Source organism: Homalodisca vitripennis, chromosome 3, assembly GCF_021130785.1.
Source record: "Homalodisca vitripennis isolate AUS2020 chromosome 3, UT_GWSS_2.1, whole genome shotgun sequence".
Classification (NCBI taxonomy): domain Eukaryota; kingdom Metazoa; phylum Arthropoda; class Insecta; order Hemiptera; family Cicadellidae; genus Homalodisca; species Homalodisca vitripennis.
Genome location: NC_060209.1, coordinates 8931944 through 9004032, shown reverse-complemented (window position 1 = coordinate 9004032; position 72089 = coordinate 8931944). Strand labels below are relative to the sequence as shown.

The 72089-nt window shown below is 32.7% G+C and overlaps 2 protein-coding genes and 1 long non-coding RNA gene across 4 annotated transcripts; all 3 read right to left on the bottom strand.

Moving 5' to 3' along the window:
- Positions 1-2037: 2037 nt before the first annotated feature.
- Positions 2038-8005, bottom strand: LOC124358604. Of its 2 annotated transcripts, XM_046810908.1 has the most exons (5): positions 7784-8005; positions 6142-6287; positions 4898-4956; positions 2496-2579; positions 2038-2254 (listed from the first exon to the last, which is right to left on the bottom strand). In XM_046810908.1, the coding sequence occupies exons 1-5, from the start codon at positions 7919-7921 to the stop codon at positions 2082-2084; spliced, it is 600 nt and encodes a 199-aa protein (XP_046666864.1). In that variant the 5' UTR covers positions 7922-8005; the 3' UTR covers positions 2038-2081. The 2 variants fall into 2 exon arrangements, with proteins under 2 accessions (XP_046666864.1, XP_046666865.1); XM_046810909.1 differs by lacking the exon at positions 2496-2579.
- Positions 8006-18905: 10900 nt separating this feature from the next.
- LOC124358603 lies at positions 18906-30909 on the bottom strand. The gene is made up of 5 exons (XR_006922044.1): positions 30716-30909; positions 29636-29785; positions 22531-22589; positions 19323-19406; positions 18906-19134 (listed from the first exon to the last, which is right to left on the bottom strand). It is a non-coding gene; the product is annotated as an uncharacterized LOC124358603 (long non-coding RNA).
- Positions 30910-35348: 4439 nt separating this feature from the next.
- On the bottom strand, positions 35349-49990 carry LOC124356527. The gene is made up of 5 exons (XM_046807581.1): positions 49921-49990; positions 45999-46149; positions 44551-44618; positions 40649-40729; positions 35349-35554 (listed from the first exon to the last, which is right to left on the bottom strand). The coding sequence occupies exons 1-5, from the start codon at positions 49988-49990 to the stop codon at positions 35406-35408; spliced, it is 519 nt and encodes a 172-aa protein (XP_046663537.1). The 3' UTR covers positions 35349-35405.
- Positions 49991-72089: the final 22099 nt, after the last annotated feature.

Sequence of the window (72089 nt, the reverse complement as noted above, 5' to 3'; positions counted from 1 at the left end):
CACTTAAGATGTTTTTTTATAAATTCATTACTGTACAAATTTCTTATTCATTTTTAATTTTTTCCTACGAATTTAAGAACGTACGAGGATACTATGATGAGTTAATAATTTATTCTTGAGGTTCTGGTGGAAATCATAGTGTAATGTAGTCCAAAGTTAGTGGCCAATTTATGGTTTCATTTTGATCAAATTAGGTATGTGTGCTATTTTCCAACGTCTTAAATGTTTTTTTACATATATTTTATGCAAAGAACAAATATTTTCTGAAAATAACCACTGTCAATTTTGTTGAAGTTGTCCATAATTTGAAAACCATAATTTCCAAAACAGAATCGCTTTCTCATACTATTCGTTTGTTTCGCTAGCACGCTACACAAATTAATTTTAAATAATAATGAAATCCAAACGGATGTTTAACTTTAATTAAGCTGTATATCTAACTATATAAACCTAATGTCTAATACGTATGTATAAAAGGCAAAAGTAAGCCACACTACATGTCGTGCAACATTCTTGCTTTAGGCTCAATCTATAGTTAGTCTTCAGGTATCACCTGTTGACATGTCAAATGACTGAATATGATTGAACTCAGAAAGTTGACTTCTTCTTATTATAAGTTAACCTAGACTTAAAATTAGACTTCCATCGGTATAGATAAAGTCCTTACAGCCTGACTAAATATGTTTGACTGCGAAAAATATATTCCTAATAAGCTCTTAGGACCAGTAAAACCGAAGTATTCCAGAATAAATATTGAGGATGATGTGTTTGACTCACTCCATCAGTGAAACCGTCACTTAGACCGTCTTAAAGTTAACGGACCCAATATACAGGGTGTCCAGTAACTCTTTGAACGAATGTATACCACGTTATTGCTCAGGTCAAGATAAACATACGAGTATTTCACCATATGAACATTGGTCTCCGATCTGGCTGTATGTGTTTTTTATTAAAAAATTAATATCTCATAATTCAATAAATTAAATTACACCAGGCTCAAATATTCATAATAACAAGCCGGTTACTAAAAAATTATCATTAAGTTATTTTTATTATTTTCAAAATAGTGACCATAAGAACCTTTTTAACGTTTAATACCTTAAAAATCAACAGTTTTTTCAATAACTACAAGAATAACAGTTTATAGAGAATATTATCACAAATATAATGACACAACAATTATTTAAATTAAACAATAAATTATTTATTTATAGCAGATTTACTCTGTCAATGCATGGCACACATTGAGAAGGGTTTAAAAGCTGTCTGTACTGGTAGCTATCATTATTTCAGATCCACACAAGCAGTTTTAACCTAAAAAAAACTTGTACGCCCGTAAATTTCGTTGTAAATTTATGGGAGAAGATTTAAATACACTCTTAATAACTGATTTCTCTAATTTTTATTGCTTACTAAGAAAAAGTTCCAAGTACTTTTGTACTTTACTGTTTGATTATTCGAAAAAGTACATACTTTCTAAGAAAGCCAAAGCTTATTTGGATACTTATAAATATATAAATCTTATAAAAAGTATGAAGTTTATGTTTACCTTAGTTATATATTAACCTTTTAACTGACAAACAGTCTTCACGCATCAGTGACATACATTACTATTTCAAAGTAATTCAATTTGCAAAATAATATTTCTAATTCAAACATTTGAAAAATAATTCGACATTTTTCCAACTGCGCCGAAAGAATACATTTTTATTTTGCCTTTTCCTGTCAAACGGACTTAATTATCTGAATTATAATTTGAATTATCAGAATAATAAATATTTGTAAATCGGTCTTTACATTAATTTAAATTGTATCATTCCTAACAGACTAATTTAGTTCCTTTTGATATTGAAGATTCGGTCCGCTTCAGCGAGCTAGGACGGTTTAATTTAACTACAGATATCATATATGACAACATACATATTTGACCCGTTACGTTTCACCTTATTATGAATTTTTAACTTATTTTCCCAGTTATTGTGAAAATTAACCCAAGGCTGTAATAAAAACAAAGTATATCCCAACTAAGAGCAAATATAATTCACCAGGCTATGTAATTAGTGTCAGTAAGTATTAAGGGTTTAACACTCGCTACAGGTCGTGATGTCGACAAATTCCTCCGAGAGACCCACGTCCCTCAGCTTCCTCTTGCACTCAGCCACAGCCCTCAACACATCCGGATCGTCCTGAGTGTCGATAGGCACTTCGATACCGCCAAAGTCCCAACCGTAATCCCAACCGTAGTCCCATCCGTCTGAAGAAAATAAAATACTTGATGTAATTAATAATTTTAATTTCAAACAACAAAATTCAATAACTCTTATCATTTGCGAAACAAATAACTGAAAACGAAGCCAAATAAAATACAATAGAATTAATTTAATTAACTTTATCCTTTTAATCGAGTTTAGTAGAAAATTACAATTGTGACCAATTTGGTCTCTGTATGTTATTACGAGACTTACATTGTAAATATACTTTAGTATGTAACTCACCTATTATAGTATCGGCACACCGATAGTAACAGGACATGCCAGGGATATTGAGGCCGTAAACGTGGAACATGTAGCCACTCTCATCTGGAAAATATTAATTACGTTCATACGAAAATCTAGAATTATTATATACTGTATATCTTATCATTCCACTATAGAAGGTGTCACAGAAAATAGCCTTATTTAGAAAACATTTATGCAATTCTGGAAACGTCTATGTGATTATGCTAAATTTTTAACGATTAAGGCGAGGTAATATTTAAAAAGTATTTAATAATAACAAATCCCACATTTCATCATTTATTCACCCCCCCCCCCGTAACATTTTTTTAGGGTAAAATTTAATTTTCTTTGTCATTATAAATAAACTAAATACACTTAGCGATTGCTATAAAAATTATGTCCATAAGAATAGCACAGTTAGAGGTTTTTTTAACCACCTAGGATCAAGATCCTCTATGCATTTCAGAAATGGTAAGTTTGTCACCATTCCCTCCATTGAGTTTCTACGATACTTGAAATCTTCAAATCGATATCTGTATCGACTAACTATCGTTAGACCATAGACCATCGCGTCGCCCCTCCCCCCCCCACCCACTTTCAGACAGACGCTCAACAGAGCAGAGCAATACTCTGCGATACAACGTTCTTGACCTGCATACAGCACTGATATGACAAAATTCAAATTACGTTCATTTTTCACGTTTTTCAAATTGGATGCGTGACATTGTTTTTACCTGGAACTGGTCTGTATATAATTGTAATATGGTACAAAATATATTATTGCTTGTCTGGAATTTTTGCTGTATTGTTTACTAATAATGTAAAGAGATCTCTATTAACAATAATTTTAATACTGGCAAGATATTTACATTCTATACTCATGCCAAGCATAAACAATGTGTATATCACTGCACTATTTAATGTACGAGTATATAGTGCATTAAATAACAGGGTATTTGCCTAAAACCAGAATAAAATGTTTAGACTTTATTTGTTAGTATTTAATTGCGATTGTGTTGTATTTTTGTTGTTTCATTTGGCATTGCCATATTGTTTTCGATAATGTTTGACTCCTTTTTAGCAACTTCTTTTTTTTAATTACTAATAATACATAAAAAATTATAATTTTGTTTTAAATTTTTAGTTGTGTATTTATTTTAATTTCTTTAGTTCTCTAACATAAAACTCCACCTGTAACATTCCCGACATTTGAGAAGGTTTTTCCACTTTCAAAGATACCGTTTAACTGTGATATGTAGCTTCTAGATGTTATTCCAAGCTAAGAAGGATACTTACACTTGGTGAGGGTGCATTTCACAAACTGATCCCTCATTGTAACCTATAAATAACTAAATTAAGTGACATCATAGCAAACTAGTTAGTTAAAGCGATAGCGTTAAACTAGATGCTCAAGCAGTGTAGAACTAAATGCGCGTGTACAAGAAACAGAGAACGAGTGATAGGTCGTTGACTCGTGGACTGGCGTGATATGATTGTCAATTTAAATAACTGTTAGCATGTGTTGATGATAATAGTTTTAGGTCGGGTCTGCACAATCCTTATTCTCTAAATACGCATTTTTGCCAATATACAGTCTTCGTTGTTTTAATTTACAAGTTTACCTCCCCGTACTGGGAATACGTGGGTCCGCTTCCAGTTTCCAAGGTCCGTCTATTTGGAGTATGATGATGTTTCCTACTTTTCCATTCCCGAGAAAAAGTTTACACCTGTGGTCTCTGCGAGGTGGTAAATCAGTAATATTTTTCTATGAATTAAGAAAAGTTGTTTAACTCTGTTCCACATACCATAGTATATAAATGGTTACTTTTTCTACGATAATTTATTGCTTTCATGAGAGATATACTGAATTAAATAATATGCATACGGTAGTATATACCAAAAATATACTTTTGGGATTTCTGATCATGTTTTAAAACCACAAGCGATGACGCTGGTAATATTAAACATAATAACGGTGGATGTTTGTGATCCACCCACTATTTCTTAGTAGAGCTTCGTAGTAACCACCCCTTTCTTTACATTTAAGATATAAAATCAACTCCTTAGAAGTACTCGGAGGAAGGAAAATATCACTAGTAATTAGTTAGTGTATGGATCTCGCTTTTTAAGTTGAAACAATACAGCAAGTACACCATGCAAATTCTACATTGTTACTAATAGCGTTTTTCGTTCAAAATGACCTTAATTGACTTCTTACTATTGTTGGAAAAATAATACAATTGTTTTAATTATGCTTTTTACTATCAACAAAATACGTGGAAGCAACAACAATACAACGCCAATTGGAGCGTTGCGTTGTCTAGTGATGGACTTGTGTCCTCCCTAATTAATGTTCAATAAATTACTGGTTCTGCAATTAAAGTCATGTTTATTTATACCTAGTTCCACAGCATGCCCTTTCCCCTGGTCGTGGTAGGCGTAGTTTACAATTCTGGATCTGTAACAATACAGGAAAGATGCAATTAATGTCGTTCCAGGAAAACTATAAATGACTAAACATATTTCGTGAGATTTCAGAGAGCTTAGTCCATATTTTGTTCATCGTTTTTCCTATCAAATATCCCTAGCACGTAACCAACACTAAAATTGTGACACTAAGCAAAATGTTTTTTGATTATATAATAAGTACGGTTTTAAAATTTATTGACATACAGCATTTGCTCCGAAGCTCAGATTATTGTAGCCGTAGTCATCTACTCTACACGATAAAATTTTTAATTAGAGATGAATGATTGGTTACAGTAAAAAATTTAAGTGAACATTTCTAACAGTCTAGTGTGGCAGGAAGCGTAATCGACTGTTCTCGAAATTGATCACAGCCTGACAACGTATTAACCTATCAGCTCTTAAAAGCACCACCTCTGTGAAATAGGGAACCAGCATTATTACGCATGGCCGAGTGGGTTGGATGCCTTTTTTCAAACGGTGCAGTAATATTTAGGCCGTCTAATTGGTAATGAAGTTTACTCAATTTTACTCTGTAAACCAGTACCCGAAGTGCATCTCCTTCTTCATTCCGTCATTTGCTTCGGATGATTTACACACTTCAAGTCCAGTGTTGTAGCTGAGGTGTCCATGTATTGCTGTGTGGGTTTATCGCACCATTCGTACACTGGAATTCTATTTTAAACCTGGTACTCTCTTTTTGTAATCGAATATTCAAACCCACGCGGCAGACATCGTTATTCCGTATTATATTTTTTATTTTCCAAACCAATGACTAGCATTTTCCGGACATTTGTCAGTGATACAAAGTCAGTAACACTACGTTTCGAGATCTGCAATCTGATCTCTTCTTCAGGCATATTTCAAGATCTACTGATTTACCTGAAGAAGATATTTCGAAACTTAGTGTTACAGATTTTTTGTAACACCGAATGGCAAATGTCCGGGAAAGTCCTGTTTCCTACACAATCCTTGCATCGTCAAAAAAGAACTTCAAGTTTACAACATAGTTCAAGTTTACCAAGTCTTAGAAATGATCTGTCACCATTACAATTTTGTTGTCCTCGTTTGCTTTGTAGGATATCAGTCCTTTAATTAAAATTGGATACTAATTGAGACTTAAATATGCTCTTCATAGCAATTGTCCCTCTAAGCAAAAATATTTTATTGCACTCACGTATTGTAAAAATGGTAGGTGAGGTGACCAGTTGTGGACTTGTTGAATGGTTTCTCTAAGTAAAATTCAATACAGTGTAGGCTGGAGTTGTGCGATAGATTCTCCTTTGGAAGTGCCCAAAAGGTAGTGTGTCCCAAAGCATATATCTTAAACAGTGTGGAGAATACACGATTAGATTAATTGATATTGCTAATATACATCACTAATTAGTTTGTTTACTTATTTGTTAAAACAATAGAGAAAAAAGTGGAGCAAGCAATATTTATATGTGTTCAAACTATTATGCTTTTTTCCTAAATACTATAACAGAATACAATAAGGCCGAAAATAAACTCAAAATATTTATAAGGTATTATTTTATGTCGTATCTAACTAATAATACCATAATAGATTATAAAACCATCCAAAAAGACATTAGACCTCCTAAAAAACTTCAACAAGCTATAAACTTGTCTGATTTCCAGTGCACTCTATATAATTAGCTATCATAAGTAAAGCAACCACTGATTAAACCACACATGACGGTTTAGAAGAAGATGTTGAAGTATAAATTTCAAATGATGATATGAACAGCACTAACACGTCCTTTTGAAACCCCAAAGTTTAGCCCTGAGCAAAATTAGAACAAAAGTTTGTATTAAAAGGGCAGTTTTACCTAGTTGTGAGTAACTATTCAGCTGTTTTATATCTTTCTTGATTTTACGATAGTATTCAGAATTAAAATATTCCTGGCACATTTATTACCTATCACTGATTCACACGTAGTACTACTCTTTAACACCTATATATTACATTTATTTCTGCTTCAGGAAACGGGAAATCCATCTCATCTATCAGTAACCAACGTAGCATGCTTCTATAACTGCACTATTTTATCATATAAATTTATCATATAAAGGTTTTTTTAACATAACAATTTTTTTATTGTAAATGGTTACACTAAGCGAAAATCAAATAATACTCGTATTACTGAAAATTTTCGACCTACAAGTATATTCACCTATAGAAAACGAGGCAAGATAACTCACTACCCCTTTTGTGAAACACTCGGAATTTTTTATTTTGTGAGATATAGTGGTATAGTACTAAAAATTATATTTTATGTCTCTAAGCTGCATTAATAACAGAATTCTGGTATTTATTCATTATATAATTTTAATTCATGAAAACTTCATTGTTAATAAAGTTAAACTGCAATTTGCAAACTATCAAATGTTGTACCATTCATAAACTATTACTGTTAACCCATGAGCCATCCTCCTCATTTATTATTGAATAAATCATTGATTTATAATTTCAATTAATAAATAGTGGTTTATATTTTATAGCATACTTTTGATTACCAACTAACACGTTTTTAATATTGTATTATACCATTTTATTATGATCGTTTGTCACCAAATTGTCAAAAAGTATTTTACACCATTCATAACAGTTTGGTCACGAGATAAGAGGTCTGTTTTCGTTCAAATATTGTAATCATTACCGGTAATTAGTTTACTTATTAAAAGTTTATCTCATTCTCTTTTGTTAAGTGCAATGTTATACGAATTATTTTGGGATTATATTTTAGTTTATCTATTTTAACCACCAGTTATACCTTTATTTTCATTTTAGACAAGGGACTTGTATATACACTCACCGTCTCCAGGGCGCATTTTGGTTGGTTGTTTATTTTGTAAATGTTTTCAATTATCTTCTTGTTACATATGTCTAGAGTATTGACTTCCGTTAAAACACTTAAAAACAAAATAATACAAACAAAAGTTACACAACGCATATCAGTTACAATATATCTACGAACTAATATCGAGTAACGCTGTTTTCTCTCTTAACGTATCACACAGAATAACTATAACTCTAACTATAAAACAACGGGCCACCTTGAGACATAAGCTCTGGTGATAACTAGGATCGTAGAAAATGGCTTTGCACGAGGACAGTTAAACCATATTAATAATAACTTCTGAGTAGAAGTTATATACAGAAGTATAAAAGATATATATTCTACTCGATGAGCCACTTTGGCTTAACAATTATATAAACGCCTTACTTTGCTTTTCTAAACACATTGGGAATAAAAGCTTACCAATAAACATATTAGCTTGTTTTTGACGATGGAACGATTGTGAAGGAAACACGATTTTCCGGACATTTGCCATCGTTCCGTGATTAAAAAAACCAGTAACAATACCTTTCGAGACCTGCAATCTGATCCCTTCTTCAGTTAAATAACTAACCTAACACATAATTACAAACTAGCTTAAAATAAACAAATCATGCCAGAGCGTTGTGACACGCGTAAGTCATAATAACAACCACCATGTTGTGTGTCAACTTCACTAACTCTAAAACATGCACTTAATACAAAACTAAACACAACACTAATTATTAAAACTGAGCTACAGCAGGTTCAGTTTTACAATATGTCTGCATTCGTCGACCAACCACCTATGACTTAGCCAGCATCGTGTTTTGTATCACTTAACAATGGCAAATGTCCGACAAAATCCTGTTTCCTTCATACAGGTATTAGCTTAAATATCAGATAGTTGGGTATTTTTAAACCTATTACACGTTAAAAAATTAGAGGTTTTAAACATGACATATGTTAACCCCTCATTTTTCAACTAAATTTTAATATTTGCCGTTCTTTAGACCTCAAGGTAGATCCAAGATGGTCAAAGACAAATTTATCTGATATTCAACGTGGGACATCATTAATTGGCCTCCAATATGCGGCCGTTTATCATCAGTATCTGAGTTCCGAAGCACCAGCACAGATAACAAACAGTCCTTTCGAGTTATTCCTGTACTCCACACAATTCACGATGCACTTGGTACAGAAACTAATTCTCGTTCACATGGGTGTCAACGGACGATCTTTAATGATAATTGATTATAACTTTGATTATAGACAAAGTTCAAAATCAAGACACTTCTTTATTGAGGCTCCAAAACTTGCAAAGAACTTGTTAAGGTAATAATTTGGATTACGGTCCATCTTTCCGTAAATAGTTTGATAGAACACTTCCACAGATATATTCTAAGCGAAGTCTTCAATTGACTAATTGTACTAGGTAATGTAATAGTTTTAATTACTTATAAATTACAAACATAATTATGAATATAATACATTGATTTTGGCGAGTACTCTTTTTGTTACTCTGTTCTCTGTTGAAACAAAAATTACAGTTTGTAAGTTCGTTGGATTTATCATAGCATCTTTTGTTCCAGGCAGAATCAATATTGCCTATTATAAAGCTACTTTATAAATACTATTTGGAATTTTAAGAACACATTTAAGTTGTTAGTAAATTGTTGAAAGACAAATTCTCCCAGTACCAAAAATCTATCTGTTTTTAAGCATGCTTTTTGCTACAACGGATCAAAGTTTTTATTGCGTTACGAAATAAAACAATCTACCAATATAAATTCGAGTTGTTCTTTTTTGTTAACAAACTACAATTGCGATTGGTTTTTTATTTAATTCTAACTAAAATTATGCTATATGTAGTATATAATAATTATTTTTACTTTAATGAAATCGCTCTTTTTTAAGTTATATTTAATATAACTTATATCCTACAATAGACTGGCTATCAAAAGAAACAATGTTTTTGTTTTTATCAGTCTACAGTAAGTGATTAGCCTTCAATTTAGCGATAAACCTACCAGCTGCGTCTGATGCGGATGCCACGGAGATCAGTTCGGCCGATAAGAAATATGTTTTACGAATTTGACTAGATAAGGACTATTATTTTGTCTTCCTTTAGTTTGTAACCCTGACCTCATTACATTTAAAAGTTGCCAGGTAATTTCAAAGTTCATTACTTTTAATGATTTTATTATATGTTAGTTGGAATAAATTCATTTATTTATCTATTTATTCATAATTTCAATACTCTTACACTGTGACACTAAGAGACACTAAGAACCTGATCAATACTTGAAAATTATAGTTTGTAAAATTATATGTTATATCATTTTTAATCTGACTAGCGTATTCTCCTGTATTAATTAAATTTGATGAGGTGTGTACGTATGGATTGCATACACAGTAGCAACTTTTTGTTTTGTTCTTATGTTCGTTCTTTCACTATTGATACTATTTTAAACTGAGTATTCTGATATGTAAAACAATTAATTATTATGAATAACTACATATTAAAATCTGAATGAAATATTTATTAACTCGTAACACATTCCAGATGTGTTTTTACATGTTTACTGCAAAAAGATATGTTCTAGGTATAGTGAATATATTTTAAACAAATCAATTATAAATCATTTAATTTAACAACAAGTTAGTTAATCACCATTGACTAAAGCCAGAGAAGTTTTTCTTAATTTTCATGAATATCGTATTTCACAACTAAATATTTACACAATTGTTTTTATAAATTAGATCTTTTTTCAGTTTACGAAATTTATTTCTATATTAGTTTGAAATAGTTGAATCCTTTAAATTATAGTACCTGCTTATTATATTCATACCGAACTGTTCCATATTGGCTATCAAATTAACTGGTTTTTGAGTTTATATTTGTAATACTAGATCAACTAAACTAAAACCTTTTTTAATTACTTATATGTTCAAAGTTTAATAGCAAAATTGAATCATAAATTTAAACGGTTAGAGAAAATTCTGTACTTTACACAACGAAAAGTACGCAATATAAGGATTCACTGAGGTTTTTAAGTACTATTGCTCATTGCAATATTAAGATGTCTTGTGGACAGACTTACATTTTAATCATGCATATTAAAAATAAGACAATCTCCAGCAGACAAAAGAGAATTGTGTCAACCGTGTGCTTCAATAACGCTCATCCCAATTCCATGGTTGGACATACACTATCATAGAATTCGTACTTATCTATGTAGAAATATCTATTAATTTTAAAAAAATATGAACATGATCGGCGTTTTGATATCGCGTCTGCACCGTGATGACGACATACGTTATTAAATATTTGTTTAAACATTAGTATGGGATCAAATAATTCAGTTTATGTATTAAAACTAAACAAAAGAACATATACTATATATTATAAAAATAAGTATTAACCCTAGAAAAAGAATGTGAATCAAGGTATAATACTATACCCTTGCGCTTTTTCCTTGTTTGCTAAGATTTGTGTAAGAAGAACACAAATGTTACATTTTACAGAAATCTAAGTAAAATTGTAAAAAATTAGATAAATTAATGAAATAAGATTTTCCACTTAAAGAATTAAATTCCCTACAAAATTATACCAAACATCATAGATTATAATTATGTTTTGTACCAAGAGTAATTTCTTGTTTTAAAAATTTACAAAAAATACAAATTACAGTATGTTATAACATGTTTCATTAGCTACGTAGCATTAGCAATAAAATCGAATGTTTTGTGAGCGTTTTACTAAACCCATGCATTTTTGAATGTTTAATTGGATTTATACAAGGCGGTTGGGCGAAAGTGTATTGCATGTCTAATGAGAGGTGAAATGCATCATCATTGAACTCAATGTTGCTTGTATAGGAATTAAGCTTCTTGAAAACTTTTAAGTAATTTATAGGTTAGTTCGTTCTCAAAATATCTTGTGAACAGACAAAGAGACATAAATTGTATGGACCTATTGAGTAAATGTCTTCGCTAACACTCACTAATTACTAAATCTATTTAATTTTTCACGATAAAAATTTAACAGTGAAACCAATCTCCCTCACAAATCAACCACAATTTACCTCAATGTGGCAGCGGCGACTAAACCCTTTCTCGCCCATAAAGTGTGGAGCAGCTGTGAGGCCAGTAAAATATTTTACCGGCTGCGAACACCCAAGCGCTTCTCTCTCACATTCAACGTCCCCGTTTACAGTGTTCTGTACCGTAGTGAGACCAATGTCTCTATACATTGTCTTAATCGTAAGTATTATTTTGAGTCTAGGTTTTAATACTTATTTTTAACCACAGTATTCTTTTTATATTAAAATATAAATTTTGCATTTAAATGTGTATGTTTTGATAAGGTGGATTGGAAGAATTATGATAATATTACAAGTAAATAGAATTAAAATTAGAATTGTTTTAATTCAATGTAGTGTTGCTGTGTTTATCTTCTGGTATGTTTCTGTAATAATTACTTTATTGAAATCCACTAAATTTCCGCACTTACAAAAGCGAGTGCTAATCAAGATTCGAAAAGTAATTTGAAAAAATACATAAATAAGGGATAAATCTTAAGAGAAAAATTAATATTTTATTCTCTTATAAAATTAGTCACAAATGGTTTTACGCTGTCTAGAAGTTACGTTTTAATACCAAAAATATTCTCTAAACCTAATATTCAATTTCAAGGAATGGAAAGAACAGATTTAAATACTATAAAGATTATTAACACTATGTACTGGTTAAATATAAGAGTGCCCCAAGAGTACACGAAATTAATGTACTTCAAATCTAAACAAAACATGTTTTTCGAGGCCGAATTTTCATATTTTGTCTGATATCTCAAAAATGGGTGGTCTGACAGATCTGAGGCGTATTTTATTCAATTTTTCAGTTCATTTTGCATAATATTTAATACATTTAACAACTACCTTTACGCCATAAAAACCATCAGTTTCGCTTTTTTCCACCCTTTCCTAGAAAACCTGGCAAAATCTTTCGCTAGCCGTAGCTTGCTAACAAAACGTTTCCGGACATATGTTTATATGAACTTTTTTCATTATTTTGATGAGAGGAAACTACCAGACAATTTTGTCGTGTTACCCGTGGGACACTCTGTATACAGAAAACCTTATTATAATTCGTCTGATTTTTTGTGGTATTTCTGTGGTATATTTCTTGATATGTGGTATCAACGACTATTACGCTTTTAAAATATTAATTTGATGGAATTTTTAAATTCTTTTAGTTATATCGTGAATTTTTTAAGTGGGAAAGATTTTTACAATGTGGTAAGTTAATTTTTTTCGATATCATTTCTATAGTTAGTTAAATATCCAAGTATAGTCCAAGTATAGTTCTCAGATTCATCGAAAGCTATGGTCTTAACCACTTAAAGTACAGCCTTTTCCATGTTTTTGGTTTCCATCTGATTACGCATGGACTTAAAGTTATTGTTTTGCGCAAACATTACTTATATCTAAAGACCTTTCAGACTGGTTCAACATTTACTTGTGCGTTTACAAGTCTGAGGTGGAATCCTTCTGAAGTTATCTTTTTCTGAGCTTTTTTAAATAGAATTTGTTGAAAATTTTGCGAAAACCTCGGTCTAATACATGAGAAGCTACTTTTAATGTTTTCAGCCTTTTAATAGTTTAACAAATGGCACTAACCTACAGAGGTACCTTTGAACCAAAGAGGGTATGCAATCAAGATCACCATGTCTTGGCAACTAACAGGACCGAAGTTACATTTACATCGTCAGCGAGGCGAGAGATTGTATGAGACATAACCAAGTTATCTGTACTGTCAATCACTTGCTGATCTACTTATCATGATAAAGCTTTACTGAGATTAATTATACAAAAATATTAATGAACCTTTGTGTTTTTGTAGTAATTAAATATATTATATTGTAATATTATTAAACATTATCCAACGATATAGTAACCGATCCTAAACTAAATCCAAGAATTTTTGCTTTCATTTAGTACTTTATAAACCCTATACATCTAAAGAAATTTAAATCTAGAAACATACCTACATAGTTATATTTAAATTCTCATTTTATTGTGGAAAAAAGAGTTTGGTTACACGAAAATAATTAATATATTCCTGGTATTAAAAATTGGATAAAACCTAAAAATTACAACAAACAGTCAAAATTCTATATACCGTTGTTCTTTGATACTAGCTAGTATATTGGTGATTAACTTGACTTTCAAGATATACTGGCACGTGAACTGTAGTTTATAACTACAGTACGTAGCGTACCTCTCCACTATCACTCTTTGGGTTGCTAGTTTCTTCCCAAATACTATATTTTTATAGGATAACCAGATTTTTATAACACTTTTTATACGTCTTCTCATTGTAAGTGAAATTTATTACAGATTCAGAATTTCCTGTTCTCAATATTTTATATTTAAAAGGGTAAGCATGATTTTTTTCGGACCAGCACAAAATTGGGATGAAGTGTATCTAAATCAAGCCCATGTATTTTCAAAGACTTATATGGTTTCAAGATTCTAATTTTTGAAAGTATCCATCATATAACATACTAACATTTAAATTTATTGTCTCATCAGTGTTGTGCAAATTAAACATCTAAACTAATAACGTATCTTCAGTTTGATATTTCGAGATGACCCCCTCCCCTCCCACTCGACAGAACCAGAAGTGATATTTTTCATCGTTAAAATTTTAAAGCCCATCTCATTATACGTATTAGTATGACCCTGCAGTCAATTGTTTCAAGTATTTTAAAGTTTTATCTAATGTACTTCTGTAATTTGAATACATACGCATTTATAATTATAAAGGGTTGTGATATTCTCAGGATTATAGTTGCATTTTTATGAAACAATATTCAGACGGTAAGTAAGAATTTGGATTTAACGATAGAAGAAAAGTTTGAGTTCGTTACGCATTACGTCTGAGTGGTTCTAAGGATTTTATAAAATATAAACAATGAATGGTCTTCTTACTCATGAATAGATCTAATGCTTATTCATAGTCATAAAAGCGAAAAACCAAAGTTCCATAATGAAACGAAAAAATAATTGATACTAATCTATTCTTCCGTTACTATGTATTTCCAATAAAATACAAAACAAGGGGCATCAAGAATCCAATATAGACATAATCTCATGCCTCGGTTAGCTTAACACATATAAGTTCACTGGAGCTGTCGTATATACCGATAAATAATTACCAAGCTCTATTCTCTCCAATTATCAAGACCACAACCATATTATGTTGGAAGCCCTGAGATTATCAGGGGGATAAACCCAACATTAGCCTGAGACTGAGCTTCAATTGCTTTCCCTCCCCAGACGTTTGCGGTGTTAAATTACGTCTGCATTGGTTTATGACTATAGGGTACGTACTAGAATGATTATATTACTAGGTTTAGTTTTGCTAATAATTTACCATTTATATTTTTCATTTTTATGACTTTCTTTGATTAAAATTATTCTAGGTTACTTCTGACATTTATTTTCAATGTTGCTAATAACTTTTAAAATTTGTAACGTTAATTAGTTGTATTTTATATAATACATATTTTCGCAACCATGTTACTCGTTACTGATTAATATAATTTACATCTGATGTTCTTGTAACTAAATTCTTGGCGGATTAATAACTTAATTGGCACGCGTATTTATTTTTTCTCTCGTGAATTTTGTAGCTGCCGTTCCTGCTACCGAGCAACATCTCGCGCGCCTTGTCCGTAAGTAAAATTTATATTCGTATTATAAATTAGCCCTTTCATGCGAGATATATAATTTTAAATGTAATATAAAGTAAAGTTGTAAATAGTAAAGAAACGTACTTTGGATGATGTTTTATTTGGCAGACTAATATGGATACTAGTGTGGTGATGTCCTTCTGATGAGACCACGTTGTCATGAATCTTAAGTTGTCTAGATAAATGGGTAATACCGTCGTGGTTTTGTTTTAGTCGAGTTCAACTTCGATTTTCTGATTTTAACTTCGTGTTTCTGATTTCAACTTCGAAAGCTTCCAGTATTCATGTTTTAGACTTCTAACCATATATCTTCACTTTTTCTGACTACAAATGCAATGTGGAGCCAAAATTCTGACGCCCGCGCTTGTGAGTCGACATCAACGTGAAAGGAAGTCAATTTTAAAACCTTAATAAGTTTAAGTTTAATTAAGTTCGTATTCAAATTTCCATAGAGCACTGGAACCATTAGGGTACCCCCATGGTAATTTAGTTCATTATCACTCTATTTGACAGCAACGTGGCAATACATTATTTCATTTTTAACATCTAGAAGCGGTGCTTTTATGTTTATTTGCCGTAGTTAAACTTATAAGTAAACTTTTCAAATCGAGTATTCATTACTACGACCTCAGTGATATCAAATGTGTTTTGTCCATTTTGGTACAAATTCTTGAGAAAAATAAAAAACCTTATACTGTTAGAATTATTAGAGGCTCTGTCAACTTTATATAGAACTACAAGACCTATAAAGCTGAAATCGTGGGTGTCCAATATTGAAAACTTTTGTGTTAAACAACCTGCAATTCCGTAGCATATTTAAACATAAAGATTATGTTGTTTAAATATTGTTTTGAAACGTATGAAAAAAATAGTTGTATTATTTTATATACAATACAGTTTAACAAAAGGTAGAGAAATGTCAATATTTTTAGTATTCCAAACTACATTAATAGAACTCTAATTCTTCCTCGGTGAATCCTTGGATATTTGAGTTTAATTCAGAGATAGAACAAATCGAACTCCTTCTATACATCTACACGGGACAAAAGAACAGTGGTCACTCTTCAAACTTTGGGAATTCAAATACCAGTATAAAAACTATTTTAATTATTTTCAATTTATTTACTCTCGACCGTAAGCCTTGGCAAGAAAAACTAAAAACTTGCAATTTTGCTTATACCCTACGTTTCTTTGGAATTTCGATACAACAAAGTTGTAGGAGGACGTAGAGACTGCATTCACCACCGACTGCACCACTGTTTCAAGCCCAGTCATAAATCTACTCCTCAGCCAACTCATCAGGATGGAAGTCACCACCCCCGCCTGCAGATTAATAACGTCACCCCGACATTTACTCCGATAACTTTACTACAGCCTATGACAATACATTAATGCTATGTACTTGTTATACTTAAGAAACTTTTGTATCTTTTGTTTGTAATCAATCTACTAAATTGAGTCTGGCAAACTTCATATATTAATTTATCCAGTATGAGTAGAACTTTTACATGTAGTTGCAATATTTTATTAAATTTAGTATTTAAATGTGCTGTTTTTTTTGAGAAAAAGTAGTGATGATTTCTTGTACATTACATGTACATGTAGAAATAATATACATTAATTGAAGACCAATATACTGTTACTAACAAATTTGAGAAACTGCAAATATCACATAATCAAGGCAAAATATTTGTAAGGATCATGCAAAGTTGGACGTTAAAAGATAAAAAAAAACTATTCAAAATCCTGATAGAAACTAAACTGCTTTAATGAGTCAATTTTGAACCTATCTTACCATAGTAATTATCTAAAAATTAATGTATTTCTCCATAGGAACATCTTAAAGTTATATTATATAAACATTGTAGCCCTTACAGTAAGATTAAGTAGTAATTAGTCGTAACTAAGGAATTTGATGTAATGAAATTCATAAAAAGGTTTTGAATTCAATATAAAATTTTTTAAATATTATATTTCCTTCCAAAATTAAAAACACACTTCTTTATAAATGATTCACCTTCCTCGAGTAAGGTTTAGTCGCTCAGTGATTGTCGGGAAATCTTGAGGACTGAAAAATATATAATTGTAGTATAATTTGGGGCCGTATAATTATTTAATTACGAGTTATAAATACTCTTTCGAGCATTCGATATACTCAGTCAATAAAAGTTATGCTTTCTGCACTTTGTTCAATAACTGTTTTCATGCAATAAAAATTGAAAAGTTTTTCGTACGAATGTGTCATGGCTACGCTAAGAATGCAACACATGAAAGTTATCCGAATGCGTACACTTGCACGAATATTTAAATAATTTGGTATGGCAAAGTAAAATGTTCGTCTGCAGAAAATAACGATTCCATTCAGGACAGATTGTTGCATTAAACTGAGGTTCAAGCCCAAACATAAATCATTTTGTTAGCCAAGTCATCAACATGCGAGACACCACTCCATTGCGGCTTAATAACTCTACCCCCTTCTTACTGCCATGCCCCTTCCACATAAATAGCTGTCATTAATCAATTTTTATAAAACAGTTTGCATAATTTTTCTTTTTTCAATCAATTATCAACAAATTACCAATTCAGTTTTCCGTTTGCCTCATATATTTGTCTCCCATATAGGTAGTGTAGGAGTACTATATTGCAATGTAAATACATGATCTAGCCGTATCACTTTCAGACAAAAGTAAGTTGGAAAAGTTAGTTTAAGGACCGTATGGTCGTAGCACCTGCCAATTTGAGCTACCACGGTTGGACTCTTTACTAAAATCAGAATGTAAGCGTAGTAAGTCTTGACATCCAAAATGACACTGTTACTAAAGAGTGAAAACTGTTATAGAATTTTATCCTTTACAACCCATTAACATATCTACACAGTAGATCTCCACGTCCAGAAGATCGGAATCTAAAAATGCGAGATCTTTCATTTACCAGCAGTATCATCTCGTTGAACTTGTATGTGATAAGCCCATCATTTTGTGTAGTACGATGTGTTTTCGTATTTGCTTTTCATTCGTACTGTCATAAGGTTAAGAGGAAGACTTTCTAAATAATTAGTACCAACAGATTACAAACCAGAATTATAACTAGCATATAACAACTTTTTGCCTCTTTAAGAACAGTATTTTTTATTTTAGATTTTTTTTATACCTTACACTCACACAAAACATTATTGAAAAATAATAATATCTACTTAGGAACCTAGTAGTGTTCATAATATCAGAACATGCTTATCATTTTCAACTTAACGCATAGTAGTCTTTATCAAATTTAAAAGAAAATTAAAATCATAAATCAAACCATATTTTTAAACCACTACCATTTAGTTACAGGATGAATGCAAGGGAATAATAAAAACAATTACAACATCAACAATGACGTATTTAATGTGACTGTCGTATGTGACAGCTCCACCATGTGACAGTACGTGAGTCCACAGTTTAACAGCTAGTGCACAAAGTGAGATCCACCAAATCCACTGGAATGCCCACGATCTCGATCTTCTTCTTGCACTCCGCCACAGCATCCGCTACAACCGGATCGTTCTGTGTCCCTATCGACACTGCGACACCAGCAAAGGGCCATCCGTCTGAAGACATTTGCAACTTATTTGGTCGGTAAGTTCACATTAAAACAACTACATTTATGAGGAAAGCGAAGAAAATTAAGTGGAAGACAAATTACCTACCTTTAATTAAATACTTGACAAGTAATACCAAAAATTATTCATAATTCGTATAAACAAATTATTTTATAATTCTAAAAATTACTTTTTACCTTCTTTACTAGTGACACAGCGATAGTAGCAAGACGTATTGTCGATATTAAAGAAGTAGAGATTGAACTCGTTGCCACTCTCATCTATAAAATAATGTATACAATCTTTTATATAATCAATACACTGAATTGCTTATAATATCACTACAAAAAGTAATTAAAAGAAAAAGTTAAAGGTTTACTTATAATGAGGGCTTTTTATGGTAGTAATGGAAAAATCGTTATACTTTATTTGCCTATTGTGCATAACAAATAATGTTTTCCATCTAAATACCCATTGTTCCTTAAGTGAAGTTAACAAATTAATGCTTTCCAAACATTTACCATTGTTCAGTAATAAAGTACACAACACTACGTTTCGAGATCTGCAATCTGATCTCCTTCTCAGATGAATAACTAACCTAATATATAACTTATACCAGGTTAAATTAATTATCCATCTGAAGGAAAGATCAGATTTTGATCTATAAACGTAGTGATACTGTTTTTTTTTTTTTTTTATTGAACAAGGAATCTCCATTTAAAATACCTTTTTTCCTAAAAAAAACTAACTATAAACTTCTAAAAATTTTTGTAAGCAGTGGCTTCAAAACATGTTCCCCATTTAAAAGGTAAAGCCCTCACTCATCACTAATTTTACAATTTCCCAATATGTCAGAAACTTTAAATTTGCCACACACATAACCTTATGACTTAAGTAGAAAAACTTAAATATTACCATAAAGAGTATTAAATATTACCACTCAATAGGAGTGGTATTACAATGAGATTGTAACCCATAGAAGAACTTATAATAGTAGAATTTTTTAACTTTTCGACTTTCTAGAAATATGTAAATTACACACATGTGCCTTAAAACTTTTATAGGAAAACAGCACTTTCATGAAGCTCAAACAATCAAAGGTTTTGATTTTATTTAATGGGGCTGCACCCTTAGAAAAAATACATTTTTGTTTTTCAACTTCTCGTTGTCCTACAACGATAAAGTTCCATATTCTTGATCTTAATGACCTAAAAAAATTGTTATGTACGTACATAAGGCTTTAAATGTATTTAAAAATCCTAAAATGACTGTATTTTTTTTTTATTCACAACGTCCTATTAAGATAACATTTAACACATACGTTCCTCATCTTCTAAATAGAAAAACAAAAGCATTTTTAACTGCATTTTGTTATTATACAAATATAACAAATCCCTGCCAGAGAAAAGGTGAACTACCTATTAATAGACACTTTCGACCTAAACATTTGTATACTTTATTGATCAGGGCAACTATTACGGCATCGAAAATACCACGGATCAAAATTAGACTACAATGGCCGGAAGTAGGCGTTTTTGACTGAAGTATATTTTTTAGACTCGTATATATTTTCCTTATCAGGGCAACAATGCAAAAGTGACCACTATACGACTTCAGACCCTAAAACATAGATAGCTCTTTAAACTTGTAGTCCAATTATTCTAAAGTTAGTATGGAGATTGGAACCAGTAGGTTAACTATCAATTATTTTCGGGAATTCTTTTAAAGCCATTTAAATAGGACATGCCTTTGGCGTACTTATTATTCAGTAGTAAATCGCCTGCGAAGCCTGTGTTAAATGCCAGTATATTTATAAAAACGATAATACCGAAATAGCCTTTATTGTAATATAAAATAATCTCGTAGTAAGTATTAAGCCCTTGCACGTCATATTTAACAATGAAGCATATTTAATAATTCATTTGCTTTATTATATTCATTCAAATAATTGCTAGATTTTCGTACCAACCAATTATTTGAATACTTAAAAATATACTTCATTCAACAACATACAGATTTCAAAAAATTATAAAAACGTACTTATTCCGTTATTTATCATTCGTTCATAATAATTAAGATTTACACATTTTTGTCTTTTTACAAGCTACCCTTTTGTTTGGCTGAGTATTTTTTATCTTTTCGTTGGTTTTTATTGTTATAGGAGCCTTTGGTTATTTTCACCCGATGTGCTAAATCCCCATATTTTGAACACCCTGCATAATATAGTAAAACTTGCTCTTCAGCACAATATAAAAATATGACTTCATGTGTGGCTGTAATCTCGAAATAATAAATTGAAGGCGCACCATTGTCGTTAAACTTTAATCTGTACAACGCTGATAATATAACAATATTTATGATTTACAATTGAACATAATATTTTAAAAGATTTTAACCTCTATCGCCTAAGATTACAATAGTGGGACAACAATAAGAATTTAAGTTTTTTCAAAAAATGAGTACTTTATCTTTGTACCCTACGTAAGAACTTATAACATAAATAATTATTTTTATGTAGCAGTTTATCATTTATTTCGTGAAATTGTACTCTTTATCATGAAATATAACTGAAAAATTGTTTCCGAAAATCATTAAGCTGCTGTGCTATAACTTTTAGTAGCATGATTATCATTTAGATAAAATTAAATACAATTGCGTCAAATCTTATTGGAATTAATTAAAGGTCGTTTTTGTAAACATACTGATTTTATATTTCATTAGTATAATAGTTTACTTTACTTATACGTTTCCAAAAATAGTTTTCGTCCTACGGAGGCTAATATGGAAATATTTTGAAAAAACGTTCTTGTACGTTAAGTGAGATTTCTAAAACATTCTTTCACTTCGCTCTACGTTGCAACTGGCAAAAATATAAGCATTTTCCTAAGTGTGTACCAAATACATCTCATATATGTACCCAATGCGTAAGTACTGTGTTTTTTATTAATTTTATTTTAAATCAGCTGTAAATTACGGTATTATTGTGTTTACATACACACATACATTTTTATATTTACTGATGGCGAGAGAAAAGAAGAGCCCTGGATTCTGGCCTATCTGAAATTTGCAGGCGTTACTACTAGTATGTTGCCGCGCCCTGTTTCGTAATTCCATTATTGTTTCACTGTTCCATTGCTAGGATAAACAATTCGCAGGGTTGGCTGTGGGGCGAAGCGCTTGAAATTACCGGGCGGCAACACACTAGTACACAGCTGTGCGCCGGCACGGGCCAGGTCTCTTCTTTTCTCTCGCCAACAGTATGTGTGAATACATATGGTACACTATTACTGAAACACATGTTTATGTCTTAATATGGAGCTTCACTGTTATACGTAAAACTAATCACTAACATCTACTTAGACTATACTTCAACTAGTTTTGGAAAGAAATTGTCTTTATTTATACCGAATTCCTTAATGTGTCCATTTCCTTCGTCGTAATATGTGTAGTTTATTACAATGGATCTGCAACAGTAAGATTACAATAATTGAGTCATGGTTTTTCATAGATCCTACATAAAATCTCTTCAAGTACACATTGTTGTGAATTCAGGGAGAAAGCCACATTACACAGAAAATTTTATTTCTTCACCGTAATATTAGCACATGTTATGGTACTACAATGCAATGATGCACTGGAATAGAATCTTGTCGCCAAAACAAAATTTAACAGTGACTTTCCAGTGCATTTTATATTTTTACTCTGTTAATAATAACATTTACACAAAGCCATCCAAAGGTGTTGATTTAGGTATACTACTTGTGTAATATGAAACATGCTAAAATCCCAAATGATTGCGCTCAGTTTGTTTACAAATTTATTTATTCTAATATTCTGTCGTTGCCATTGTGGCAACGAAGTTGCCAAATGTAATGAAGTGACATACACTAACATCATCCTCAGTGTTGCCAATATGGAAATGAAGCTGTATACAACATTTTAATTTCTTTGTTTGAAGGTTATTTTTTTACGATGGAAGGATTGTGAACGAAACAGGATTTCTTCCGGACATTTGCCATCGTTCAGTGAAATAAGAAATCAGTAACACTACGTTTCGAGATCTGCAATCTGATCTCTTCTTCAGGTAAAGAAATAACTTAATATATAATTACAAACTAGGTTAAAATAAACAAATCTTACCAAAGCGTTGTGGCACGCCTAAGTCAGGAATCACAACCTACATGTTGTTTGTCAACTTCAATAACTCTATAAACATGCACTTAATAAAAAAAACTATACACAACACTAATCGTTAAAACTGAACTACAGAATACAGGTCACAATACTTCTGCATTCGTCTACCAACAACCTTCGAGTCAGCCAGATTGGTTTATTTTAACCTAGTTTTGTAATTATGTATTGGGTTAGTTCTTTACCTGAAGAAGAGATCAGATTGCAGATCTCGAAACGTAGTGTTACTGATTTCTTGTTTCACTGAACGATGACATTTTAAGTCTAGAGGTAAATTTGTTTTCGAGATATTGTACTAATATATTATATACAGACAAACAGAAATTGCATTTTTCCAGTCCCTCAATCAGTATACTTTGCTAAAGCTCAGCCAATAGCAAGTGATTCTAAAGGCGCAAAACCTGAAATAAGAGTCAGTCACAATTATACTTAACCTCTGATCACCTTTAGCTTCATACAAAGTAGCAATTCTCGTACAGGTCAGTTCATGTTCTATATCGTGCGGAGAGACAGACGGACAGACAGATGGAACTGGCTTCGCTAACGCTCATCCAATAACTCTTAGATGAAACAAAACAAAATAAAAATTATAAATGTTGTCTTTGATTGTTCAATTATATTAAACGTTAAATTGAACCACGCCTTTGTTTACAACAAACGCGGATGGCGTTAAAATATTAAGACATTTTAATACCATTTCTTGATTGTATTTCTATTATATAATAATTAGGTGAAGTGATGTATGAAAAGTTATAAATTAAATGTTAATTTTATATTGCTAAGAGGTACATTTCTCAGAATTCTAAGAGTTTTGTTAAGTAACCAGTAAGCCAAGTCTCTACTGTTTCTCTGAAAACATCAGCAAGATCCTAGCGAGTTTGATAATTTAAGATAGATTGAGATATAATATTTTATAAAACACGTTTTGCTGTGACATTTGTAAAGAAAGATCAGGTGGACGTACATTGTACTTGGGTAAGTATTTTGGAATGTCTTGGGAAATAACTTTATTGACAAGGTTTGTATTATCTTGGACATCATTGTCTTGGACAACCTAAGGACAGTGGAGAACTTAAAAATGAACATGTTTCAGGGATAAGAACGATAGGATAGGTATAATTGGTATAATTAGTATTTTTAAATTAAAAAATTCGGAATTAGATATTTCGCTGTCGTTCGTTGCGACGCAAGTCAACGCAACATATTTGCGTTTCCAAGCCATCAGTATGATTACAGACTAAAGATATTTATAGAAAATCTTTAGTCTGTGGTATGACGGATGTTTCTACGTACTTACAGCGTAAAGCAAGTAGTGTTTAAACTAGTATTTGTAATGAATGCGAGTAAAAATTGTAAAAAACATTTGAGGAGGTTCCAAGCCAAAAGCGACATGTCCTAAAAATAAAAAATTTAGAGTTAGCAGCGATTTGAAATCATGACATCATTTGCTATCATCCATTCACTTTTATTCATTCAAAAAATTATAAGTCCTATTTAAAATAAACACTGAAATATGCAGTTCAGAACAAAGAAACACATGTCCCCGCTTAGTTCCAAGCAGACACAAGTAACATGTCCCTCTAGCCAAGTGGGAAGGCTCCATCTGATAATGTGATCAGCAATATTATGAATTTTTAATTTCAGTTACCGCTATTGGGTTTTTGAGGTTATAATTCCAGTGTTTGTATTGCACAGTCTATCACTAATGTGCAATAGTATAATGGTGTTTTTATGATAAAGTTAAGGAAAATAGGATGACAATGGTTTAAGGAATTGTGGGGTGGGGGGGGGGGGGGGGGGGGGGGGGGGGGGGGGGGGGGGGTTCCGTGGAGGTGGGTTGTGTGGGGCGGGGGGGGGGTTATACATTGGTTCCGTGGAAGGGGAAAAGGAGAAAAAGAGTGATGGGGGAGGGGGAAGGGGAAGAAAAGACCGCCAAGGATGTATGTTGTTTTGTTGTGAATCCCATCCCCCCGGACTTGAACCGGGGCGCTGCCGGCCACGTAGGAGGCCCCCCGCGGGTAGCCCCCGCCCCCAAGGTTGGTGACGGGTGGGGCTAGCGGGGTGGCGCCTTCAACGGGGCACGCCACCCTTGAGCCCTCCGGAGAGCGGGGGGGGGGGGGGGGGGGGGGGGGGGGGGGGGGGGGGGGATCCCAACCTATGCGGCCGGTTTTCCCCCGCGGGGGGGGGGCAGGGGTGGGGGGGTTTTGGGGGGGGGGGGGGGTGGGGTGCCGGCACGTGACACCGGGCTAGCCCGCCCGCCCGCGCCGGGGCCCGGCACGCACCCGTCCACCCCGCATGCACATATACGGGCAGCCACCCGCGCAGCCGCGGCTCGGGGCCTGGGCTCACGCCAGGTCCACGTCCCGTCGCCCCCCCAACGGAACCGAACCCGCCCGGGTCGGTGTGTTAGCGGGGGGGGGGGGGGGGGGGGGGGGGGGGGGGGGGGCCCAGCTCTCTTACGCCAACCGGCTCTAACTCCGGCACGCCGCGCACGGGCCGGTCCGGACGCCTGAGGGCCCCGTCCGTGTCCAGCAAATTTAAAACATAATTTATAAGAGTCCTGCCCCCCGCCGCGACCCGCGGAGTCTAAGCGCGCCGCCGGGGCTGGGCGCGTCGGTTGGCCCCCGGCACCCGGACCGCCTGCCGAAAGCGCACCCCGGGCAGGGCCGCCGGGGGGGGGGGGTGGGGGGGTGGGGCCGCGCACGCGGGGGGCGCGCACAGGGCGGGGCCCCACGCCCCGCCGGTACCGGGCGAAATATATTAATTTTTTGATTTGTTGATATTTTTTTATTATTTTTAATTATATCCCACGGTCCGGGGGCGGCCGCTCCTCCCACACACACACACCGGGCGGGGGGGGACCGTCACCGGCAAAATCCGCGCACCGCCCACAGACCCCTACCGCGAGGCCCGCCGCCGCCCCCCCAGCGAGCGAGACGACGCGCGTGAAGAGCAGAGAGCACTGCCCCGCCCCCCCGCCAACCGGGGGGGGGGGGGGGGGGGGGGGGGGGGGGGGAATTGGTGATGCTAATCAAGGCTCAAGAAAGAAACCAAATGACAGCAAGTGTAAAGGACATTAGCTAAGTTTAAAACGACATGGTGCCCCTCTTAGTTGTCGTGTTTTCCAACCTTGTAAACATTTGAACAAAGGTGTGAAATGTGCTCTAGCGTGAGACCAAAAGGATGCTTTGAACACAAGAAAAGTCCTTTATTAAGGAAGCCAAAAAGAACAAACAAGATGGAATCATTGCCACTGGGTAAGTCAAAATAACATTAAACGAAAGAGACCTAGCCTCACTCAATTAGCTCTAAAGAAACACAACTTTACCTGTGAAGTATAATATAATTTCTGTAACTGGAAAAGATAATACCTGTGTGCAAAAAGTTTTTTATGCATATCACCTTTTAAAAAGCAACCCGCTTGCACAACATGCTCTGAAGATTAAAAAATGGAGAAACTATAACAGACAAGAGAGGTGGCGATAGGTGCAGCCAAAAGTTGGAGCCCAAAAAACAGGCTCTGAGGTTATTTTTATGCAACCTGAAGAGGAAAGAGAGCCAGTTACAATCGAAAGAAGTCGAAGAGAATATACCCTCAATTCAATTTCAACAGAGCGATAATTGCGCGTTAACTACAATGCCACAGTGTCCAAAGGATCTAACAGTTTCAAAAAGCTGTTTAGCAGAGTTTTTTAATGAGTTCAATATAGGGTTTTAAGATCCCCCTGCCACAGATGATGCTGCACTTGCTAGAACTAGATCTTAAAATCAAATCAGAAAAAGCTAAACCTAATGTAATAAACACAGTCATCACCAACTTATTTCGAAAAAAAGAATTCACAAAATAAGCAGCTAGTGCTTGTTATGGAACGCATGATGGAGAAATAGAGGATGACGAAGTAACTTTCTGCTTTCGACCTACAGCAGGTACACACCTCTCCCCAAAACCCCCCATCAAAAAGCATTTTATAAAAAGGCCACACTTAGTTTTTACTGCCTCTGTGTTTGTTGGATCAGATGCAGAGATCCAGTTAATTTTTATAACTTGTGACTGAGGAACTAGCTGACGAGGGGCCAACCGAGGTATCCTCAGCTATTTTGCATTTTCTAATTTCAGAGGCAAAAAGTTTGTCTGAAAATGTCCACACAATAAACTGTTTGTGATGGGTGTCCAGGACAAATACCAAAATAACCCCTTGTATCCCACACTTTGATGTATTTTCCTAGCACGGAAAAGTCATAGCTAAAAAGAGATTGCATTACATTTCCTGTTAAGAGGCATAGTTTTATGCCCGCTGACCGAGTTTTGGTAAGTAAGAGAAGTTATTGAGGAAGCAAGCCTACCATGAGCACAAAAGAAGATTACTACACGTCTATCAATCTGTAGGTGAAGTGCGGAAACTGGAGATGAGTGTCCTCTTCAGTAAACACAAAATTTTTATCTTCAAGATATTAGGACGTTGATCATATTCTGAAAAGAAGAGCAATTTCTTAAAGAAGGGAAAGGCGGTTAGTGTAAAAAATAACTGGCCGTCCGTGAAAGTTTCCACAGTTAAAGTGAAATCCGAACTGATCATTTCAGATTTCAAAGTGATTACTAGAACAGTTCATTTCCCTGCAAAGAAGAAGGTTGGTTCATTCTACCAATGTTTTTCAACCATTAGAGCCTGTTTCCACTTGGACATGCTATACCAAATCATCTAAGAAGAAGGACTTTGAAATCGTTGCTGAATTTAATGTACGGTGACGAATGGAAAAACAATACTAACTTGACTATGGAACAAGATAATTCATGAGGAGACACCGAATGTCATGAAATTGAAGGTGACGAGGAAGATATGAGTGTGACTGCTGGAGCCTGAAGTGGGACTCAGGCATATCTGAAAATTTATTATACTCCTACTTCTAAAATAAGTAATTCAACATAATACTGAGTAATAAATTGTTGTTGTATACCAATAAAATAGTATTATTACTATACCATCTATTGTTTACTGAATTTTAAAACCCTAGCCAAAAGAAAACATGTCCAATGTAGGTTTTAATGCAAAAGCAAACATGTCCTTGTGATCGTCAAGAAAGGAACATGTCCATATTTTATGCTAATAACGAGCCACATTACGTGAAAATACATTTGAAAAGTGCACCGTATTTGACTCACAAAGTTTACAACAATCATAACAAATACATAAATTTATTGTAATATTTGCATAATGTTGTAATACTAGTTTTTCCAAATTCCCCAAAGTTCCATTTTTGGGTGACATGTTTGCTTTGCTTGGAACCTCCTCATTTATTATATGGGATCACAGTAAAAGTTTTTGGCTTAAAATAAATATTAATTCAATACTGGATAATTAATCACATTATTAAACACTTTTAGCTCCAACGCTCCAACGGTCTACATTAATGTGCAACAAGTGTAATAAATTACCCGACCAGCCGCCATATTCACGTGGGACTAAAAGTGTTGACATTGCGTATTTTAACTAGTCAGGTGTTTCTATTTAAAATTGTGTATTTTAGTTATCCAGGTACAGTATTGCAATACAACACTTTCAGACCCAACAGTCTTAATCATTCTGACCCACCAAACCCAGTGGGGCTAAGGGTGTTAAATAAATGACCAATGGAATCACTTAGAACTTCTGAAATGTAATACGCATTAAAGAATAACTGATAATTACATTACAGCATTTATACAAAACTACTTAAAATCTTACTTAACTTACACTATTTATCCAAAACTACTTACATTATACTTAAATTACAGTATGTATCCAAAACTACTTACAATTATAATAAATTACAGTATATACCCAAAACTACTTACAATCTTACTTAACTTACAGTACTTATCCACTAGTGCTTACAATTATACCATACTGCAATCCAAAAATGTATCCAATTACTTATTTCATTCTCATTAAAGTTGGCTGTAAAGTCAACACATACCCAATCTGTTAACTTCCCATTAAACTTCCAAAAGAGCGGTGGTTAAATATACATTAAAAACGACTTGGTTCTATGTGACTTGTTTATGATCCAAAAATTGTTTTATTTATTTTTATTTTCCCCGTTAAATAATAACAATTGTGTGAAACTACTCCTTAAAGTTTAGCATATTTTGTAAATCGTAAAAAAAGGTTCCTCAGCATTGGTCATTTTGCATGGATCGAATTTATTTTATCCAGCCTAGATTTTACACAGAGTATAAAATGAAGATCTTAATACGAAATTTCCAGAATTATTTATCTACCATTGTACACGTTTTACTTACTGATTTGATATTTTAAAAAACGAAGTTTAACATACTCACGTCCCGTTAGAGAAATGGTAAATTACGTGTCCAGAGGCACATTTGCCGGATGGAGGGTCTAAATATGATTCGATACACTTCAGTCCGGAGACCCCCCGTCAGATCCTCCCTGGGGAGGGCCCAGAAGGTGAGATGTCCCAACTCGTATCCCTAAAACGTAGGGAAGAAGATAGGGATCGCTTATACCATATTGATATTGGTAGTTTTATACAGGGTGTAAATTAAGACCTGATACATCTGGATATATTCTAATCACAATATAGGGGTTGCAATTTGGATTTTTTTAGTTTACCGTTTTCTAACCAACTTTGAAGAAGGGGGTGACAATTTTTTAACCTAAAAATCCAGAAAAGTAATTTAATAAGTACGGAGAAGGTACATTGATATCTCAATCAGTTTGGAATATATCCAGGCTATCAGGACAATGTACACCCTTAGATGTAAGGGATTGTTTTGCCCATAATTTTAGCTAGGAACGTCGTAGAAATGTTTTTTTTTTTTTCACATAGCTGTGTTGCATTTAAATTTACCTTTTAAATGATATCTCACAAAATAGGGGTTGCAATTTGAAAAATTAAAGTGAACCCCCTCTACCTCCTTTAAAAAAGGGAAGGGTATTTTTACCATCTAAAAAGTAAAAAAAAAGTATTTTAAGTATTTTTTATGCTGAAGATTTTACATCAATATCTCAAACCGTTTGGAATATATCCAGGCGTATAAGGACTTAATTTGCATACTGTGTATTACACTTAGTGTCGGTAGTTAAAATTTAAAAAACCCTTTTTTCCTAAATGTGTAATTAATAAAACATCAATTGATTATTAACGAAAATTACCGAGCACAGTCTACGGCACAGCGGTGGTTTGTTCACTAGAGCGATACAACGTTAGCTTGCTGTTTCAATCACAGTGTTCGTTATCTCTCTTTTATATTAACTAATTACAACATTTTCTTGGAATTTGTATACAATAAGGCTTTATTTGACTTAACCATAAATTTCCCCTTAACATGCCCCTTTGATGAGTACTTTGATAGCTACCCATACGTGTTCACATAAGAACAAGCAGTAAGTACACTTACCGCTTCCAGAATGCATTGTGGGTGGTTATTTATATTGTAAATGTTTTCAATTATAGTCTTGTCACAAGTATTTAGAGCACTTATTCCTCCTAAGATACTCAGGAACAGAACAACAAAAATGCCAGCTACAAAATACATTTCACTTTTAATAGAAACGATGTCGATTAAACGCTACCTTCATCTGCTAAAATAATTATTGTCGAGCAAAACATAAATCATCAGATCACCTTGAAATTCGAAGTGCAAGTGAAGAATAGACACCCAACTGTGGAAAATTGAATACACGAGAATAATAAATATACTATTCTTTGTCTGAGTGACATATAGCAGTATGAGGAATTGGTAATCAATTATTCTACTAACAGCATTAATCGATTCTTCATTACAAGCACAATTTTTATAGCTTCACAGTAAGTGTTTAAAATTTTTACAAAATGAGTAATTATTCATATAAGTCACTTGGTTATTAATGAAAGAAGTTGCATTAAAATACATTAATGTTTTCCCCCCATAATATTCATTTTATCAAACTTGCATCATTTATTTTAAGCTGTATTTTCTGAACAAACTATTAACTTCCTCTGTAGCATTAAAATACATTGATGTTTTTTCCAAAAATAATCATTTTATGAAACTTGCATCAGTTATTTTAAGCAGCATTTTAAGGACTAACTATTAACTTCCTCTGTAGCATTAAAATACATTACTGGTTTCCCCCCATAAATAATCATTTTATCAAACTTGCATCAGTTATTTTAAGCTGTATTTTCAGGACAAACTATTAACTTCCTCTGTAGCATTAAAATACATTAATGTTTTTTTCCAAAAATAATCATTTTATGAAACTGTATAGGTTATTTTAAGCTGTATTTTAAGGATAACTATTAACTTCCTCTTTAAATTACTTCGTCCTTAGATTTAGGACTTCAAAATAAGTTCAAGGAAAGTAAAATAGTTCGGAGATAGTTATCGACTAAGTTCATTACTTCCATCGGTACTGCCTTATTGAACTAGGTTCCAATTTTCCAAACTTCATCATCAAAATTTCATCATCAATCATTTCTCTATAGCGGGCCTCAATCCAACAGTAATGCTCTATTGCAGACATTATCACCCAATACTGTCTTAGCTGCACCAGACCACACGAATAGCCAATATCTGACATATGTGTCTAAAACAGTAAATAATGGAAAGTTTCTGGAAACACTGTGATTTCTTCACACATATAAGGACAACCCTAGTCAAGAATTAAATCTTTGAAAAATAAAATGATTTTCTTTACTATGTTACAACAATAACTGCTAAATTTGAGGATCTAAAAGTATACTGAGGTAGTAACTCTACTAATCGGTTTTACTTAACTTTAGCTAAAGATCTTGGAATTCCTTATTTTACTATTTATAATTACGAATGTGCCTCTTGGTTATATATTTACATTTATTGCTTGAATTTGTTGTTTTTATAGTTTTTTTTCTCTGTTGGTATTTATATATAATTTACTTTTATTATTCATTTACAGTCTTTTTTCCATTATTATTTACTTTTATATAGTTTCTTTGCTCTGTTATTATTTATCATTTTATTTATCCATATGTCACGTCTTATACAGTAATGTATTTAAGTTAAATACTTTTTTCAATTTATTATGTACTATTATCACTAATATTTATTATAATTTATCCATTTCTTATTTATTTTTAGTTATGCCTATATTTAATTTAGAGTCAAATTGCAAGTTTGATTTGGCCCTTTTCTTTTAAGTATTATTTAATTATTATTTAGTCATCTTATCATAAGATTATAAATTTAAATTGGTTTTTGACCATTGAAAGGAAATAAATAATACTTCGCAATGAAGTGTGGTGTGACGTCCGCAGGACGAATCAGAACACAGGCTTCGTTCATTGGTCAGAAGTCACACAACCAAATTGCGCGGGCTTTTAAACGTAATACCTACCTACCAAACTACTGGTGGACATCATATGCTTAAAGATTAGTTTAACCTAATCTTTACGTATCTTAATGCATTGATATGGATAATCTATTGATCTAAATTGATTGGGAAATGTCAATTAAAGTAAAAACTTTCCAAGAGAAAAATGGATATTGTGAGTTAATTATTTGAAGATAGATATATGCCACCTGGGACTCTTTACTAGGTTTTTAAAAAATTTATAATTCCCAGTTCATTATTTTGTTATAAGTCGTAAGGTATAGTTAGAATTAACGATAATATCAATATTGCCGTTATACAAACTTTTCTCTACTTTCTACGATTAACATATTGATACCTAGGAACCTACAGTAGTCCTTAAAGAAGCCAACAGTAAAACCGTATAAAAATCCGTTGAATATTTTAGAAAATATCGATGCACAATCTCAGCACTGCAGCGGCTTTAATTTGTCCAATCTATTGATTGGTAATATTTTCAGGTACTGAAGAAACTTATTCATATCCGAAATCGCAAACGCATTCCCGGAATACTCATGTTATGGGTAAACCATAGTTTTAATCTAAACTAACATAATTACAATGCAGCAGACCGGAGATTATCATGGGGATGAGTCTATGCTGGGGATAAGCTCTAATTGCTTTCTGTCCCCAGACATGAGGTAATGACGTGTCTGGTGTGGTTTCTGCCTCCGAGAAAAATCTCATTTAGACTGATATTACTGTAAAATTACTTTCGTTAATGGTAGTGTCTGTAGATTTAAAACTTAAATTCTGAAAATGATCCTCGAATATTAATTTACTTACCTGTCTATCTTTAAATAATAGTAATTGACATTGCTCTTTATTTTGGAAGGCGTGAAAAATTATTCTTTCGTAAAGAAAGTTAGATACTTTAACATGGTCTAATAAATATTTATACACTAAACATAAATATTAATAAACATATATGAATTAAGTTATTATATTTTGGCGATATTACATTTCTGACAAAAGTTTATACACAATTAATTAAAGGACTTCGTTCACACATAAAGCGTCTCCAACAAGCTTATTCTTAGTATCCAATTTACCATCTCCGACTAATGATTTGAAAATTTGGCGCACCAAAGCTTGGTATGAGTAAATACTTACATTTACAACTAATTGCGCCGGTTCAAGCTCGGCCAAAATCAGACTCTCAGCTAATTCATTAGTATTCAAGTTGTCATTTCCGACTAACTACTTGGAAATTTGGTGCACAAAAGTTTGGAAGAAGTAAATTTTCACATTCACGACTGATTGCACCAGTTCAAGCCCGGCCAAAACCAGTCTTCAGCCAACTATTTAATAAGAAAGTTGTTATCTCTACTACTTGGAAATTAGGCGCACCTAACCTTGGAAGAAGTAAATTTTCACATTCACGACTGATTCACTAGTTTAAGCCCGGCCAGAATAAGTCTCTCAGCCAACTCATTAGTATGCAAGTTGCTATCCTCGACTGCAGATTAATAACTTCACTCCTCCCAGTTTCTCCGTAACAACTCCTTCTACAATATAAACTGTCATTAAATTATTTACGCGGTTTACAAACCTTAAAAAGCTTTTGCTTGATTTCCTTTTGTCTAAATTTCTTAAATGTAAATTCGAATCTTTTCTAGTATGTCCCCGCATTCTCTATTTTAATTTCTATAAGTTAGATTACGTTACTAGAGCTACAAATGTAATTTCTAAAGGTAATTGAGGTTAGGTTAAGCTAGGTTTTTGACAATAATTAGTTCGTAGGGCAGTAGTCCAGGTACTACTTCTAGTATAAACTCGTCTTATTTTATCAGTGATAAACGCGCGACGCTTATCTTTTGCCTGTAATGAAACCTGCGTTAGTTCTGACTGTTTTATGTGTGCAAGCAGTCATGTTTTTTCTTGTTCAATAAAGCGTGGTGAGTTGATCTAGGCTTGGACTTTGCAAGCTCGAGTTATTTTTTTTCTAAAAGAGCAAGCAGCGCAAGGCGCTGCGCAGCGGGCAAGCATCGTGTGATCTGAGTTTTGAATAGGCAAGCTAGGGTCTTTTGGCGCTCGGTACAATTTTAAAACTCATTGCAAATCATTTACTGCCTCTATTAATACCGATAAGACTCACGCTCTGTAATAATGAATGGAAAAAAAACAATTGGTGGCTATAGAAATTAAAATAGAGAATGCGGGGACATATTAGAAAAGACCCATAAATTCATTTAGTATAAAATTCTGCTTGAATATATGAATAAAAAAGCATGACATTGTTAATTTCAATATAATAAGTTTACAGAGTTTTTTTAGTGGTCTGATGTCGGAAATTCAAAAGTGATTTTGAGTACGAATTAAATACACAAATATCTCTAAAATATGCCATAACATTTTAATGAATATGTTGAACAATTTCAGAAATACTTGAACCATTTTAGGCATGAGTGGAGAAATACCAGTTCTCTAGTAATCTGATCGAGAGCACTTTCCTTCATATTTCTTAATCAGGTCTCTTCTACTCTTATTTCGATATTCTCTCTTTTTATTAGAATCCAATTTCTTATTTGTTAATTTAAATTATGAAATTTCATATTGTTCAATACAAACCTTGTGGTACTTAAACCACAAAACTATTTACTTTAACCATTAAAGCAAATAAATCGACAACAAAACTACACATGAAATTAATGAATTGAATACAACGTAAAATAAAGATTTATTTAATTTGAATGACACATGTATTAGAGTTACGAACTAGTATTCAGTACAAGTTTCGATGTCCTCAAGATCCACGCACAAGCCCACGGCCTTCAACCTCTTCTTGCACTCAGCAACAGCCTTCAGCACATCAGGATCGTGCTGAGTGCCGATCGTCACTGCTACAGCAGCAAAGTCCGAACCGGCTGAACATGAAATGAAGAAAATTTACGTCTTATGGAGCAAATTATTTTTGGTTATTAAAGAATAACGTAATTTACGTTTTGTACAGTTATATAAAAAAGGGCGTATTAAAGTCGTATTAAAGTAGAGAGCGTATTATTATGTCTAGTTAAAATAGTACTTTTTTTCACAATTTTGCCAAAGTGTACTTTTCTAAACGATATATGAGGTAGATGGTTCTGATATGTTTGCATAGTCTCAAGTCATTAGTACTAATTCCCTTTATAACTGTACTGGGTAAAATGGACAAGACATGGTATCATCCTTTTGTTATAAAACGTAAGGCCTTTTTTGCAAATACATCAACTGCCGTGTATGTTAGCTACAGTGAGTAATAGTTCCATAAACAAAATAATTACCATAGTCATAAAATTTGGAAATTGTACAACAAACACTGCATTGAAGATTTTTTATTTTTGATGTTATGCTCTATTCAGTTACTACATTACAACCTCGCAAGCTTTCATGTGCCGCTGAGGTCTACATAAATACTTTAGAAAACCAAAGAATTAATGTTGGTAAGGTGAACCAAAGATATTTATGTAACATGAAACTATGTAAATAATTTTTATTTTTGTACAAAGCTTTTAACTCTTAAGTGATAGAGTTTGTAATATTGCACATATTGGAGCTGGCAGGTAAAAAATCCTTTAGTGATGAGCACTGATTTTAAATTAACACTTAAAATACTCTGTTTTTATAATGATATCATTATTTTTTTAATCAGTAATATCTGTAGAATAATAAAACATACTAATAAATAACATCCATTGATATACATAATTTTTACATTAGATAATACTTAAAATTAACAAGTTTTATTTACGTAATCTTGGGGGGCATGCATAGCAAAATAACATAAACTTTGAAACTAATAATGCCAAAATAGCAAATAAATATTAAAAAAATCTAGTTTTTGTTTCACAAAATATATAGTTATATTGGGTTTGTACACAAAATTTGAAGAAGATACTATTTACACCCACTTATGCTTACTTCAAAACAATTCTTTCTCACGATTCCCGGTAAAACACTAAACACTTACATAAAGTTGAAATAAAAATAAACAATGACACAATAATACGAGTATTTCGTTACTCACACAATAAAAAAAATTTTAATCATTCTTCACGTAATAAATCAAATGGGACAATTGAAATAAATGTTTTATCGAACGGAACTTAGGTTGCAGTAACTTGTACACTCAATTAGCAGACGAGTACGGCAACTACAAACAATAAACGTTCACAAATAACAGTTGTTTAGAAGAGAGAATAAGAGCAAAAAGGTTATGTGCTGAGAAAACAACCCTTCTTAGTTTCAATGGTCCCTAAATATCGTCTTTAAACTTGATGTTAAATGTTATTATTTTGCATCAATTTTCGATGGCATGGCGTTCCATTTTCAACGACTACCACTACAACGACAGTCTGTATCGTTGAATTGAACGACTGCCAACTTAAAGGATTTATGCTGTTAGTATTCGAAGAAAGTTAACAATATAAACAATATAACCTAGAACGGTTAAATGTGAAGTCCAAGCACGTAGCACATTGTAGCACCTTCTCAAATAATACACCAATTAGTTTGCTTGCACAATATTGTTCTATGCAAGTTAGTTCTTTCTGCTCAATAAATACATTCCACTCCCCTTGCATTTCTCAAGTTAGTTTCAGAAACCCTGGTTTCATTGGAGTCTGTGTACGTACAATTTTAACGACTGCCAAATATGTATTTATATGGCAATATTAGTGGCAAAATAGCTTACAAAGTTACATATATTCATTATCATAAAAGAATAAATTCTTATTCGAAAATTGTTATAATAGGTTCTTAAACATTCGTTAAAACTATATAAAAATAAAATAATAAAAAATATAAACTTCAATAATGAAACATCTACGAATATATACCATGTATGTTACGGATTCCTTAAGCCAGTTGTTTCGACAAACAAAATGTTTTTCTATAAATCACAAAAATCATTCAGACCGCTTAAAATGTATTAATAACTAGCTGATTCTCGCGGCTTCACACGCTTTTCGTAAGCGTTGCCCGTGTATGAGCACTTCTGGTTCAAGTGAATTATATTTCCAACGCTGATATAGAGTTTACCTTCTTGACTAAGAAAGTCTGTCAAAAGTGTATGTTTATAGCCATTGTACACGTACATTAAAGTGGTCTAACACTTAAGCTTAAAGTTCAACCAGATATTTATTTTGAAGACAAATTTAAAAACTTAGCGCCTTCAAATAATGTTTGGCTATTTAATATACGTAGCTCTCTTGTAATTGCAGTTTATAATGTGCAGGTGCTTTGATAACTTTTATATTTTGCCGCGCCGCCTGGTGGCGAGTTACACCAATGGGCATAGCATATAAACCTTCTCCGTGGAAAAATACATATACATACAAATTTTGATAATGATTGGTCACATAGTTTCTAATTCTATAAAGGACATATATACAAACATTCATTTTTGTATAGATAGATAAAAACTTTTACTGTACAAAAAATTTTAAAAAGTAAATTAAAGTCAGCTGGGAAAAATTTCCTTTGTACATAAAACAACAGTTGCTTTATATGTGCAATAACTTGGTGAAAAAAATATCTTCGCTATACACCGAATTTCTGATGATACGTTTTCAATTTGTGACAGTAAATACTATTGTTACATTTTTGAATAATATTGTTACCTTTATTGAAAAGGGGTAAATTTAATTCTGAATTGGATTGCTGCAATTGTTAAACCAATATAAATGAACATTTTTAGAGTTTTTGTTAAAATTTTTTTTCACATTTTTTTGTTTATCTTCTAAATATAGTAAAAGGATTCTCTATAGTATTTTTAAACAAGATTATTAGACTCTTGATAATATGTCCAAGACGTTTTCTTTCTGTACATTTTCTAAAGTGAATTTAAAAACCTGGATTGGCTAATAGAATTAAAAATTTCTTTTCTGACACAATTTTTAGAGGCAATAAGTCATTACATGATTATAACACCTGAAGTTTAAGAAAAATGGTTACGTTTACGGTTACAAATGTAAGAGATCAGTAAAATACGCCTAACATTTCTAAACCAACGAAAATGAATTCAGACATACCCAGGCGATCCTGGAGTTATATGTGTATGGTTCACCGTTAAATGTTCATTTGCACTAATAGCAAAACCTTCCAACAATGTTCCTTATTCTGCCATTCCTGAATAGAGCATTAATTGTGCCCTAAATGATGAGCAGTTAGTGAAGTATTTTCTATCTTATAAGGTTGGAAGGTTTAGTGAGAGTGTTGCAGGGGAAGAGGAAGGAAGCGAAGCTGATATCAGACAGAAAGTCTCAAAACGCCATAACAATGTACTACTAGATATATTCACATATTACTTGTGATATAAATAATACCACACTAAATAAAGATATGATTAAAGATCTGACTAAAGATGGGAGTGCCGATGGCCGAGTGGTCTGAGACGTTGGACTTTGAATCTGAGTTAGAGATAGCGCAGGTTCGAATCCTGTCTGTGACCGTTGCGCTTTTTATCAGTACCATCGACCTTGTACTGTATCGACTCTCCCCTTATTCTGTTTGATAAGATCCTCGCACAGGCCAGTGGCCTATGAGGACGGGCAGAATAAGACATTAAAGGAGATCGGCTTCTCCTTAAAAAAAATAAATAAAAAAGATGTGTTTTATTCAAATTATACTCGTCCCCATATAGTACCAAATATTTTCTCAATATAATCAGCATATTGACATTAAATTCTACACTGTAACTGTATATGTTAATTCAGTTGCTGATTACAATAAAATATATAGTGTACCATGGACTCTAAGTAAAAACTTTTTTGTCGTGTCTCTTGGTTTGGGAAACATATTTTACAATATGATTATCGGTTTGCGGTGCTAATTTTCACACTTATCTGTCTGTGTTTTACCATTTCTTGACGCTTTACTTTCCTCAGAACTATTGGATGTATACTAAATTTCTGATCTGTATTATTATTAAAACAAATTATTTTTCTCTCACTCTGATTTTAAAATATCTTTTTGGTCTAATCGAAAATTAAAACTGTTTGTTCTTTTTTTAGTAATATTTTTGCTGGATTTTTATTAAAATATTCTAAAATAATAATGCTATAAAATTTTTTGATCGACTTATTAAATCATCTCTTAAAGTTAAAGTAGTAAAAACTATGAGATAAAAGAATCCGTGAGAACGCGCTTTACAGATTTACTACTACACCTCACATAGGCAGACAGTAGCGAGAGCAGACACTGCTTTTGTTCGAACGTCATGTTCTTGTCTCCACATTCTGTCGTCATACTCATCCTTATTTTATAATTAACTAGCTGTTTCCCGCGGCTTCGCACGCGTCTCTTAAGCTTTGCCCGTATACTTCTTTGCCTTCAAATAGTGTTTGGATATTTTAATATACGTAACTACTGTGTTGTAATTGCAGTTTATAATGTGCAGGCGCTTTGATAACTTTTATATCTTGCAGTACAGCCTGGTGGTTAGTTACATCAATGGGCATTGCGTATAAACCTTCTACATAGAAAAATACAAATTTTCATAGTGATCGGTCCAATAGTTTCTGAGTCTATAAAGGACAAACACACAAACATTCATTTTTATATATTATGATTGCAGAAACAGTTTAAACAAAATTTGTCGATTCTCTTAAGCTTACTCTATGCTTTAAAACTATAAGTGTAAAGAAATTTATATATAAATATATTTTTTGTCGCATTATATATGTTTACAAAGAACAGCTGATTAAAAATTTGAAAAGACTCTTTCACTTAATAACATATGTTTGCTGCAATGCATTTCTTACGGGTATTTCTGTAACCAGTGGGGCGGAATCCTGAATCGGGAAAGGGATAAAAAGTATCCTATAACCTTCTACAGATCAAGACGAACAAATTTAAAAAAAATTAGGCGAATCTGTCCAGCCGTTTGTGAGTGATGCTGTTACACACGAACAGTTTCATTTTTATATATATATAGATTGTACTCTCATACAGTATTTAAAAACTTGGTATAATACTATTACCTGTATTAGCAGCACATCGATAGTAACAATACACTTTGTCAACATTTAGATAGTAGAGGTGAAAAACGTTGTTGCTGGAGTCTAAAACAAATATCACTGAATTATTTATTTATCTTAGTCAATACATAATGGTCCTTACGAATAGGAAAACATTTCAATAAATTACAAGAGGCAATATGAATAAAAGGGATGATAAATTTTAAACACATTAATATCTTTTAACGGCAAAACAACATACACTTGACAAGATTTTTAGTTCAACGTGAAATTCTTTTATACATTATTTTCAATCCTATAGAATAATATCTCGTAATTAAAGGCGTAAAAAGGTATAAGACTCTTATCCATAATTCCATAATGCCATTTATCTTTCCAGACTTTTTAATACTGATAAATACTTTCTATTGCTTAAAACATTAAGTATGGACTGTGCTTGATCTTTTTCATTGTTGTAATGCTTTTACTATTGCGATTATATAACTTAACTCGTGAACTGGTGTACAGCAGCTTGAAATTCATACACCTGCATTCCATTTTATATGATACTTGTTACAAGTATAATAATGAGCTTTTCATGTGAAAAGGTATATCTGGTTGGAACTGTGAAATCTGCAGTATAAAAAAATTATTAATAAAGGTAAAAAAATGCCGATTGTTACATAAGATTTATTGTTATAGAATAATTTGCCTCGCGAAAGAAAATATTTGTTACTGGTTGTGGTTTTTAACAAAAAGATCAAAAATACTGAAACCAAATATGGGAGACGTCCAGTCAGCGAACATAAATATCTGTAAATAGCCAGCAACGATGGATTACTGTAAGTGAGGCACCAGCTAGTCTGACTCAACTGTTAGAGCTCATCTGTTACATAATATGTATTTCTAATATTATAACTGATCAGTATCGTGCACGTTTATTCTCTCTCTTAGGGCAAGAAGCTTATAAATTCACTTCGTCCTATAAGAACCTTAGCGCTGCTTCCGGAGTGACAGGATATTCAAGATGGCTAAGGTTAGGGGTAGGGGTCGCCTCCTATCGAGATCATGAGGAAGAATTAGGACACTAATCTCAAAGTCATATCCCCACGAAAGAAAGGGAAGCCAGCTCTGAAGTAGCCTCTACAGTCAAAACAGGCAGAGGGTGGCACACCCTTGTTGAGGATAGCAAGAAAGAACCTTTGATACTTAGGGAACGAACCCCACCAAATTCAGTCATCTCCCGCAGTAGACTAGACGTTTCGAATTACCCTTGTAGCTCAGAATTTCGACATTTGCGGTTAGTGATGTGCCGCTCCTGGACATCCATAAGGTTGCCCAGGTTTAAGTGACATCTATTTTTGCTGTGCCCGGTGGTAGGTTCAACTGGAAGGTATAAACCAGCAGAAGTGATACCTGCTGGGTTAAAAGTACACGTTAAAAGTGTATTATTCTGTAAAAGTATATCTTAATTAAATATTGGCAACTGGAGAAAAGTGCAAAAATCCATGCAATCTCAGCGTAAACATAAGAACGAGGCTGCTATTCGGGCAACCTCTAAGTATGTTACACTTTAACTAAGGCTGGCAAGCCTTTTCAGAGTTTAGCAACAATTGACATTGAAAGGGCCTTCCAGAAGTTATGCCTGCAAAATCAGCAAATATTTCAATCACACAGCTTTTACCCAATACGGTTGCACACCGAACAGAAGATATAGACCCTGATTCACATTTTTCACCAGTTCGAAGATGCTTGCAGGAAATTTGATTGACATTCGATGGCTTTGTATGAGTAATGGATAAGTTCGTTCAATTTATTTTTAAGATAGGTATAAATGTTGAAATCATCAAAGAATTGGCTGAAGGTTATTCCACAGAAAGCAACAGCACTGGGGCAGAAAGTTTTACGTAATTTAAATTCTACACTTTAACTCGATCTAGAAACTATCACAGGGAAATGCTACAGATAGATTCAAGATTCAAAAATTCTTTATTCGTACATAGTACAGCGTGTACATGAATAGTGTCAATAAGTTTTTTACAATATACTAATTAATCTATATGTCATTTAAAATTAAAATTATTCAATGTAATAAGAAATAAACAATCCAGAAGCTTATATACATGAAATACTAAAATTACATACCAGGCATTCCCAATCTACCTTCCCTCCCAAAACTCATCAAGGGAGTACAGAGCCAGATTTATCAAATATATATTTTTAACTCTTTTTCCATTTTAATAATATTTTGTTCATTTATTATTTTTGTTGGTAGTTTTGTTTAAAAATTTATGGCCCATAAAATCAGTTCTTTTTTTGAAAAATTCTGTTTGTGCTGAGGGACATTTCTTTTAAATCTAGTATTATAATAATGTAAAATTTTTGTAGGTTTTGCATTTCTCTCATTTTGTTTTATATATATCACTGTCTCATATATGTATAGACTGTAAACAGTTAAAATTTTGTGTTCTGAAAACAAATTTTTGACAGATTCTGTTTTTTTTTTTTTTAGTCTAAACATTGCTCTAAGAGCTCTCTTTTGTTGGCGTAAAATTTTGTCTAAATTTTTCTTTGTCGTTGCACCATATATACTAATTCCATAGGCTAAGTGTAAATGTACTAGTGAGAAATATATAGTCCGCAATGTCTGTATACTACAAATCTGCGACATCTGTCGGAGTGCATAGATACCAGAAGACATTTTAAAAATTACGTGCTCAATGTGTTTGTTCCATGACAGATTCTCGTCAATTATGAGTCCTAAAAATGTTGTGTGCTCAACTTGGGATATATCATTATTATTTAAATTAATATCAAATTTGGGTGTTATTTTTGATTGTTGAGTGGAAAACGAAATTAAATTTGATTTAGTTGAATTTAAGAGTAATTGTTTGTTATCTAAATATTGTTTAACTAAATTTAGACTAATGTGAGAAGATATTTCTATATCTTCTTCTGAATTACCTGATATGGTGATGTTGGTATCATCTGCAAACAAACAAATGCCACAGTCCTGCGGAACCACCTTAGGTAGTCCATTAATGTAACAGAGGAAAAGTAATGGGCCCAAAATGGATCCTTGAGGGACTCCGTATTTAATGGTTTCTATTTCAGGCTTATATTTTTTTATAATGTGACACCTGCTCGGTTTTAATTTAGATGATGTGTGTTCTATTTCCACGTATTGTTTCCTCTCTGTTAAATATGATTCAAACCATAATAATTCTCTATTTTGAATACCTAGATTGTTAAGAGAGATTAGAAGTTCTTGGTGTGAGACGCTATCAAATGCCCGTGTGAGATCCAAGAAAATTCCAATTACCTTTTCACCCCTATCCACCGAGTTGATTACTGACTGAATAAAGTCAATGCCAGCGGTAGTAGTGGACTTTCCCGATCTAAAGCCATGTTGTTGCTTATCTAATAATTTATTGTTTTCTAAATAATTCACTAATGGAATATAAACTACTTTTTCAAATATTTTAGAAAACACAGGAAGAAGAGACACTGGCCTATGACATGAGGGGTCATTTGGGTTACCTTTTTTGAAAATTGGTATTAATCTGGCAATCTTTAGTTGATTCGGCAAATAGCTTGAAATTAGAGATGAATTTATTAAGTGGACTAATGGCTGTAAAATGAATGGAAGAGATTGTTTTATTAGTTGTATAGTAACCTCATCATTTCCAGATGATGGTTTATAGAATTAAAAGTATTTTTGGCCCTAAAAGAGGCTTAGTGCGATATGTCTGCATTGCAGTTCAATATGGTGGAGAAGAGAACTGGAAAAGAGGTTTGATAAGTTATGCAGATTATTTTTAAAAGAGTGGATTATATTAGCTCTCACATTCTCAAACACACACACACACATCTTAATGTTATATTATGTCATTATCAAATTTAAATAACATATTGAGTTTTCATACCCAGCTCCTTCACATAACCATTTCCTTCGTCATACTGCTTCCAGTCCTGCTGCAATGGAGCAATAGATCTGAAATTACACAGTAAAATATATCTATTTGGTATGTATGTATGATGCTTTTAGACACAAGAGGTGTCTTATATTAATCTCTAAATATGCCGTGATAATATTGTAATAAATATTCATTGCAATCATTTTGGGTCCTTACTAGTGATTTCGTCAAATTTTATTTAAATAGTCAACTTAGAGATAATATTAAATAAATAGCATATCGCCCGAGGCAACACTGTATTTTTGTAACTGAAAAAACTTTAAGAAAAGGCTAATACTTTAGTGCTATATCCTGACAGGCAGTCTTATTTGATAGGCTCTAAAGTGATAGTTATAGAATATTATCTACGCTAGACAACGCCGAGCATATAGAAATTTCACACATACATTCTCCCAAGCACATTAAGATAAAACCTTTGCGGTTGTGCAAAAACCCATGACGCCTCCTTCAGAAACCCAATCTTCGGAACTGGGCTCAAATATTTGGAACAATACCATCTTTGTAACTAACCTCAGGTAGGCAGAAAAACATGTAGCATTCCAGGTGGTGCACAAGGACGCCCTAGTTATACCAAATTGCTGAAGAAAGGTTTTTTGAAGCTCCCGAATAAACTTTGAGGGTCTCGTTTATTATCCCCGTAGAAGACCTTGAGGTTTTGTACCTGGTGGAGTGAGAGTGAATTTTTTTTCAGAGAATGTTATACTTTAAAATTCAGAAAGAGGTCATGTGGAAAGTTATATACCTTCAAGTTTAGGGTGATAACATCCCTTTTAGAGCTATATTAACCTCGAGCATCCACATTGTTTTGGAAGTGGATATGTGGAATTCGTCCATGTATTTATCAGAGGCGCTTTGTATGCTCAGGGAGATCTCGATTTCCTAGTACAATAGGTCATCATTGTTGTGCATCCTATAGGTGAGGAAGTCTACCTAATTTTAATAATTATGGACATCAGTGTAGCCTTTTTATGGTATTATTAAGATGTCCTACCAATGATTTTGAAGATGCTTCTGTTGATACCGAACAGGATTCTCATGTTGGGTCAAAACATTCTGGACATGGAGAAACGAGATCAGATGAGTTTAGTGGATTTACTTTTCTTTTTAAAACCAATTATGATTTCTATCCTAGCCTCACCTTCCTAAAGACACCTTGTTTGAGTTGGCTACATTCTGAGCTGAGATATATATTTCAGGACGTTTTGGCGTATCATTAACAATACTTTAGGAGTCATGCCAGTTTAACTCTGGCGTCTTGTTTATAGATTTCTTTAAATTTACTTAAATGTGTGAAGTCTTGAAATAAATTTGCCTATTCGTCAGCAGGCATTCTTACATAATATTATCACACACCACACATCTAACATAACTGTATCATTTATTTTAATACAACTTACGTGTCATCAAAATAATATATTGTGTGCGCATCTGCAGATTTGTTGCATGGTGGATCCACATATCCCTTGACGCATTTGATACCCGGCGTCCTGTCTGCCTTGGGCACCGAGTAGAAGGTCAAGTGACCCAATTCACTATTCTGAAAAAAAACTTAATAAGAATACTTTATAGGAGTTTTAAGAGGCATTACCCTCATCGCAAGTGCATAATATAACAACTTAAAATAAGTTATATAGTGGCAAAATTTATTGTAATACAAACATTAATTACCATTAATTAATGTTACATTAATTACATTAATTAAGTTAAATTTATTGTAACACTTCAAAAACTGCGAGTGAATTTGCTTTCAGTAAATAATAAAATGTTTTAAAGGTAATAATTATTTTTGTTTGTGGAAAATATTGATCATTTTACAAACCTAAAAATAAATACAACAACGTATATAATATTCCTTTATAAACCATGCTTATAAACTTTTTTTTTTTTTTTTTTTTTTTTGAGGATGGAGCTTGTATTGGCTACTATTACTTAATCACTATATTTAGAACACACAAACCAATACCTGAAACTTTTATTTTTGTGAGACTTTTCTATAGTAAAGCTATCTTTGTCAGACACATCACAAAAAGAAATACAAAAAGTAAATTTGTTTTTAATAATAGTTAGACATATGTGATTTTAATATTAATTATTGTGTAAAATTGTGGCGCAATGTGTAAAATAAAATTAAATCATTACTGGAATTATACTATATAAATTTTGAATGTTATTTTTGTAGTCTTCGTGAAAGTAATATTGAATTTTGTATTGGTCCATCTTCTTGATTTAATAAATCGTTTGTATTTACTTGATTTATGTAAGGGGATTCCCATGCATTTAAATATCTAGGTGTGTTAACGTGTTTTAATAGTTTCATGTTTTCTTTTGATATAGTGTGTCCAGTATTAATACAGGGGTGTACAACGGCCGATCTTTCTACTCTGTTGAGTTTAATTTGGGAGCAATGTTCTTTATATCTTGTATGAATTTCTTTTTTTTTTGTCTGTCCAATGTATTTTCATTTGATAAATGCCTGATTTATTGATAATTTCTTCATCATGTGTTTGGATTTTTCAATTTATTCTTCAAGTTACTATTTGTTTTTTAATTTGTTGATTTTTTTTGATTAATTTTTACCTTAATGACTTTAAATGAGCGTGAACTGTATAGTGCTAGCTACTGCAGTTACATATTCGTCCTGAATGTAAAGGTACTGTACAGTCAGCCAATGGCTACTTCAGCGTTTCATCAAAGGACTTAATTTTTTTTAATAATTTTTTAGGCTGCTGATTCATTTAATGCACGCTGACATCTGTGTTTCTTAGTTTGGAACGGGTTTAAGAGATCCCTCGAACTTAGTTTTTATTTATCTCCACCCAGGTTTTAGTTTCTTTTTAATGCCTGTAGTTCACGTTGCATATATTGGCACCAGAGCCTCTTGGTTATAGCTTGAGTCGATCCCTTTGGGTTTTAAGACATACCAATGTTATAATACATTTATCTTTATTTCAATTTTAATTTTCTTTCGAAGCCGCTGAGTCGGTCTTGGAGATATTTCACCTATAATCCAAAAAGTCCGTTAACTCAAAATCGTTTTCTTTTTATTCCAAGTCGGCAATAACGGACACTGATCGGTTTGATGATGTTCAGTAGTGATTTTTATTCACAGATTGTGATTTTACTACTGTCGTGGATCGGTTATCTGAAGTACGAATATACCTATCCTTTATAAACCTTGCACAGAGGGGTTTGCTCAGTTTACAATTTGGTCTGGGCAATTTACTTTGTGGTCTAGATCCGGTACACTGTGGTCTGATCACTGTACAGCAGGTCAAGTCTGTGGACAGCACTACAGCTTGTTCACTGTAGTGGTCAGGTCACTCATTAGTGCGCTCTGGTCACACCGTAATTGAATGTACTCATTGTCTTTAATGGTCACTTAAGAACCTGATTAAGATTATTTTGCTGATACCCAAATGAAAAATAGAGAGTCTTTGAAACTAATTTTCCTTCGAGCAGTAGTGAATAAGGTTTTTTGGTGGGGGGGGGGGGGGGTGGGGGGGGGGGGGGGTGGGGGGGGGGGGGGGTGGGGGGGGGGGGGGGTGGGGGGGGGGGGGGGTGGGGGGGGGGGGGGGTGAAAATTATGAAGTTTAAGGCAGATTCAGGGCTAAATGGTTTGACATAACACTCCTAAACAAAACTGAAATTCAGACTATACAGATAGATGAAACATTTAAGAACGGCATTCACAGGAAGTGAACTATACGATATAAACAGAATCGACATATTCTGCAACACAAATGTAATAAAAACATGATGTAGATAACATACATAATATAATGTGAGATCGGGATAGACGCTAGGGTCGGTGCAGCTACAGACTGTGCAGAGAAGAACAATATTCTACAAGGCAATGGCTTTTCACTATGTAAAAGTTTGGGCCAAAATATTTTATAAAGTTCTTTAAATATGTTGCCACTCGTAACATCATTGTTGTGCGCAATCAAGCAGCGAGAGAAGATAGTGATTATAAATATATAACAGAATGGTATAGTTGAATTTCTGTTAATCGAATAAGCTTTGTAAATAAAAACCAAACTTTTAAATGTAATCAGTTAAAAAGAGGTAATTATTAGAATATTCAGGAGTTTCGTTACTTAAAAAAATATGCGAGTATTGATACACATTGTAAGAGTATGGCAGGACTATCTTCTAATCGGCAGCCCTTTAACTGTTATCGGTCAAAATGTCTTTCTTATAATGATCATGTATAGGTGGCAAGGTCAATTCTCATTTAACTTAAAGGTGAAATTCATTGTCTGACAATAGCATACATTATTCGCTTTTTTAAAGTTATGTGTTTATTGCTAAACTTTCGAATATTATAAGAATTTACTGATTGTTGTTTTGTTTAATGGCATTACTTAAGAGTGTTTTTAAAACATCGTTTTCTGCTGGTAAATCTTGGAATGATCATGTATTGTTAGTTTCCATGCTGTTATACTTTAAATAAATTTGGATCCTAGAACTAATTTATATACAGCTATTTCCGCAGAAATTAATCACTTTTATTGGAAATTTGCACATCACAGTTGGTGGAACTTACGTGTTCTTTCCATATCAATGGAATGTTATTTCTCAACAGTTGTTAATCTGTTATTTTTCACATCTGATATTTCTCGTTGGTATTCCTGCCGTATATGCAGGTACTTAGATTAATGACTTTTATAATAATTTCTCATTCAAATCTTATATAATTTGGAATAAACACATCAAACATATTTTGTTGCGTTTATTTTACATTCATTATCATGAGGATTTTTACTTTTGTACCTGTTCTTTATTTTAAATTTCTTTTACGCTGCAATAAATATAACCAATAAACCTTTTTTAAGAAAAATGTAATATACCATCGTGATAACATAAAATCTCAAGCTAACATTGCCTTATATTGACTTTTTTCAAATTTAAATTTCATTGTATTACACAACGGATTAGTTTGGTTGGACAGAGAGTGAAACTTTCTCTCCCGATCTGGCCAGAGGTACTCTATGTTTTAACTAATAAATTATCTTTACAATTGTTTCTGAATGATATATGTGCTTCTTTATACTGCAATCATTTGTGAAGAATACATTTTCTCTCAAGACATAAGTAAAAGTGCCCTAATTACTGAAATTACATAACATATTATGTGATTAAATTAATGTGTACTTACATTTTATATATTTACAAGATTTTTTAAAAGAATTTAAGATTAATCATTATAAAACAATTTAAGCATAGTGTATACAGAAACTACAGAACCAATACCGGAAATGATAGGTCTTCCTTCGGTTGCTTGATTATTCAAGACAGCCCCTCAACAAGTTCCGTTACATCTGTCGACAACCCGTCTGCCAGCTCTCCTTCTCCAACATCCAGTTTTCACTTTCAAATCAGTCGCCATTCCAGCTTCCAGCCACTAATTACGACCATTAGAGTGTTAGCTCAGTGAGCGCAAAGTTTCTCTATTTGTTCCATGCAACGTTCAAATACACATGCAAAATATGTTCCAGATGCCACTAAAACGTAAAGTCGGTATTTACAACTCAATCGCTGTTGCACTCATGCCTATGTGCAAAATACGAAAAGTACTTGAAGAAGAAAATACATTCTGATGTAATTTTATTGCTGAATTTGGTATTATAGAACTAGTGATTATAGTGAACTCACTGTTAGTAGCATAGCAGTACCTCGCGATTTAAGACGCAATTCTCAATATCGAAGGCCGTAACCTTCTTAGTAATAAAAGAAGTTATAACGATATATATATATATATATATATATATATATATCTTAATTACGTAATACGATACGGCAAAATTGTATTTTTCAAACGGAAGTAGACATTTAGTATCCATGGTTTGAGAAATTCAACAATTTAATAAAATTTAGACTGGTTTAAATTTACGTTTTTTACATGAAAAAATATATATGCATATATTTGGGCAACAAAACGTCTCATATGGGAAGTATCGATAGCGCTGGTATCGATGTTAGACATATTTATGATGTAGTGTTGGCATCATCGAGATATTGACAGTGACCACTTTAGTGCTGCTGATGAATGTGTATAGTACATCTCTCTATTCGCTATTGCGGCTGGACAATAAACTCCAAACTGTATATCAAATATTCATGACGTAGTAAAAGATATGTGTGTTTGGGGCGATAAAATATTTATGGTATCTATTCTAAAACAATACGGTAAATGAGTTTTGTAACCCATCGCTAGGTTACATTGAATAATTTTCTGGAAAATTAGGTTTCCATCGAAAAAGTCACCTTTACGTCATCACGTTTCTGTTTCTAGTACTAGCACTCTATTTTTCTTACATTATCAATCTTTATCACAGGTTCTTACTTCATAAACGTTAGAAAGTGAGATCAAAAGCTTAAAAGTTACTTCTGCTTCGGTTTGACGATGGATACCGTCCCTCAAACAACTACGGTGTGTATGGGGTATTTCTCTATTGTAGAAAACTAAACTCGTGTTTACTAATCATTCTCTCCCTGCCATATACAGATAATGGTTTCATGCTTGGTTTGCTGCAAAGATTGTACGAGACAAAAGTCCCCCTCGGTCTTCATAGCAGTTTCTTGTAACAATTTAGATTGTAAAACATTTGCTTTTTCTCGAAATCTTTATACTAACTCAGTAGAACAAGGTTTATCAAGCGTTGTTAAAAGAAGTAAAGGATCAAAGAACATATTTCTACGAACAGTTATGAACTCAGTGAGAGTCAAAGCATAAATAAATATGTATGTGGGCTTTTCACTTTACTAGATCGTTCATAAATAAACTATCTATCTTATATTACAAAATCTAAGTTCCTCATTTGTTAAATTTTGACGAAGTTTAGGAAATGTGCTAGAAATGAATAAAATAAACTTTCTAGGACTTGGAGAAATAAAATTTTCGTTACACAACTCAAATGAAATAAGAATTAATCGACCTAAATAAAAATAACTGATTTTAAACACATTATAGAACACCCATTAATTTGGGTAGTATATAGCCACGTATATAGCTACGTATAATATAGAATAACGTATATTCTTTACCAGCATTGACTATTGCTAAGGTATCCAAATCCAGTTTATTGTTAAAGTTGATTAATATTGGTTGGACTAAATCAACTTAGCCAAGGGCAGCTCTAGCTAAATTGTTTTGGGCTGGTTCTGATTTTGAAACACACACAACGTTATACATGTGTACAATTCACTGGGTGGAGGCGGACAAAACAATTAAATAAAAAAAAACATATTAAAATGTACATATATTAGTTGATGTTATTTAATAAATAATAAATAATTATTATAAAATATTAAGTTAGGGTGGGCAGCTGGCCAACAGTGTGTCAGTGACTATTGACTAACGGCGGAGCCAAGTCTTGTCCTTGTACAACCCGGGGGAGAATAGGTTTAATCTTGCTGAGAAATGGACACTGTACACCAGGCTTATATATACTTATATTTAATCATGTTATTCAATAATTGTCTAGTTAGTGTGAATAATCGTTAATTGTGTGTGAATATAAAAGTACTCTTTTTGTAATTAAGTAATCAAAGAGATGGTGCCTTATTTATAGTTGTGAGTGGGGCAGAAGTAAAAAGTAAAATACATTTTTAAAGAAGTATTAAAATAATTGTAAATAGTATGATTAGACAGAAATGAAATGAAGTAAAGTAAACAAAACATAATAGTAATAAAATGTTAAATGGAATGTGTGATGGGCAGAGTGGACATAATTAATAGTACTCTATTTTTACATTAAGTTATCCGCTTGTATTAATTAGTCAGCTGTGTGCCTGAAACGAGGCTAAATGTAGGGACACACCAGAAAAATACGAGATTACAGGGTTGGATACTACGGATTGAGGAATGGGTGTTGAATCCAGATCTCACTACCTCTTGCAGTTTAATAAACCAAGGGAGCAGTGAAAGAATCAAGGTTGTAAGAAGGTTTACGTACCGTTAGCCAAGAAACTCCTTACACTCATTAAAAATTAATTTAATTTATATATTGGAAGAATCAGAAGGATGAATTTTGCCTATCAGCTTAAAAGTCATAATAATTTGGTAGGTCCAATATCTTTGTTTAACTCTGTATGTCTATATATAAAATCCATTCAAGTACTCAAATAAATAGATCTTCGTATGTAAAGAAAGATTATTAATCCCTCATACACGGAGGAACACAGATATTAAGAAAAAGACTTTCAATCTTAGTCTGTACCTGGAACAAACCCGCTGTGTTCATATGAACCTTATAAAATGGAATATTATATTTTTTTATTTAGAATAGCCTATCTACCATAAACATTATTTAAGATACATAATAATTCAAATAAAAAGGAAGGATTTTTGTGATTTATATGTGTTATGGTTACTCGCTTTTAGGAGCCTCAAACTTTATAACTGCTAAATAATGAATATTTCAACAATATAAAGTTTATCGATTCAAGGTAGACGTAAATCAAAAGCCGTATCTGTTCCAACGTTATAAAACACTGCAGGTAACAAACGACAGTCTATTACCGCCAGGCTACACTATCAGTGTTAACACAGGGCTGATAACTTATCGCTTTGTCAGACCACCCCTTGCATCATCATTCTTGGTTTCTTCACTGTTTCTCATCCCGGTTTTCATTAATACGCATCTTTCATTGTCGGTCCCACTATGTGGTCCTAATACGCTTGGAAAAAATTAAGCGTTGATTTATTAATTCATTCTTTCATAAAAGAATATGCATTATTAGATCCATTATTAGATAAAAATGCTTATATTCCCTAAAATTCATACTGCTACCGATGGAGTAGGTAAAACATTAAGAATTAAACAGTTTAAAAACAGTATTCAAATCATATAAAAAACAACTAAAGAACTGTTTGAAACCTGTCAAAACACGATTTCATTGTATACGTAACATACTTCTAGATTTGCCTTCTCTGTATATCATCACAAAGCAATTGTCTAGTTCTTTGATGAGTTCATCTCCTTTTCGTTTTAAAAACTTTCTTAATCATTATTTCACAGCTTATGAAGCCAATGTTCAACATAGAAAGTTGTACAAGTGATTCAAACTGTCCAACCAACGTATTGCTAATCTCTAATACATCACATGAATTGCTTTAAATTTTTGCTTTTAATAATGAAGAGTGTCCTATTAGGTAATGATCATTTTGAAAAGACATTTTGATATTTTAAGCTGTGCACTGTAATCCCAGAGTAAATAGTCTAATTAAATTTATCTAATAATTTCTACAGTTTAACGTGGATTAGTAATCTATAAAACTTTATTTGATCCACAGTGTATGTGGATGATATCTTACTGATTTTTGTAAGCTTAACAGTTTTATTCTTTACTTCATTTGTTTTATCTTCACTTTACTCAATGCCGTGTACCACAAGAATTGTACACATATTGGTGGATTGATTCTCATTAAATGTTGCAGCTACATTATTGAACTGTGGAAGTACATCGCATTCTGTCTTCTAGATATATTTTTATGGGTCTGATTCATAAAAATAAAAATCTGCTCAAGTAAATAAAATATAACTGAAACTATCTCTCTATAGATCTATAACCTATCAGTCATCTAGTTTCTAACAATTTTTATACCTTATCGATACAGTTTTATCTTGTATCTTTATACAATGCATTTAAAACTTAAAAACTCCTTGATTTTAATCGTTATTTTAGGAAATAAAAACGCTTATCGTAAATACGTACGTGAAAGAGGACTAAGGCAAATAGGACTAGGACATTATTAACTCGTAAACCGCTTCCCAGTTATCATCGCTAGATACTCCTACAACCCAATAAGATAATAAGGGTTTAAGTTAAGGCTTAACCGCTTAACCTAAACATGTACCCAAAGATAAATTCATAAAATTTAAAATGTACATCGTACGAAATAAAAAAAATATATCAAAAGTGTTAAAAAGGTTTAGTTTTGTATATAATTTCATCAAACACTTTTTTAGGCTACATCTCTAAATATTATACACCCTTATGTTGTACAATCCAGAATTGTGTATACATTGTAAATAATACTGTTGAACTAAGAAAAACATTTTGCGATAAAAATATTAGCTTTTTAAGTCATACATTTATTTTATGATGTGCACCGGTTATACAAATATATATTTTATACGTTTAGCTTAAAATTTGTTGCTGTTTGGCAAAACCAATTTCTTCTCATTTTGACTTGGAATCAAGGAAGTAAAACCCAAATAATAAGGTTTCTACCGCTATGTGCACCCTTAAATAAATAATAAATATACATTTTCCTACTGTAACATATTTAAAAGAGCAGGGTAGCAGAATGAGAGCAGCAGAATCATGTTCTCTTGGTAGACTGCGTCTATGTTTGCCCCAGGTTGTTGTTCCGTTTACAGCTCACAGATCCGAAGGTGCATTGATTCTCTCTGCTCTCCCACTTTTACGTCCATATTGTAGGTTCATACAATATTTATGTTCAACACTGTACTGGAGAACCTCTCGGTTCTAAATAAATATGCATTCATTGTTAGTATAATTTTATGATATTTAGTAAATATTCAACAATGGACATAAATATTGATAATTGTAAAATGCCTCTGTTAAAAAAAAATTGATTCCACTTGCTGTCGCTGTAAAATCATAATTATTTATAAAATGTATTAAGAAGATATGTCAATTCTACCAATACTTAACAATTGTATGTTTTTTAGAAGAACGAAAATACATGAGGTTATAAGGGAAGTAATGAGTTTGCACCTTCTAGAACAAAAGGAACTGAGATGGATAAACAGTTAAACTCACCAGGTAGGAGTACACAATACATCGTTCGCGTCACAGGATTTGCTGATTAATGCAACCCCAATTAGTATATAGTTCATTTATCAAACCTTGTGTGTTGTTCATTAGAATACTATAATATTTTGTGTATCAAAAATTAAAATGGTACATTATTGAACTCAGTTTGTACTCATTAAAAAAATGTAATTTATTCTGCGATTTTTTTCGTTGTCATTATAGTTACACCAATAACACCATTATAAAAATGCTCCCGTATGTCCACCAAACCCTATGTAGAGCCATATACCTCATTACAACTCGATGCTTGTTTTATAGAAGTTTAGTTTCAAGCACAAATCTGATAGATTACTTTTTTCTTGAAATATCTTTCGTATAAGACAGACGAAAATGAAAATTGTGGACCATCCAGTTTTAGGCTTCGCTAACGCTCGGGTAATCATAGATTTGTTTAGCTTTAGAAGTGAAAATATCTATTTTAATACGCTCTCACAAACAATAAGTATATTCAATTTGGAGTGCACATATTGTATGTTTATATATAGTATACTGTAAAACGTTTTTTTACACGACTATTTTAGCGTATTCCATATGAAGATTGAGTGAAGTAGCTCCCTGGTTGGATATTCAGCTCTGCACTAATTTACATATTTTTCAATTGCGGATTAACTTGCTTCACATCTTTACATCAGTAAATATTTGAAGTTGCAAGTTAGGACAAATTTCCCACTTGAATTTGTTTTAAGTCAGTGACATGATCTCATTTCATTCAACACGTATGATACTTTGGGCGATTCTGGACCAAGTGGGTCAAGTAGCCTTGTTGGCATTAGTAACAGAGAATAATGTGATGTAAATACTGCTTTTGTTACAAAGCCACCATCAAGACAATAAAGACATTTATTTATCCTTCGGCAAGTCATATAACAAGCAATAGACATCGTCAATACTAGAAACTATTAGTTGACTAATTTGTCACAATAGTGTTTTAAAAACTTAATCCTATTAAGCAATAGTACTCACTAGCCTATACACAATCTAGACTAAGTGTTAAAATTAAATTTAAAATATTCTTCTAGGTTGTACAGTGGATTATTTACAAGCCATTCATGTAATCCATACATACATATTTGAAAGGTAGATTTAAATAATTACTTATTTTATGTATGTTGAAATTTTTTAACTATTTAAGTACATACTGGGTATTTAAGCCATATATAGTGATATTAATAATGATTTATATTTTATGAAAAGGTGAAAGATTCATCTTCATGATATTAATTTGAGTGGATTGTAAACGTTGGGTGAAAATCAGTTTGAGTGAAAAGTACTAGTTCGGGAAATGTCTGTGAGTACGCTTAGCAGCAACCAAAACTTTCCTTATATCCTGGATTAAAAGTATTTATATGTCAAGTAAAAAAATGTAATCTACAGGGCTAAGGTCATTGCCATCACAATTGATATGTTTGATTTACCTTTCGTACGATAGCTAATGGTGTACAATATAATATTAAAGATTATTGAGTAATCTGATTAGTTCAGTTTCACTACGGATGTTAGAAATCTTCATAATTCATCTATTCTCATGAGCAATGTTTTTGTAGTTACTGTCGTCATTTGTTGCAGTGAATCCTGTCTCAGGAAATTGCTTATTGTGCGACAAATCTACTTGATTTACATAATTTATTTACTCATGTCGATGCCTCTTCTGACACATCTCCCTTGAATATCGGTACAGAAGAAGGGTTCTGACTCATCAGTGACCCTGTTTGCTTAAAAACTCGTACGGAATTGATTTAGCTTCATCACGAAAACAGCGTGTCGCTCCTTGCCAGTAAATGTATTGTAATACTAGCTGTTTGTCTCGGCTTCGCTCGAATACTTTGCAGTATAAAATTATATTCCAATCAATCATGTATGGAATGGTTGCATCTTCTGATCCAATTTCGAATAACTAAATTTTTGTCGTGTGATAGATTATTTCATATGAACTTTGTAGTGAACATGTGTTCCCATGTTTTCTGTGACTTTAGACTCGTAGAAAACGTTTATTTAGGTTTGATGCAATACCTTCTGCGCGATAACCGTCCCTGTAATTTTCCTTCAGCCGCTGTAAACATGCCACGTATCACAATTCTACCTAGGTATTTTACATTGGGACGTACTGACTTTCAATACCTTAAAGGTTTAACAGAGTTTTCAGTGTGTGCTGCTTTTTTCAGAGCATTTATGTATTTAAGTGGTATAACTAAGTAACAGTAGATTTATAACAACACTGTTGCAATTTGGTAACGTAAATAATAACACTGCATATTTTATGCCAGTGTTTAAATGAAAAGAATTCCAAATGGGTTCAGTAAGTTTAGTGAAATGAAAACAAAAATGTCCATATATGTAAACTTTCAACAATTATTGACTATCTGATACTGCTTCATATCTTCCGAAAGACGTTACACATATCTTTCAGGGTAAAATTTTGCCCTTAAAAACGCTATTCATTATCTCATATTTTAAACAATAAAAATCTATATTTGTCAACCTAACTTAATAGCGACGTTCCTACCAAACTAGTAGTCACGGGGTTTCAGGTAGAATTTTAGGAACATAATTTAAAGGGAAAAAGATAAACCCGGAGTAATTAAAAATACTCTATGCTTAATTAATGAGAGATTTTATCCACACAAAACGAAATAGAAATCTATGATAATTTAATAAATTATATTTTACAGTATTTGATATCAGTTTTAAAATACAATAACAGAAATAATGAACACATTGTTTGGAAACAAGAGTTTACGTACGGTAATAAACATAGTAAATGGTGACTATAAATGTAAGAGAGGAGCACTTGGGTGTTCGCAACTGGTAAATATATTTTACTGGTCTCACAGCTGCTCCCACAAGGAAGGGTGTAGGCGGTGCTGCCACATTGGAGTAAATGTATACATGTGATTGTCGACTACCGACTGCTATCTGTGATATACGGACCATTAATTACAGACGATACTATGGTAATGATCTAATTTGTATAATTATAGTAGATAATCACTACTATGTCTAAGAGACATTTAGTTGAAATATGGCTTTAGTATGGAATATTATTAATAATATTCATTGTTATTGACTGAGCGTTAGCATAGTCTGCCACTAGTTTGTCTGGAAATGTTTTGTCTGTATTGTCTGTTTGTCTATCTGCCCACACGATATCTCGGTTACGACATACAGACTTAAAATACTGCATGAAGCTTCATTTGTATATGAGGAACATTGTGTCGATTATTGTACGTGTCACTAAATGGGATCTGGCTGTGCGTTAGTGAATACTTTTATTATAATTCCATGGTTAATAAAGCTAGCAACGATAAGATTGCAGAATCTATAAATTTGTAAACAAACTGAGTGACAACTATATGACACACTAACGTATGACATGGTAACATATAAAATAGTGTTAGACTTCAATTCAATTAGTGGTTTCACTCCTGGTTAGGCAACCTGAAATTGTCTAATTGCTTCTGTAATGTTGCCAAAAGCAATAGCCCATGCACAACACTTCACTTTTTTCACCCTTAAAATCCATTTCTAGAACTTAAATATCAGTAAAACTGTAATGGAGGAGGTTAGATTATGTTTTTATATCACAAGCAATATTATTAAATCAAACAGCTGTTTTCAACAATGATCGTTATTAAACGCTGTTTTTTTAAAACTGCAACACAAAATCAAATCAGGTAACCAAAGAAATTATTTTTATTGGAAGCAAAATTGTAAAATGTTCAATATGTCACCATTTAGTTTCTAAATTTTTAGGGAACTTTAATTTTCTCAGAATATTTTAAAAATCTACTTTATTAATTGAGTAGAGTTTGAAAATGTTCGGTGTATTAGTGGGCAATTAATAGAAAATCACACAATTAAAACCTCTTCATGGGACACTTTGTATATTATGTTTTGATTATATAATATAGGAACTTGATACTACAAATATAGAAGGTAACAAAATAACTACTTTTAATTCTTTTAGATCCAATGCAACGAACTATGTGTACTTTGAATTATTAATATAATCGTAAGCCCATTATACTATTTTATAGACCAAGATATTGAATATACTTGGCTTGCAATTAGATGTTTCAGATGAGGAGTATGTTTCTGGATTTTTGTAGTATGGTGCCATTACATCTATGATCCATTCTTAAATAATAATTTCAGATATAAAACTGCTTAGAAATACATGTTCTGAGTTTGTAACACATTTTACAAATACTTATTTATAACATTCAGTTCATTTAAAATGTTTATTGTTCTGTATAAACCTCTCCCGTTCAACGGAAATCATAAACAGCCTTAAACAGTCATAACAAAATGAGTGTGGTCTGGAAATTTTAATCTTGGGAATAAAAACTATGAAGGGTTCAAATAAAGATGCATCAAATAGTGGATTGTGTTGTAAAACAATAGGCAATAAAAATGTAAATAAAGAACTCGAACGTTAATGATCGTTACATTCATTGTACAAACAAAAGGTAAAGCGTCAACATTTACGGCCTATGTGTATTTGACGGAAAAATACACAATTGAATATTTTGTCTGTAGCGTGAATCTGTATCATTAGTATTCCTTTAGAAAAATAATCAATAAAAACTCACTAAACTATAGTATTGTAAAATGAATATTTTAATGTTGCCTTAGTTGTAATAAGAGTTATTACATTCCTACTATTATTTCCATAAATATATGCCTGCCAAAGGCCATAGATTAAAGTTTTTCAAATTAGGTATATGCGTGTTGAATTCATTTTGTTCTCCTCTTTTAAAGACGAAAGGATGTAATTGTAATGGTCTACGTAATTTTGCGAGACAAAACGATAGGCAAAATATTGAAAGGGTTATCCAAAGAGCCCAAGTTTTTTCAGCAAACAGTAAAAGATCTTCAATAAAATAGCAAGACAGAAAGAAGGCTAGTGGGAGACTGCAGTGAGCACAAGACTTAGACACATCTTTGGGTTACTATAAACATTTCAAACCCTAAACACGTAGGGAATGATTTGCATTATGTACTTTTTGATGATTTGATTTGCAACAGTTCACTGAAAGAAAACCCTTAAGAATAATACTTTTCTTCTAAAATGATGATTATTTGGATCATAATACAATGTAGGTAGAATTTGTGTTGTTTTCAGAACGGAATACACAAACAATATTACTTTACAATAGCAGTTATTACACGGATACGAGGAAGCACCACCATTTGTAAAGGCTACCAGAGTTTTACCAAATAATATAACGCTACCCAATAAGGCTACAAATAATGAACCAAAAGCAGTTACACTCAGTTCGCTACAATGTCGAGATTTGAATGCTTCAATAATTATAAAGTGAGCTTAATCAATGTTCCATTCATGTATTATTTTTGTAATTTAACCCCAATTATTCAGTTTTATTAAATAATTTTGTTGCATAATATGCTTACTTTCACAGTTACTATGTTTCATTTTGATGTTATATAGTGTGTAAGTAATGTAAATAAATAAATGATAATTTTATCATTCTGTGCCTTCATAGGAATATCTTATACTTGGAATTTTAATTTAGTAGCTACATTAGCCTTTTTCAGTTATAAAACTTATATTTTTCAATGTTCAAAATAGCCTCGGTTTTTCCGTATTTAATTATAAAACTTTCTGTATTTGAATCTTAAGATACTAAGTATATTATTACAAAGTGTTAACATTTACACTTTCTCCAAAAAAAGGCATTTTATATAGACTACAACTTTAAATAGTTGAAATTGACAAAGGTTACATAATGTAATTGCTATAATTACAATGGCTTTATTAATATTATGGTGGGTATCAAATCATACCGTTTAATAAAATTGTTGGAAAATATTTTCAGCTAATGTTTTAGTACAGTTTGGTACTACACTGAAAATAATCCCTTAATTTTGTACAACCATTTATTTCATAAATTTTTGTGTTAAAATCTGTATATAAATACAATGCAATTAAAAATATGCGGTGTAAAAAGCGACCTGTGCGTTTTCTATAACTTCAATTCACTATTTTACATTTCCCAGGCCAAAAGGCATACGATTATTTCTCTCTCATTTTCTCAGCATTTTCATATTTAGTATTTTGAGTACGATGTCTGAATAGTAAATAGCATTATAAATTAGGGCATCATATTCATAGAATTACGTACACAATATTACAATCGCGAGTATTGCAAAATACCCAACTCCTTCAAGCGGAACTAGAATAACAGTTTCAAACCACATCAAACATAACACTGATGTGGTTATGCTGAAACTTCACATAACATGGCATTTCAAGTTTGATAACTCTTTGATGTGCACTTAGCCCACATGGTAACTGCACGTGTGCCTCATTAATTTGAGTCTGTCTTGTGTTATTTACAAATTAACCGAGGAGGTTGATGTATCATACGCCTCTTAAGTACCAAGACGGAGTCAGAGTAGTTTAACTTCTCCATCTTCTCCAAAGACAATTATTAACATGAAACAACATCAGAGAGTATAATACCTAATAAATTTGTTTTTGATACTCAGTATAGGTTCTTATGTTTCTTGAACTATCTATGTACTGAAATGTAACAATGTGCAATAAAACAACTGTAACTGTGAGAATTATCCATAGTTGAGTGCACCGAATTAAAATTAAAATGCACAGGATTCATTTCAGGGGCATAATTAAAAGCTCCATACGTGGTATTCGCTGATGTATTGTGCTATGGTTGATAGTGCTAAAGTCTATGAGGAGATGGCTTTAGGAAATTTGTAGCCCACTGAATTAACTCTAAGTCAACGAAAATAACTCCATATTATATTGTAATGACAGATAATATATGTACTATGAACAAGCATCAAAATGAATAACGGTTTAGTGAGATACAATAGTGTGTACGTCTAGGGAATTCTTAAAAGAATTGTCTATTACTCTAACATATTATAATAGCCCAGCCCAGTGTTTTTGTAAAGTCGAAATACTCACTGGTAATGGAAATTCGACCTCAGAGGCCGATTTGGTCAAGTCTAGCCCATAGCAACCTTTTTAGAGTCTCAAAATGTATGCAATTAAATAGACACTACCCACTGCGACACCGAGACCTAATGAAGGTTGGATCTATTGCCTATATTCCAACGAAAACGTGTGGAAACATCGCACCTTTAAAAATATTCTCATAATACTAAATATTTAATTTATCAGCAGTAAAGGATAAGTGACTTTTAATTTAAAGATCTTAGTTCTAATCTTACTTTTATAAACAGTTAAATATAGAAGTTACGGAGGTATTAATAGGCGTAAATCACTTTGTGGGAAACAACGAACAAGGTTTGATCTACATTGCTTAAAAAATCAAACCGTTCCGAAATTTTCTGCAAAACAGAAAAAAAGACACGAGAATCCTGTCGAAACGAATATTGCAGGTTAATCCAAGTCGCAAAACACTAAAAGTCTCTTTTGTGGATTAAAACCTTTTTCCAAAGAAGAACCCTGGCCATAGAGCCCAGAACTTAGAATTAGATGGAATTAACCAAAGCAAATTGTCATCTTAGTTCTCCTATTGAGCAAATCAGACTGGGTTCTTAAGTTATTATTGCTCTTTCGTGCTAAGCAGCAAACCTGATAAATAGGATAACTTCATTTGAGATCAGAATCTATGACAATTCCAAGTAGCGATATTGATCTCGTAATAGTTACAGAAGAAGAAATTTTGAAAAATCAAAGTTCTGTTGTTTTACTATAATGTTTGCTTGCACTTTAGAACATATAACATAATCATATGTTTAAAAAATGTCTTCAATATCCCTAAATTCATCTTATAAGATTCGATGTCGCAATGAGAGTTTTCCTTCTTGAATTGGTAATACATTAAATTCTGAACCAATTATTGTTGAATAATATGTTCCATTGATAAAAAAGTAATATTTTAGTGGAGATTACTTATAGAAGTGATTCATTATTTTATTCCGTAAATTTATGATCGCAGGATTAAGCCTCGAGCGGCAGTAAGCTCAGTGGGCTTGACGGACCGGGGCGCGCTGTAAAACATTTACAGCTGGGGCGGGAACGTGACCTGCTTGGTAATCTGGAGGGCATCTAGACTTTCTAGGGTTATTACCCTTTCAGTGTTTTATTTTTATATTAAAAATTGACCACGATATTGTAAATAAATTCTTGATGCTTCAAAATTAACATTACTAACCAGTCTACCTAGTGGTAAAAACTGCATGTTTTAATTTACAAATCTTCTGATCACTACTAGTTTATACCTCACTGGTTGACGTTAATCTCGCATAAACTAACTAGTGGATACCCGCGGTTTTGCCGCGGTTTTTTGAATCGGAGTACGTAGCCTACTTTGTCAAAGCACTTATGGTGTAATATGATGGTCCTATATGATATTTTTTACACTTAAGTTGGCATACGATCATATTCACATTCAACAGCATCTATGGTGGGAGGAGCTGATTTGATGTGAATGTTGAATTTAGCATTCAGCCATTTCACCTTCCTCTTACGCACGGTGGAGCAACCCAGTACACAAAAAGCAGCTATGCTGGGAGGGGCTGATTTGATGTGAATGTTGAATTTAGCATTCAGCCATTTCACCTTCCTCTTACGCACGGTGGAGCAACCCAGTACACAAAAAGCAGCTATGCTGGGAGGGGCTGATTTGATGTGAATGTTGAATTTAGCATTCAGCCATTTTACCTTCCTCTTACGCACGGTGGAGCAACCCAGTACACAAAAAGCAGCTATGCTGGGAGGGGCTGATTCGATGTGAATGTTGAATTTAGCATTCAGCCATTTCACCTTCCTCTTACGCACGGTGGAGCAACCCAGTACACAAAAAGCAGCTATGCTGGGAGGGGCTGATTCGATGTGAACGCACACTCTGTCCTGCTAAAGGACAGACGCCTGAGATAAAATAAGTTGGGTACAAAATTTGCCTAGCTCTTTTAAATCGCCATCCCAAAAGTTTCTGAGTTAAGTAATGAAATTCAGGTTACATTGAAGTTAAATATAAGCAAGGGCCATGTGGCCCTAACTTCGTCTCTGTACGCATGTACTAATACAGAAATTATGACTTTGATTAAGTACCTGCCGTTTCATGATATTTTAAAAACTATTTCTAAATTACACTTAACGTAGCTATGGTAGAAAGAGTTGATAAAATTGAATTCTGAGTTTAGCTCCAAGTTTACCTTCTATTATTGCAGCGTCTGGTATCTGACGTTGTCTCAAACGATCTCTTCACACAAACATGACTCCAGAGTCTGAGACAGCGTCAGATACCAGACGCTGCAATAATAGGAAGGTAAACTGGAGCTAAACTCAAAACTCAATATTTTTCAATCGTTAATATCCAAGTTTTAAAGACGAGCGAAACAGTTTTTATGAGCTATGATAAAACATAAATATGGGTGTAAAGCATTTGACCTATTAGTTCATAGGACTTCAGTGATTACTGTTGAACCAAATATCAGAAAAGATGAGTTGTCAAGTTGAAAATGTTGTAGTCCTCATATTTCATATTGCAACATACACGTTATTTGTCTTATTAGTTATAAAAGATTATGTGTCACCCATTCAATAATGAACCCCAAGGGAGTGAGGCTCAGAAATTAGAGCCCCTATCCCCCTACCCTAATGTACCTACCGTAAACATCCATTTACAATTCTACTGTATGTAAAACGCCATGACCATGATTGAATGGCAAACGAAACAGCTAGGTGTACTGTAAAATTTGAAGATTTTAATTTGTTGCTCATGCCATGAATGAAAATTACATCGACCTTAACGGACATTTATATAAATTCGAGTTCTCAGAAAACATATTGTATCAAATAATAGACAGAATAAAAATATTTTTCCTATATAATTAAATCTTTCTTTTGCTTACATTCACTTCAAAGGAATTTAATTCGTATTCATAGCACAAACGTACATATTGGCGTGATAATTGACTTAGAACTAAACGACTATAATATTTATTTTACTATGTTAGAATAAATTTATAAAATAGATTCGTTAATTAATATGGTGATATTTAATTGTTCATTTAGCTACTAAACTAGTACATGTGCAAATATTATTTAGAGTCATCTATTTAAATAAACTCTAAGGTTTACTTAGGTATGTATATAGATTCGTATGGAATACATACTATGTCCGTAGTTAAACTTGAACTGTTTATCGTGTGTAGAAGAGCCTCGAGCTTGTGAACGTCATAGAACGTTCTGCTAGTTTTTAATATGGAATATGCTACGTGATGTTTACTTAATGTGAGATACAAACACAGAAATAGCGGTACGGTAAATATAAGTTTGCAGCAAATTAATATAAGATAGGTTATTAAAACAGAGTTATCATTTTAGATGTATGTTTACAGATTTTACAATTTTATTTTACAAACTCAACTAGATAGTATAATTATTATTAACAATCTTTACATAAATAAATTTTATAAACAATGTAAACATCACTAAACAAACTTTATGAAATTTATGTTGTTAACTAGAAACAGCAGTTATTCATGAAATTGATTTATTGAAGTAAATTTAATTGATTACATATTTATTTTGTAATAATATTATTAATACAGTATATTATAAATTATGTTATTAAAAATAATAATTATTATGAGTACCGTTACGATTTTGTTGAAAATTGTATTACTCGATATAATGTCCTGTTCCAACCGACGTTATTAGTGATTACAACCTCAATACATGTAAAATGTTATGAACAGGTGCAACTAATAGGGTTTTATAATAATCTTCTTACATAAAGTTTGACTGAGAGGTAAGTTTATCATCCCTATGAGGCACACGTGTATGTAATTAAATAAACTTAGTTACAACACAACTACTTCTAAAGTAATAAAAATACGGACTATTTTTTTAGAACATTAATTAAAATGCTAGTTCTAATGATGAGAAATGTCATAAATAAAGTCATTAACTCGATAAAATAGAAATTGGGGTTTTCCTTCCATAGCATAAATAGTTATATACAAAATTTTGAAATGTTTAGTTCCTAGGATAAACATATAATATTCCTCCAGTTTGAATCTTTTTCGACTACGTCTATTTCTTGTTACAATTTATTACAAAGGAAACTCCCAGTCAGCTGGAAATTCACTGGACGCCTTTTACAATATTTAACTTGCATGTAAAAATAAAAATGAAAGTTTCAATTGGTAATAGTAATTTTTGCACAAAAATAACAAAGAGGCTATTAATTAAAAGTGTAAAAAACTTCATCTGTCCTATCCTTGATAAAGATTATGCTTCCTGTATCAATTGTATATTAGAAAATATTACGTTTGTATTTTAAATGTCAGTTATATTTGGCAATGTTAGTAAACATTGAGTTATTATTAATAAAATCATGTTTTCAAAATCTTCTTAAGTAACTTAACAAAACATAATCTTGTAATCTGTTAACAAAACAGTGAACAAAGTGAAGGATGGATAACGAGAATGACGGCAGGTGGATTGACAGAGAAGTTACAAATGGCGGAGAAAACGTGATTCGTCTTCCTTGACATCCGTCATTACAGACAGGTTCGTGCCTGCTCGGTCGTTTAGGTGGTGAACTCACACTTTACCAGGCCCAATACATTCTGCAGTGAGTGTACATATGTTTAGTGTTGGACAGAGTAAGAGCTACTGCACGTTAAAGATCATGAAGCAACTAATTAAATTTACTGTATAATGTAATCATGTTACAAAAATGATGTGCGAGTAGCACATGTTAAGCTTTCACAGTTTTCAGTGTGACGTACTTTTGATGAGTCATCTCCAGGAAATTTCAACAAAAACCCAATTACAAGTTGAAAAGTAGTTTTACCTATCTCCTGCTGGATGAGAGTGGCGCCATTTATGACTGGAACTTTACGGAAGTTCGCCGATATTGGAAAAGTAAATCAGTGAACGGATTGGGAGTGTTTCTGAGTGAACAAGGATCGACACGTAAATCAGTGGGATGCTGTTTTTATTAGAAATAATTTTCTAAAACATTTCTTACATAATTTTAATAACATATTTTAAACATAGTAGAAAAATACAAATGTTTATAGTTTAAATATATCTATTACTTTAGTAAATTATACGATTATTGTTTTCTTAACTTTTTTACGTCGAGAAATTAACTGAAGTTGTAAAATAGACTCTATGGTTCACTACGACACACATATATAATATTTTTAAATTTAACATCGTAGCATAACACTCTAAGATACAGATTTGTTTACGCAAAACACGTCAAATTATCATTATTGTCAATATATTGATAAAATAAACATTTCGCTTTAAGTAATATATCTATATAATTTTAAAAGCAGACGAAGTTGCTTAAAGATTTAAGCATTATCGGTTATATTTTTTTGTGATAGCAAAATGTTTTTAAAGCAATTGAAATATTTTTGAATTTGACTATATAACAGGTTTTGTGTTGGCTTAGTTGCACGCAGTTAAATAGTAAAGTTAAATACAATATTTTAATACAAGATTTGGACTGGTGCTTCTATATTTTAAATCTAAGAGATTGAAATTTACATCTTTTATCACTGATGATTATAATAATTTTCAACAATCTATTACAAATCCCGGTGTTAAAATTACAACAATCAATTGTTATTTAGTTCTTGTTTCAGTAATGATTTTGAGTATAATACTTGTAATTTTTTATTTTCTAAAGAATGTAACAAAAGTTTGATTCTTGTTTCCTTTCGTTGTTACAGAAATGACCAATAAGTAGAATGTATTTCTGTAGTTTATTAAAATAAAAAATATATATTGTTTTAGAAATTGGGTCTTTTTCGTTTAAGGGCCAGCACCTTACAAACATACTATACCTGACTGACAGTGCATTTAATCGGTTTTTTTGGTGTTATTAGTTCGTAGGGTAGTAGTCCAGGTACTACTTCTAGTATTAACTCGTCTTATCTTATCAGTGATAAACGCGTGCCGCTTATCTTTTGCCTGTAATGCAACCTGCGTTAGTTCTGTGAGTTATACTTAGTTTTTCTTGTTCAATAAAGCGTAGTGAGTTGATCTGGGCTTGGACTTTGCAAGCTCGAGTAATTTTTTTTTCTACAAGAGCAAGCAGCGCAAAGCGCTGCGCAGTGGGCAAGCATCGCGTGATCTGAGTTTTGAATAGGCAAGCTAGGGTCTTTTGTGCTGGCCCTTAAACGAAAAAGACCCTAGACATTTTCTAATCTTAAAGGATACTTTTAATTTCAATAAGGTATTCATTTCATTAGAGTGATATATTTACAATCCAACTAAGTATATGTACTTAATTATATTAAAGATAAAATAAAGTATTGTTATATAATAATTATATAAAGGATTTTGTATATACGTAAGGCACACAAAAATAACTGACGTAATGGGCTAATTTTGTCGTAGATAAATTTCTTTGTTAGGGCTAGTATATACAAAACTAATAGTTGGATTTGGTTATTATATTAGTTTATATTACATTACACACTTCCTGTATACTGTTATATACTCTTAAAAAAGTGTGTAAGCTACAGAGTGTCTCATGAGTAAGCGAAATGTTTAACTCTGGGCAAGCGTTCGCGAAGCACGACTCATAACTAATAACTACAGCTTACTTCTGAAACACCACCAACTCAGAATCGTATAAAAGTTGGGAGTTCTTGTCTGAGGTGCTAGAGTAAAAGCCTTTCAAAGTTGTAATTGAGTTTGATTGATATCGTTGAGAGGTGAAATATTGGAAAACTGTATTATCTTGAAATAGTAGCCAGGTTTGTTGTGGGACTATATGTATTGCAAACATATATTGACATGGTTATATTTATATTGATAGATTGTAAACTTTGTTTAGAATTTAATTTAAAATTAAATAAATAAATATTTAACAGGCATAACAAATTTAATATTTCAAATTTCCTTAATTTTTAACTAAAGTGTGTCTTTCTGATTTTAATTCAGTATGTCACTCGAAAGTATTTTCTGTACTGTCTGACTGTATGTCTACTATCTGTTCGATAATTTTTCCATACGAGGAATGTTAGAATTATATATTTAAAGTTTTTTCATCTACACACTGCATTCCAACACCATTCTCTCGATATTACTTCTTGACACTCCTCAAAAAGTTCTTCTCTCCTTCATCCTATCGAACATTCGGCCTTAAAAACTTCACTTCAGCTTGCTTAATTAACATTTTATATTATAATAGTAACATTGTGATTACCCGGCGATAATTCACCCAATCCTGCCTGCTTCATGTGCTCGTTTCAAATTGATTCATAAAATTCATAATTCTTACCAAGACTTTGACTCCAAAACTACACCATTCTCTACATTATTTTGTCCTCCTTATATTCAGAATGTATGTCCTTTGGTTTTCCTACATAATTTAATTTCGTTTTCGCAATTCCACTGGTTTTATCTTCCTAAATATAACAAAATTCATTGCTTCATCCACTCCCTCTTGGTTTCAGTCACCATTGCTTTTTCCGTACCTCCATTTTCCTCTCCTTTCTCATAACTTTCATTTAAAAGTTTAGACCCTGGTTAGCATTAACGGTGAAACCTTAAAATGGCCAAAGATTTCCTTAGTCGCGTTTAGCACTGAACAGAGGAAGACGCAATAAACCTATTTCAACTACAAAGGTAAGGAATAAGGTAAGGAAGGTAAGTAAGACGCAATAAACCTATTTCAACTACAAAAGGTAAGGAATAAGGTAAGTAAGGTAAGGAAGACGCAATAAACCTATTTAACTACAAAGGCAAGGAATAAGGTAAGTAAGGTAAGGAAGACACAATAAACCTATTTCAACTACAAAGGTAAGGAATAAGGTAAGTAAGGTAAGGAAGACGCAATAAACCTATTTAACTACAAAGGCAAGGAATAAGGTAAGGAAGGTAAGGAAGACGCAATAAACCTATTTCAACTACAAAAGGTAAGGAATAAGGTAAGTAAGGTAAGGAAGACACAATAAACCAATGTCAACTACAGAGGTATGGATCGATTTAAAGACCAGATGAGCTATTGGATTTAAACAAAAACCTGATAACTTTAATAATGTTAATGAATTATAAATTAATTTCTTTCATTGCTAGAGAATTGGTATTTATGGTTTAAACTGTTTTCTCCTTTGTATTCAATAATAGAATTTGCATTTTCAGTGCCAATCAGACGCAAGGGGAGTTGGGCCTTTGATGTGTTAATGGCCATAACACAACTGTTCCACCAGCCTCCCCAACTCCCCTGCGCGAGTAGCCTACTGCCCATACCCTTAACCATTATTTACAGTGTTTGGCCAACCATACAACATTTGGTAGTTGTATTAATATAATATGTTGTAAAAATATAAACCTTAGAGAATCCAAGTAGTGTTTACAGTAATACATTTGAATACAGAATATTTAAATACAATGTAAACACGAAATACTTCATTATTGAACGAGGCGGGACATTTAGACCGACAGTAAATGTGTGAAAACTGTTAGCATAGTTTCAGAATAATATACAGTTTATGCAAAGGCCATATATTTTTCACGCAGGAATGGGCAATATATTACAGTTGCTTTTTTCTTTTACGTAAATATTTGTTACATATTCTGATGCTTTTTATACATAAAATCTAAAAATATTAGCATTAAAAACGATGTATACTTAAAATTAATTATAATTCTGAGTTAGTCGATAGCAATAATAAAACAAACAGGCAAATAACAGTGTTCTAAGTAAACCGTTATTTTGAATCAAATGATGATTAGATCAAAATTCAATGATGATTAAAACTTACTTGTGTTGTTCGTAGAATTATGGAGATAGAGGTTTGGCTATTATCAGTTGCGACAAGATTTATTTGAAACATTGCCGAATTGCCAGAGCGTATATATCTTGAACGCTTACCGTAAACATGTAGGAAAACATGTATAGGGATGAAAAGAAATGTCAAGTTTAATTTTGTACACGTAAACATTTTATTTAGAACCAACCCTACTTAGATATGGGTGAACACTCAAGAAAACATAATATTTGTAACCTTCTCCTCCATTTCACTAACCCAGGACTTTTTGTACATTATACTACTAGGACCCTAGACAGAACCATACTTGGTCTTTCTTCTAATAGAATTTCCTTGTGGATCCTTATTTGTGAATTTGTTGACTATCAATCTAAAGAGTGAAAATTGTTTTGAAAAATTCAGAAGACACAAACGTGATTAAAAATGATTAAAACGAACGTCTCTCAACAAATGTAATACTATTTGAACCACACCAACACATAGCATATTTGAATACAATTCTTCCTATCATGTCAAAGTGTCACATTGTCATAATATTCAGACACATTTCAAGTTTTTATTTAAAATTAGAAATTAAGAAATTTCTAATTGATAATCTACAAATTAATTACAAATAGGTACTGATAAAGGTACGCTTTAAGGCTATACACCCTCCCCGACTGTATATTGAAGGTGTCAGTGGCCGATCGATGGAAAGCCCCTGTGTCCTTAGTAATTAGTAAACGTGAACTTAGGCAAGGATGAAGGCTTACATTTCAGTCATCGAACTTTGACTTAGCTCCAGGTCATGCTTTGTACAACTTTGGCGAACTTGATCACTACTGAACTACTAGGTTCTCTTGAACTATCCAGTACAAACAAATCTCTGGAGTGAA

Bases quoted from the DNA above. Each gene is read 5' to 3' on its own strand.
- LOC124358604 (XM_046810908.1), bottom strand. From the start codon at position 7,921: ATGCGTTGTGTAACTTTTGTTTGTATTATTTTGTTTTTAAGTGTTTTA. The intron at 4,957-6,141 runs GTGAGTGCAATA...GTATTGTTACAG, and splicing joins ACCTACCATTTTTACAATAC to ATCCAGAATTGTAAACTACG. The intron at 2,255-2,495 runs GTGAGTTACATA...TATTTTCTTCAG, and splicing joins GTGTGCCGATACTATAATAG to ACGGATGGGACTACGGTTGG.
- LOC124356527 (XM_046807581.1), bottom strand. From the start codon at position 49,990: ATGGCGACTGATTTGAAAGTGAAAACTGGATGTTGGAGAAGGAGAGCT. The intron at 40,730-44,550 runs GTATGAAAACTC...TATTTGTTTTAG, and splicing joins TGGTTATGTGAAGGAGCTGG to ACTCCAGCAACAACGTTTTT. The intron at 35,555-40,648 runs GTAATAGTATTA...TTTCATGTTCAG, and splicing joins TCGATGTGCTGCTAATACAG to CCGGTTCGGACTTTGCTGCT.